Source organism: Falco peregrinus, chromosome 3 (assembly GCF_023634155.1).
Source record: "Falco peregrinus isolate bFalPer1 chromosome 3, bFalPer1.pri, whole genome shotgun sequence".
In the NCBI taxonomy this organism is placed as follows: domain Eukaryota; kingdom Metazoa; phylum Chordata; class Aves; order Falconiformes; family Falconidae; genus Falco; species Falco peregrinus.
In genome coordinates this window covers 40,222,121-40,294,209 of record NC_073723.1, presented here as the reverse complement: position 1 = coordinate 40,294,209, position 72,089 = coordinate 40,222,121, and the positions used below count along the sequence as shown (strand labels likewise).

General features: G+C 38.5%; 1 protein-coding gene across 3 annotated transcripts; it reads left to right on the top strand.

Annotated features, from left to right (window-relative positions):
- The first annotated feature begins 13,298 nt into the window (after positions 1 to 13,298).
- On the top strand, positions 13,299 to 59,416 carry CRISPLD1 (cysteine rich secretory protein LCCL domain containing 1). Of its 3 annotated transcripts, XM_055800004.1 has the most exons (15): positions 13,299 to 13,514; positions 14,413 to 14,735; positions 36,882 to 37,000; positions 37,140 to 37,272; positions 38,767 to 38,882; positions 39,769 to 39,869; positions 40,983 to 41,162; positions 41,255 to 41,315; positions 41,440 to 41,506; positions 42,137 to 42,267; positions 45,163 to 45,206; positions 45,296 to 45,368; positions 47,511 to 47,586; positions 55,808 to 55,938; positions 57,823 to 59,416. In XM_055800004.1, exons 2-15 carry the CDS (start codon positions 14,478 to 14,480, stop codon positions 57,872 to 57,874), a joined length of 1,542 nt encoding a protein of 513 aa, XP_055655979.1. In that variant the 5' UTR covers positions 13,299 to 13,514; positions 14,413 to 14,477; the 3' UTR covers positions 57,875 to 59,416. The 3 variants fall into 3 exon arrangements, with proteins under 3 accessions (XP_055655979.1, XP_005229949.1, XP_027647883.1); XM_005229892.4 differs by lacking the exon at positions 13,299 to 13,514 and having other exon boundaries at positions 14,412 to 14,735; XM_027792082.2 differs by lacking the exons at positions 13,299 to 13,514; positions 57,823 to 59,416 and having other exon boundaries at positions 14,474 to 14,607; positions 55,808 to 56,192.
- The last annotated feature ends 12,673 nt before the right edge of the window (positions 59,417 to 72,089 follow it).

Genomic DNA, 72,089 nt, shown 5'->3' with positions numbered 1-72,089 from the left:
TATGTGCTACTGACAAGCAACAGCAGAGAACACAAACACAGCAGTATTTTGATTTGCTAACTGCAAAGGACACATGAACTGTCATCAATATTTGAGGAGTAAGTCCTTTTTGCCTCCATTACTGAGTTGATATGATTTGCGCAGAGGAAATGAAGGAATCAAAATCTCCCCTTTCTACCCATGCGCTCACATGTGGGGAAGTTACAGGTCTAGTTCATTAGTGATAATGGCAGCAGACTGTGACACCTTCCCCATGTAGCACAAGTGTCCATCTCACTGACCCCCAGATATACATCTCAATTGCACCATCACACCATGCAGGCCACAGACTCCTTGGCATCCTCTTTGATGTGGGCCAAAAGCCCCTGAGGAAGCCTTCTAAGTATTTGTGCCCTGCAAGATTCAGACTGTGATTCCAGCAGTCCTCCTGCATTTTGAACATTTCACACCTCCTCTGTAGGCAGTGTATTTCTCGCATGGTACAGACTAATTAAAATGAAGCCACATCAAATTTCTTTTCCAAAGGAAGCAAGCTCTGAGTAAACATTGTTACTTCCACTTGCCTGCATTGAATTTATAGCATCCTCAGGAGGACCAGTTGCAAAAGACCACATGGCTCATGAAGTTTATTCTCAGATTGGTCAGGTACTACTGCAAATATGCCAAGACCCCAAAGCTCTCATCTACCCAGTGCCTGTCCCTTTTCCCCCTTTTTTTTTTTCAAGGCAAGAAGGAAATGTGGTGTGAAAATATTGCAGTCCATGCCCTCTGTAACTGTCTTGTTTGCATATATAAATATTGCTTCTTTAAGAAAAAACAGACACTGGCACCAGTGTAAGAATGTATGTTTTAATATTTGTGCACATACAGATAACAGTCTGTTTAGAGCAAGAAGGCTGAAGAACAGGCACACACAACTGGCACAAAAGGGGAGCTGACCTTTCAGTATTTACCCTGGTGGTGTTTTCAATGGCACCTACTCGGCTGACGTTGGCGACGCTGTTTTGGAAAGCGCCAATAGACTTCAAATCCGAAAGCTTCTCTGCAAAACATTTACTATATTGCTTGCTTGAACTTCCTTTTCTGGGGCCCCACATTCTGTAAGCAATTAATTATGTTTTATAACATAAGCATTCAGAGAACAGGTCAGTGTTTTGATGTGTATAACCTGCACCCCTTTAAAGGTGCTATTCCTTCAAAGCAGCAACTCAAATCCTCACATACCCTCCTTTAGCTGTAGCTGTAGCTGTGTGGTTTTGCCATCCACTGCAGCAGCTGTGGATGCAGCATATTCTCCAGACCTTGGCAGCTGTGCTCTGTTTTAACTCTGTTTTTCCTCTGGATCAGAGGAAAGAGATTTGGAATTACTGGATGCAGAACAGCAGAGTGTGGAAGACTGATGATACAGGAGATTCCTAGGAAAAAGGAGTTCTCTATAAACATCGCTTTATATTTTTCAGCCACCTGTATACCCATGCCCATGCTGCTGCCAAATGTAGAATTTTTTGATGCATAACCCATGCTACAGAAGCAAAAAGGTGGTAAATAAATGGTACATCTACTTAGAAATATGTGCTCGGTTTTTCTGAGAGGTAAGGTAGGAAGTTAGGGAATTGTAAAGAGATTGCTCCTGAGGAGGAGTCAGAAGTCTCTATACGAGGCGGGTAAGTAAATGCAATAACAAAGTTGAAGAGACAGAAAATAAAGGGCTGGGTCTTGCTGTGAGAGAGAGGGAGGGGAGGGTCTGGTTGCTTGTTGGTGGAAGGACACAGTAGAAGTGTAGAGGGAGGGGGGAAGTGTGGGACTGGGACAGAAGGAAGCAGAGAGGAGAATTTGGTACTTGCCTGATCTCATTCAATCAACGTTTGACACCATTAAGTTTAAAGAAGAAATGGGGGAAGAACAGTGCTTCCTGCACAGCCTGCACTCCAGGCACAGAGCTGGAAGCTGCTGCTGCTGGTGAAGGTGGCAGCCCATCCACATCACATTATCCTTGTGACAGTCTTACTCTTCTATGATCATATCTGTCTCTCCTTGATACAACCAAATGTGCCATATGGATCAATTCCCCAAGCCACCATTGCCTCAAAAAGAGATCTGGCATCACAGACCTTTTCCTGATACTGGAAAATAATTTACCCAGTGTGAGGAATGGAGTATTTAGAGGTGCTAACAGTCAAGGCTATGCACTGAATTGTAAATGACTGGCAAATAAGCTATTAATTAAAATAGAAATTGATTCCATCTTATGGGATTTAAGGAGAAATAAGATTCTCACAAGGTCTCTTCTGAGTGCTCTTTTAGTACAGCTAAAGGCAGTATTTTAATTTTCAAATAATCCAACCCTATAATTAAAGTTACATTTTTGCCACAAATTTTAAAATATTAATGAAACTTGAATAAATCTGGCTGAAGTGCTCCCGGGCAAAATACAGAAATATGCTAATAAGCACCTTCTTCAAAGATCTGCTTATGAAAGAGCCATATTCAAACTGTCAAAGTTCATTGCTTTCATTGTCCTTTGTAATTAGAATTAAATCTTCCTTTATGAATCAATTTTTAAAGCATTCCTTTCTTTCATGTGCTTGTGAAATCATATACTTGATTAAATTTATCTGGAAATCTACAGGAAATATAATATAGTAAAAATTTATAATCTTCAAATCTTTGTTTTAAACATTTTGTTGATTCTTGCCATCTAGAACAAGTTGCTATTGAAGACTGAGGTGATATGTAGGTGACATAAATAAATAAGTGGATCACAACTGTCCATGCTGGCATAATTTATAAAGACCTGTTTTGCACAGCAGGGTATGAGTAATTTTTATGGAAGAAAAAAAATTACTAACAACCTTTAATAGAAGAATTAGCATGCTTAGTCATGCCAACGTAAAATCAGAATTAAATATTCTTACTGATCCTTGAACAGCGCTGTTTCAGTGTTCCAATTGTACTATAGGGATGTGGATAAAGGTAATTTCACCTGACCTTTAGGCCATGGTATCACGAGATATTAAATGACTCCCAGCACCAACTCAGATTTGTAATAGCTAAATAATACAGTTTTCCTGTCTGATCTATATGCCTGTAGTTCAGATTTGTTCTGGAGGGAAAAAAACAAAACAAAACCAAAAAACAACCAAAAAAGAACCCCTGAGGTAACTGTTCAAGATATTATTCTGTGTTAGCTAAAACTACCCTGTCCTCTAGGTGTACTAGCTGTACCACAGGCATGCTGTCCTCCACTGTTCCTTTGGTTCCTTTGCTTTCTGGTGCTCCTGGGGGCTTCTGCCCCCCAGATCCCTTGAAAGCATCAATCCTTTCTCTAGGGGAATGCAGCCTGTGGTCAGTGGAATTATGATGCCTCTGTCTGATTCTGCCCACATTAAAAAGGCATGGGATTCAGCCCAAGCAAGGCCAGAGACTCGTAAATCATTCTGTATTTCACTGCAGGTTCTGACAGCGCACATCTGTACCTAGGCAGAAGTGCTGGATGTACCAGATCTCTAGGAGGAAGGTTCCTGCCACGGAGCTGCTTACTAGGGTGGCATGGATGGTATGAGATAGTACAGATACTGATGCAGATGATTCTGTAGTGGCACAAGACCATGCTTCTCAGATGAAAATTCTGTACCAGTGTCACTGTCATCCTTGTTCTCTTCCAGTCATAAGAAGCTTGGTGTAAGTAAGCAGACCTGTTCTTCTCCTCCACCTCTCATCCTCAGCATGGTGCACAGCTTTTAAGCCCCAGGAGGATGTGGGAAACAGAAGCTAAGTTCAAAATAGGGGTACAGTCATGACAGAGGTTGTCCCAGGGTGAAAAAGGGTTTCTTAGAGCTAGATTGCTCCAGGCCAGTCAAGACATCTGAAGTCTTCTGGTTATGCTGCAGGAAACTGAGTAAAGAAGAAAAGCATCCTGTGTAGAAGCAGTTCCATAGGTCCCTTTTCATATGTGTTTGATTTAAAAAACAAACAATTGTGTACATAACAGGCAAAAACCGGACCCAAGCATTTCTGTCAGCAGGAAAGGCAAACCTTTATGCCTTGCACCATTTCTAGCTCTGAGGCCAGGGCAGTACTACTTCCTATACTTCTCATCCCCATAACCAGCTGTACATCACTTACAAGAGCTCTGAACCTGCAGGATTTGGACTACTGAATTGCTAACGGTTCGAGGTACATCACAGCACTGGCCATACCAGTGCTATGTAACTCACTGCAGTTCTCAGCTGCTTCTTTTCTCAGAGTTGGGACCTTCTAGTTTTGCAGGGTGATAGTGCTGCTGAAATCTGATGATTTCATTTGAAATTATGGTTTGTCACTATCTGCCTTACTGAAACTGAGAAGGATAAATGCAGCAAACATTAATAGGACATCAAGTCTGATATCAATGCATCTCTGCCTTCCTTCCAGTAAGCAAAGTGCATATTTCATATACAGTCATTCAATAAAGGCTAGTCTGGAATTTAATGGTGATGTAATATATAGAATCCAAAGTTGATGTCTTCTAGATACCAATAGTATCTTCTTCACTGTCAGTGGGACTGCTAGTTTGTTCAGTGGCCAAAGTAGCTCAGCACAGATGCCTGTATCATTTTTCTCAATCAGTAGCTATCTCTTCACCATTGTAGAGTGATGTACTGTCACCAGTCATTGCTCTCCTTATGTATCCAAACACTTTTAATAGGGAGTAGAGATGAGGCCCTGCAGATACCATCACTGGTAAAGCATATTTGCAGACTGCATGTGCCACAGCTGTGCACGGTTTGAACTGCACAAGCCATGCTGGAAACCTACAAAGTCTACAAAACTCTCGCCACCAAATTAATGATTGACCCATCCCTGTGGGTCTGGTGATATAACAGGTGACCAGCTGGAGGGAACAAGGTTACCAGTTGTGCCAAGATGTCTCCAGGAGGCAGAAGTAGGCTCTGCTCCCCCACTGTGGCTAAGTTTGGCTGTAGGTTAGAGGCATGGAAACCTCGGTACCTGTGTTGCTAAAACAGCACAGGGGCTGGAAGATTAGGGGTGGAGGTGGTGGGGCCCCATTCTGGCATCACACCCAGGTGCTGTTGTGACCTTGATGCTCTAACAGAAGATGGGACAGTGCAAACATAGAGGCCCACTGGAAAGAGTTGTCATCCCTCTGTGTCTTTTGCAGAGCCCCAAGGTGGGGGCCAAGTCTCTCCCTGGCAGACCAGACAGACAGCTGATAGTCAGTCGGTCAGTGCCTCAATGGTGAGTGGAGGTGCTGATGACACAATGGTGAGGGAAGCACCTCTGCAGCCTCCCCAGCCAAGAGCTCCACAACTGGAGGAACAGCAGAGGAGTTGTTCCCTGCAGCACTCTGTGCCTCTGTAGCCAGCTCTGTCTCCTGGGCCATAGCCACTGGCCCACAGGTTACCTTCTCAGGTGCTTCAAGACTTTTCCCACCTTACTGAAGAATGTGCTAGGTCCATGATTTAAACTCACTGGTCTTGTCCTTTCCCCCAAGATAACTGGCTGGGGGTCTGGACTGAGCCATGTGACGAGGTATAAAGAGAAAGGATCAGAAGGCAGGGGAAGGAAGGAAATGGTGTACCCCCTAGCAATGATCCTCTTCCACGCCAGCCACAGTTTCCCCTAGTTTGCTGTTAAAGAACCCTGTGTGGCTTTGTCATCTCCAGTCTGCTTTGCTGGGTGTAATGGGAAGGGTGTAGGTGTTTGATTTCACACCTGGGTGGGCTTTTTGGATAATGTTATAAAGGAAAGGTGACATTCAGCTGAAGTGAGTCAACAGTAATGATGTAGTCAATGCTACCCACAGTCTGGGGCACCAAAGCTGCTCCTTGCCACACCAAAGGGCTGTCCGTCCTGAGGTGCTCTCAACAGCCAGAACAAATACCACCAAGATGCTCTTGCAGAACAGTTCACTGGGTAGAGGGATCTCTCATTGACAAAGAAGGGTGTCAAAGAATGTTTCTATTCCTCTGTCATGCTGTGTGCTGCTACTGGTATTTGGATGATGTTTTGCTGGCAGCAAGTGGGCATGTGGTAGAAGGTATTGTATTTGCACACCTGTGGGAGAGGGCTGGGCAGTGAAACTGGCCTAGTGAGGCTAGAAAAGGGAAGAAGAAAGGCAGCACAAGGGAGAGAGAAAAGGCAGAAGAGGGGGTGAAGACTACCTATAACCACAGAGACTCGAAGGGGATATACTATACACTGAGATTGCCTTCTCCACTGCTACCAGGGTGTTACCTCCCAATGCAAACAGACCACCACCTACATCTTAGAGAACTATCACCATAGCTGCCAGCCCCATCCTTTCTGCAATGTCTGTGTGGGTCTCAGGTTGGGGCAAGACAACACGATCAGTAAGGGTAAAAATTTGCCTTAAAACCACTGGCACATACAAACAAACAAAATTACCTAGATTTGCTCCAGGGGAGCAAAAGAGCAAGGTGAAGCATGGGGGGAGCACGACAGAAGCCAAAAGGCAGGACTTTTCTCTGTCCTTCCCCTTTCAAGGTAGGGTAAACTGAGGAGTCTAGGTGTAGCAGGAGATACCGTTCCTGGCAACAGTGACAGTGGCTGCAGCAGTTCAGGTGGTAAATGCTTGACCGTGTCCTCAGCCCCTGTGAGGAAGCAGGGTTTTCCACTTCTGTGCTGCTGTGGCCAGCATGCCCTGCCATGAATGCAGGCAGTGGGGCAGGGCTTGTTCTTCTGCCCTGGCTGGCCTCTGCTGGGCTGCAGCTCCATCTGCCAGGGGAACAGAGAGCAGAAAGCGGCCAGCTCACCTGCATGCCCTGCGCAGCCTCCTCTGGGGCCTACCTTGGAGACAGGGCTCTGGTCTTGATGGGCCATTAGTCTCACCCAGCAGGGCACTCTCTATGTCCTTCATTTATTCTTACTATTCAAAGATCTCCTATGCTTTGATTTAGATGTTCAGAAGAAAAAAAAAAAATTGCTTCCAACTGCCTCAACTTTGCATAGCGCCTCTGTGGTACTGTTACTGTGCCAGCCAGCTCAGACAAACAACTGGGATGCCTGGGGAGATGGAATTTACTCCTGGGGCGGGGGCAACCAGACCAAACAATCTCCATCAGTTTCATTGGAAAGGTCTTGGTTCGGGGACATACTTCTGCATAAATTCTCATTTTCAAATATTTTTCTCCTTTTTTATTTTGACTCCTTACTGTAAATCATATGTTGATAAAGACGTTACTTTTAACAGTGGTGCTGAAAAAATACTAATAGTCCTACCTCACTTTAGAAAGGCTGATACGACTAAGTCAAGCCATTTCTTTTCCAGAGAGTAAGCAAGGAACTAATGACTCTCATAAGGTCAAACTGGACAGGACTGCACCATTGCAATTAAACTGTTAAACCATCGATCCACTGCAATGTTAAATGCTCTGTTCTAACTGGCAAGAAGGGATTCAGACTTTGGTTTGCTCCCTCATACATGCAGAGCAAATGATTCATACATATAAATTTATAATCGTCAGTCACATTTCATAAAAAAACAATAAGAAAAAGACATGTCATTTAGTACTAGGTTTTGTTCAGGAGTTATGATGACAAAATCTACCTATCTTGGAATAAAAGGTGGTTTTGGGGCATAATGCTTCAATCTTGTCTGCTGCAACACTGAGCACAGAACAACATTTAACTAAGTTAATTTTATGGGACAAATAGTTGGAGACAATAAAAACCACCAACAAAGTTCTCAGTCCTATTCCAAATCAATCATCAGCAAAGAGACTTAGAACAAAGTGTTTCTTTGCTTAAGGCTTGAATTTGTTGAAGCTGCCTGTTTATATCTGTTCAGGAAGGAAAAAACAGCATGGTCATAAGTCCCCTATTCCCCCAGAACAGAAAAATGGTGTGAGCTTGGCAGTGAGCAGAAACAGCAGACTAAATCAACAAGAATATATAATGGTACTGTACACCTGCCCCAATTATCACTTTATTTCAAATACATTAAATGTAAATATTGTTCTTCAGTGTGATTTCATTTTTCCAGAAGTGCCCTCATTACTGGGTTACAAAAGTGTTACTACACATCTTCCTGGCTCAAGGTATACTTGATTATTTTGTGAAATAGAAGTGACAAAGAATGCCATCCTGACTTACTGCAATGTACAGGCTGGGGGAACTAATCAAGGACAATCAAGTTCATATTCCTTTAGAGAGCGGTGGAAATGCAAACGTACTCTTTCAGATGCTGACTGTTTATCACTTGTGGTACTGTGTAAAAGAAAGGGGAGTATGTATTTGTCTTTTGTTATATTTTATGAATGGCCATACTGAAACAATGAGTGTATGGACTAATATCTAAATGTCAGAGACTGTTTCTGTGAGAGTCCAATTGTTCTCCATTTCAAGAGTTTTTTTTGTTTGGTAAACAAAATACTTTTTGATCTTTGTATGCTTAAGAGTAAAAGGGAGCAAATTCACCAGGTTTGTAACAAACAACAGTTCAGAAATCAGAATGATTTCCTGTATCTTTATTTTAAAAAGTATCTTCAAAGTATTTAAAATTATTTTTCTGAATGATAACCTGCTTTCCATTCACCTCAGCTCCCCAGTGGCCTGCAGCTCTGACATTTCTCCGTTGGTTAAAATCTTTCTTGGTTTTCATATTAGTTGCAGAATGTTAACTGCTGATAACTTTTGTTCATCGTTGATCTTGGACAAAATCAAACTAAATCCCAAATTGTTCTTAATCTCAATTAGAAGCAAAGTAGCAGCTCCCCTTAACAGAAATAATTGCTTCCCATTACTATAAATATACGAGAATGACTTTTGCAAAGTAATACAATGATAATATAGTTCTGTCCTCATGAAATCATTGTATTTAAATTTTAAAATGAGACTTTTTAAACTAGTAATGTAAAAGTAAAATCTTCATGCCATCTATTCATAACAACTATAAAAAATTAGGTTCAAGTAATTGTTCTAAAAGAATTGCATGACTTTATTTCATATATTTCGTGTATCTTTATAGCCCATTTTATATTTGACTACTTTTACAGACCTTTGTGATTGCTTTTTCAGTCACTTGTGGGAAGTAGCTGCTGAGGATGGTGCAGAAAAACACCTCTGCCAATTTTGCTCTTCATCATAGTGATGGATAATACATGATGATAATGATGGCTTCTTTTTCCAAAGGACTGGAACTGTGGAGTGCTATGAATACCTTTGTTAAGTGCTGTTCTTTCAAATATTTTTCTGAGAGACAGAACGGGAAACCATGAATTTTGTGAACTCTGCTAGTGAAATACCAAAAGCAACGGATATAAAATTTTCTCTATGATGGTACAGCATCTAAAGATGACCAATGCTTGAATGAACAGCATGTTGCACAAACTGTACTAGAAAATGCATAATGATGCCTGTTGATAAAAGGAAATGCTTGGAAATGCTATCAGGTTCATGCAAAATGTCCAGGCAGTTGTATAACTTTTGACAGATGATATGGGATCTTTACGCATCTTTGGGAAAGCTATAGCCCGTTGCTTTTTTGTTGAGTTCTGTCTCTGAATTACCAATATAGCTGTGCTGCTCATGAATAAAACAGTTCACAAGGTCCTCAACAATGGATGTGGGCAAGATATTTTTGGCTGAAGGAGTCAATCTATCAAAAGATCTTGCAACACTGGGATAATTTTGTTTTGGACAAAGGTTTCCCACTACACCCAGAATAGCATAAATACCAACACCCATCATCTCTTTACTTCAATTGTTGTCCTTTCGAGAAGCCTTTTGTGACAGTTTTTTAAACCTGACTAAGCAGAAAATCAAAAAATTGTAGGGGCACTTTGGGCAAAAACTCAAAGCAAGACTTTGAACACAGTTCCTCCATTTTAGCCACCAACCTGCAGATGGACATATTTGCCTTTTCTAGCTCTATGTATATTTAATTGTAAAATGGAACAGATTAAACAGGAGTCACCAAAAGCAAAATCAAATCAGACCACTCAGCAACATGGTGGACATATTAGATCTCAGCAAAGGAGCGTTCAAGAGCCTGCTCCACAGCAGGAAGATTAAATTTGAAAACTGGTCTTCCACCTTACAGACATGTCTCCTGAAAAGTTTCCTTGGCTGTTTTTGTGGGAGTCTGGAGCAATTTGCCACATGGTTAGGACAGATAGGCAGAGGGAAGCCTGATTATGAAAGTCACTGGAGCTTACATGCCTGACAGCAGGTTTGTGAAATGTGCTGTAACATACACCTCCAGCGGTTGAACTTCGGGTATACAGCCGGTTTTTCTGGCCAAAAATATTCCCATGATTATTAGTTGCCTATCAGACCAGGCAACAACTAAACACTAGTTGTAGGTCTAAGTTTTGTAGGAAGGGGGAAAAAAAAGAAGAACAACAAAAAAAAGGCAACAGCATCCTGTAATGGATCAGACTTTTTAATAGTTTGTTTTGGTCAGTGCAGTGCTGTGATACTGTAATGTCAAGCAGCAAACCAGCAGGTATATTAACTAGAGATGTGTAAAATCAACAGAAAGATGGCCTGGATTTTTCTTTTTCCTTCTGTTTGCAATTAAAAGCCAAGCACTTGTAGTTTAGCAGATTTGCTAAATATATGTTTATATGTATTAAAGTATTTTTTTCTGTCTTTCTTACTTGGTGATGTCACTCTTTCTTAACCCAATTATCCACACATGGGGGCCCTGTGTATTATTTCTGTTAGGAAAACAAATTGATGATGAAGTAAAATAACTTTCATTCAGACCCTTGTTTATTTACAAAGACTGCTGGAATTCTGTCTCCTCAACCCCAGGAAGACTCAAACAGCAGAAGGTACTCTTTCCCTTAAACTTTAAATCATTTTCTAGCCAAAGTGTAGGCAAAACATCTTCCTTTCTATGATTTTCTTAGTACCATATTCTCAGTGTTCACCCAGTTTGCACTTGGTGACCCCTTACTAATTTATTTCAAGTGTTGGGTGCTTTTTTTTCAATTACTGTTGTTGTTGCTCCAGCTATTCAGAAAACAGTTACTGAATCTGTCTTTCTGCATATGCCCTTTCTGCATGTGCCTTTGGGAAGGAAGAATACTTAGGTTTAGTTTCAGGAGATGTAATAGTGCTTAACTGTTTGTTGTAACAATTTTAAATTATGGATGGCAGTTATATCCTCAGTGTCAGAGGATTTAAACCAATCCAGAACAACAAAAAAGGAAAAAAGGGTCTCCTCCAAGCTGATTAAGACAACAGATCAGGGCAATTATGTTCAATTACATACACAAAATGAGCACATAGGTCAAAATATCATTTGTTGAAGTCACAACACTTTTACATGGTCACAAAACGTACAGCCATAAACCATACACAAAGGACATAGTCGCAGAGTGTAAAGGATTTATTCACTTGCTGATAAATTAATTGATAACAAAACCCCCTTAATTTCAATGAGGCCTATCTCTTCTTGTGTTAGTAAACCTGCATTACAATACAATAAGGTCTTCAATCCGACAAAGACCAAATATGATCAAGTGCTAAGAAGTATGCTGAATACTCAAAACGAACAATGGAAGGTGACATTTGATCCATATTCTGTTTGAAGCCCAGCAGATGTCCAGTGCTGACAGAAAAGGGCGGCTACTGTGCTTTCCAGGGATTGATGGGAACCCCATGAATTTCTTCACTCCTGAATTTTTCAGTTTCTTGTGTGCAACCATTAACAGCTATAACAGCAAACCATTTCTGCTGCTGTATAATGGAGTAGCACTTGTGCCTGTATACAGAATAAATGGCTCGGTATGACATATATTCTTTACTAGGTGATGATGGTGAAGCTGTGCCTTCATGGTATAGAGCCTACATCTTGGCCTACAGAGGTCTAAAAAGGATGGAAGTCCATGTAGCAAGACAAATGGGATGTGAGTGTTACAAAAATCCAGATCTGTTGTGTAGACTCCAGCAAGTTCCTTTGTTTCCTTTCCCTTCCTTCAAAATCTTTAGGATGGCCAGACCATACATAAGTAAAGCTCATTCTTCCATACCAAAATTTACAGATGTTAAGGCATCCTGGTGCATAAACCCTGAAAAAAATTGTGTCTAGTCTGTGTATCCAGCTGCAGAGTGCATTTTACCTCACACAGTTTTGCTAGGAAAAGTTTGGTGCCCAATACTTGGGTGCAGAAGACTAATTCCCAGCATTGCAAAGCGAAAGTCATAAAGATCAACCAATATAGCACATAACAATTTTTTGCATATCACAGTGCGTAAGTAGCAGGGTAGCTAGGTATGGCATCCTGCAAGACAGGTTAGTTTCAAAGTCTTTATGTAAATTACAAATAAAACTGAGAAAGAGAGTACAATAAGAAGCAGTGTGTTACTTGCACAGCATTGTTTCTCTTGGGCCCATGAAGTTTGGAAGCATTTGTAGAGCCAGTCTGAAGCCAGCTGGATTCTGATGAATTTTAACCTCAGCCTCACAGTTTCTGAAAATGAAAATACAGAAAACCTTTGCAGGCTGGTACAGCAGTCCTGTGAAGACTGGAAGCTGGTCAATCCTGCTGTTACCTCAATGTACCAAATTATACTAAATAAATGAAACATTGTCCCAATCTGCTTGCATTAAAAAAAAAAAAAAAACAAAAAACAACCCACAAACAAAAAAACCACAAACAACCCAAACTAAAAAAAAAAAAAACAACAAACATGCTAGAGGCCTTTGATGGAAATACAGCCAAAAAGTACGTATCTGATGCCTAGTCTTGCTGGAAACAGAAACGAGTGGTTACAAGCTTTTGAATTCTACCTCGTAAAGGAAGTCTCGTGTGGCTGGTCTGCGTCCCTAACGGCATTCCTGTCCCGGTACCTCCAGCCACACTCACGTGTCCCGGACTTATGCGGTGCTCGTGTGTGAACACCCAGCTTTTTCTCTTTGCCTTGTCTCAGCAGGGGCGGGCTGGCTTAGCATCCCCTCGCCAGCCACCCACGGATTGGGGCGGCAGGGGACGGGACCCCCTCGGCCTCCTCCGGCCGACGGCTTTTGCCGGACCGAGGCCAGCCTCTGGCGGAGGCTGCGGTCCCAGCCGGGCCGCGCTGCCCGCGGGCTCCAGGCACCGCCCGGGGCGCTGGTGCCGACTCCGCCGCCCCCGGGCGAGGACGGGAGTTGCGGCTGCGGCTGCGGGCGGGGGTGCGGGTGCGGGTGCCGGGGCCGGGCGCGGTGCCCGGAGCGCGGCGCGTCCCGCCCCGCGGGGGTGCCGGGGAGGGGTGTCCGCCGCACGTCACCGCCGCCCGCGATAAATGCCCGGCGGGGCGGGAGCCAGGAGGAGAAGCGTGGAGCTCCTCGGGGCGGCGGCGCTCTCGGCGGCAGCCCCTTGCCGCGGCTCCGCTGCTGGACACGTCCGCCCCCGCCGCGCCGCCCCCAGCGCTCCCGCCCGGCGCAGCGAGCGGGGCGAGGCCGCGCCTGCAACCCCCGGTCCCGGCCCCGACGCGGGCCTGGCGAGGAGGTGGGCGGCGGAGCGGAGCTGGCTCGGAGGGCGGAGGCGGCCGCCGCCGGAGCGGTAAGGGCGTGGGTGGGGGCCCCGCGCAGCATCCTCCTCGCGGCGGGGGCCGGGCGGGGGGCGGCGGCACCCGGGCACCGGGGAGCGGGTCCCCGCGGAGAGCGGGGCCGGGGCCGGGCCGCCGGCTGCGGGCGGCGCGCTGGAGGGCGCCGGTTCTGCCCCCTTGGCGGCTTTGTGCTTCCCGGCCGGCGGCGGGAGTCGCGCCTCTCGCCCGGGGTGAGGTGGTGCCCCCGGCTCTCTGCCTGACGCCCTCGGTCGTGTAATGGGCAGTGTCGGGCTGTTGTATTCTTGCAAGTGGCACTACTTTTCCTGAGAGTTCTCTGTGCTTTCCTTTGTTTGGCGAATACAGTAACCCCACCGCCCCCCGTTTTCCTGTCCTGGTTGAATACCTTTAGTTTTATTAGTTTTTTGGAAATCAGAAACCAAAAGCTCTAATCAAAGGCGTGGTTTGAAATGCACCAAGAGGGAATATTTCATACCAACTTTACTGTGTCTTTCAGTTCACATTTTGGCAACGAGTGCAGGCCTTTTAACTTTTTTTGCTCTTGAATTCCAATACTAATACCGGGAGGTCTTATCTACAGTCTAATCTTCCTCGGTGCCTGGCTCCCTTTAGGCAGATGTGAACAGCCTGCTTTCTGGCGTGCAGGCAGTGACCTGTGCCTGCCTGTGTGCCATATACAACCACTTGAACAAACTCAAGTTAGTAAGGGTGATATAAGCTATCATCCCAGATCAATAGGTTATACTTGCTGGAGTAAAAAATGTTGCGCCCTGGTTTCTCCCCCTAAAACAACAGTGGCAAACTGTACAAACTACAGGTTTTGTTGCATAATAAGCTCATACAGGCCAGTACCTCAACCTCCAAATTACATCGCTCTCTCTTATGCATTTGCAGCCAACAAACCTGGAAGACAGACTTTGCCTTGGAGCTAACTCCTGAGCGTTTTGAGATCATTCATCATGAAGTATGTAGTACAGGAATGGCTCAGAGTAACTACCTTGCTGTTCATAGCTCAAGCAGTTTCTGCAATGGCTCTTCCCAATGCCACGCGCTTAGAGGAACTTTTGGAAAAGTACATGGATGAAGATGGTGAGTGGTGGATCGCCAAGCAGAGAGGGAAAAGGGCTATCACAGACAGTGATATGCAAAGTATCTTGGATCTTCATAATAAATTACGGGGTCAGGTGTATCCACCAGCTTCCAATATGGAATATATGGTAAGGAAAAACTGATAGTGACATGCAGAAAGAAATGTTCTTAGTATAGTTACTGTCACTTTATAAACAAGCATACTTTGAGTCTAGCTTGTTTGTTTTCTCATTTAAAGCACTTGTTACTTGTTTATCTTTTTTTTATACAGGGGTGAACTGTGAGATAAAAATGCCTGCTTGTGGTCCAAATCAAGTGTCATGTTCTACTGATATTAACAGGTTTAATCTCTCACAGCTTTTCAGAATTTAAGTGGCAATTCCTTAGTATTGGGGGCCAATTTCCAAAACTGCATTACGCAAAATAGTTGATTATGGCCTAAGGAGTTACCATCTAAGAAGAGTACTGAACTATTAAGTTTTAAAATAACATGGATTGTCTCCCATGCTTCTAGGTTGGATGGAATTTCTCAGCAAAGTGAGGCCTCTCTAACAAGAAAGTCTATTTAAGTTGGCATGTGTTACTGGTGTCCTGTATGTTTCCTGTGTTTAACAGATTAATAATGTAATACATAATTTCTGTTGGTGTTTTTGCCTTAAGAAGCCTCAATATTTGGTTTGTAATTAGTAGCCTTAAATCTCCCATGGTTTTGAACTTTGATTTTGTGCCATAGTTCAAGGTTAACTCTGTGTCTCCTTGCTAATTAGATAAAATCAGGTCATTAGAGCTTTTAAGAAGTCTAGAAGTCTGACAAGAATATGCAACTTTTCTCCTGTATTCTTGTTTCTGCAGAAAAACTCAAACCTTTTTCTTGTGTCCACACTGTGTACTTTTTATTTGTCTTTCCAAACACCAGAGAAATAGCATTACTGTAGGTTGGGTTATCTATACCAAATATTACACAGGTTTCCTGACACCTTCCATTGTAAGGTCATGACAGAGGATCATATTAATACATTTCAAGATGCAGGTGTCTTTTCCAGTTTGGAGTGATGCCTCTCGGCTTGGAGATCTGATTGAACTGAGCATGTGTCCTGGAGAAACCATGCTTGTTTAAATCATGAATAAAAGTAGTTTAGCTTAAGTTTACTTATACGAGCATTACTATATTAGACTAAGAGCTATCAGAGAATTAATTACCACATTTCATCTCCAAAAAAAGGGATGATAATGTCTAAAACCCTTTTAACCCTTTCAGTTACAATTTTCTGCACATATCCTTAAACTTTGTTTTGTTGTGACTTTTTCAGACCTTGTTACAATGAGAATAGGGAAGACTATTTTTTTCGTATGTTAAAATACCACAAAACTTTTTCCTGAGATTCTGCAAAAGGGTAGCTTTGTTTCTTAGTTATGTGCCTTTTCCTGTTCCTAATCCCCTCTACATTTGCCTGTGTTATATATCCTGGAAAAAAAGAATCTGGATGTACTCAACAGAGTTAGATTTTTGACATGTATATTCTTCAAAGATTCCTCCTGCACTGCACACACTTTGGCTGAGACTTTGTGATAGGTCTACATCTGGAACAAGTTTTGTTGTTGTTGTTCTTTCTGTGCTCTCCAATGACCCCTGACCCAGACTACAAGTAGCATGGAAAAGAGATGCCCTGATTTTAAGGTCAAGGAGATATTCTTATGTCCTGTTACTCGGAATGGGACAGCAGCTTTCAAGAGAGTGGGATTCAGTTTTGGCCTAGTATCCAAGTGAATCAGGGATTGGGGTGGGTAAGAGTTTGGGATTTGTGAATGTAAAGGGTCTGGTCAAAGGGGTGGGTACATATTCAGAGATGGGGACCCATGAGAAGGGCATGGAGAGATGCTGAGAATCTGGTCAAGAAGGTGTTGAGAAATCATTTGTGTGGAGGGGAAGGGCATGTGATGAATAGATGTGGTTAGGGGAAGAACTGTGACTCTCTGGGCAGAGAAATAATTGGGAGCAAGAGTTTATGGAGGGAGGTTAAGAGCACAGAAATTTGCTAAGAGGCTATTTAAAAAGACTAAACCTGGGAGTGAGTGGGAAGGGAGGTTGTACCTGGAGGAAGCAGGCAGGAGTCAGTATTGGGAACCGAGACAAGATGGTTTAGGAGACCATGGGAGCCCTCCAGCCCTCGGTTGCCTGAACAGAAGGAAGAACTGACTGGATTTCTGATTGTTTGAACATATATTTTTATGATACAGTTTGTGATTATGTGATTGTCCACCTTCTTTTCTATATGAGGTGTCAAAGGAATCAGGGCTGTTTTATTGCTTAATAAGAGTGAAATTAGAGTACAAAATTGTAAATGTGGTGTCGAGCCACAGACTGAATAGTGAAGAAGAAATGATACGTTATTAAGGAAGCATGATTTTTTTTGTGCAAAGGGATTCCTTTTGAAAAACTATTATCTGGTCATTATCATAATGCATATGTGCAAGAAATAAAATGCAGAGATAAACATTCTATCATTTCATAACTTCTAACAGATACAGCTGTCTTTTTGACCATAATTAAAACAAATGCCTGTTTTGATACTTACATATTTTTCTAGGTGCATATTAATAATAGGATGGGCAAGATCTGCTTTTGCAGATAAAGAAATAAGAACTCGTATATCTGGTTTTCCAAGGGTCTGTGACCTTTGGATCAGTTTTGTGAATGAAAAAAAAGCTCAAACACCCAAGTACTGATAAAATTAAAACTGTACTTGACTATGTTTGGTAAAATAAAGGATGGGGATAAATAGGGATGTTGAATTAAAAAAAAAAGTTTCAGCAGATAGACCCATACCACTAAAAAAAAATCCTTGCAATATGATACCAAAGGTGAGTTCCAGTGCTTCAGAATAGGGAAACAGTCCCTTTAAATGTTTGCCTGATGCTTAGTGAGCTAGATAAGTACAGCTGAAATACTTTTGTCTACTTTTGAGGTGCTTTATTAGTATAGACATGCTGGCAAAAAAATCACCTGCTATGGTCACAGTCATGTCACTGTAAGCTGCCCCTTGTACTAGTAAAACTTTTGTCTACTTTTGAGGTGCTTTATTAGTATAGACATGCCGGCAAAAAAATCACCTGCTATGGTCACAGTCATGTCACTGTAAGCTGCCCCTTGTACTAGTAAAACCTTCCCTTGTAAACAGAGCTAGCTCTGCTTGTGCAGGTGAAGTTTTATGTCTTACTGAATGTGAATGAAGGTGATCAAGGTCCAGGTGCCTCACTGGTACACCCGTCTCTCTAGAAGTCTGTCATAGAGCTGAGAAGTTTTAAGATCTCCAAGAGTGCTTGGAGCTGGGAGAAGGGTGTGTGGGGGCTGCGTGCTCTCATTGCACTGTTGGTGTGCAGCAGCTAAGCTAACCTAACAGGCGGCTGTGGCTGAAATGCCTCTGTCCTGCTCCTGCCACTGGCAGTATTTGAGTTGATAATGCGAGTCATCCATGTATTTAAAGAATCGGATTTAAATTTTTTAAAATGAATTTAAAAACTTTTTTCCCAGTCTGAGCCATGAAACTGGCTCCCTACCTGGCTGAATCAGCTGAGTAGCAGTGCTGATAAAAAGAGGGTGGGAATGCATAGCTATGGAGTAGGAGGGATGAAGAACCACACTTTGGGTAGGAGATACTGGTTATGTGCCTTCTTTCCAAAGTCCAGACTTAACTTTAAGTGAACCACAGGGCTAATGCCACATTTTGCTTCAAGCTGTGCAGAGGAGAAAAGCTTCTGAGAACGGTCTCCAGCATATAAGATCTTGGAAAATATATAAGGAAAACATATAAGGAAAATTAAAAGGTTGAATTACTGATTTTCTATATACTGTCCCTTTACGCGTTGAAAAAGTGTGCTGGGCTATCACAGTTCAGAGACCTAAATTTACTAGCTGCAGCAAGATTCACAGTAGGCTGGTCTAATGAACAGAATGTTCTCATGGTTGTCTGGCTGAACTTACCAGATGAAAAGTTCATCTTCCCAAGCACTGTGGCTCTGGTGGTGAGCAGTAATGGATTCCTAGGGTAAGAGAGTAAGAATAGAGCATGTGAAAAGAGAAAGTGCTGCAATGAAACTCCCCAGCTTCCAGCAAACAGCAGCTTAGGGATTTCCAAAATAGGCTGTTGTACTTTTTGTGTCCAGTAGTCTCAGATGGAATTTTCTTTTATGAATGTGAATGCTTTTGAGTCCATTTGTATTTTCTGAATCCATGGCATCATTGCAGAGCGCTATAATTTTAATCACACGCTATGTGAAAAAGTACTCTTTTTGCTTTTTTTAAAAGGATCTGAAAAAAATCCTGTTCTTTTATTTGACGTCTTGTTTTTCTTTACTGTGAGAAAAAAACTTGCTCAGTGGTCACATCTTTGAGCTGAAGAGTTCTGCTCCTCTTTCTTGGAAACAGTTCTATCTGAAGAGCTATTCCATTTTGTTTTCCTTCTCTGTCTGCTGTGGTTCTACTGTTTTCCTTTTAATTCAAAGGGAACAAACCGAACTGTTGACAGGTATGGCATACTGCAGCACTGCAACTTGATATAGTTGTGGGTTGTTGGGGGGTTTGTTTTTGGGTTTTTTTTGATTCCTAGTATTTTCCAACATTCTTTTACTTTTTGACTGTGGCTAAACTAAAGATGACATTTTCATAGAGCTATTCACGATGACTCCAAGATCTTTCCAATGTTCTAAGAGGACGCCATTTACTACAGTACATTGTATAGTCGGCTGTAATCTCCAGCAATGTCCTCATTATTTTGCCTGTGTTCACATTGAATGCTATCTGTTATTTTGTCTTTCAGTTACTTAGTGTTAGTGAGTTTCTTATCTCCTGTCTTTTATTTTCCTGTCTTGTTTTGAACTACCTTAAATAGTAAATACCATTTTTCATTCCCTGTTCTTGAGTTATTGTGAAGAAGGTATATAGCAGAGGACCATGGGCGCATCTTCCAGAGAGTTTGAAAACTGATTTCATATTCTTAAATCTAGTTTTTGTCTTTCATTTTTTTCTTTATCTCATGATACCTTAATTTTACTCATTTATTAATTTTAAATAACTTAGGAACTTTGTAGAAAGCTTAATTGTACTTAACCATTTTCCATATGTTGTTGACACCTTCAAAGTCCAATATATTGGAGGAATTAGAATTATCCATATATTTAATGTTCTTTAATTTGTCCTATGAAATCATACCAATGGAAGTCAGGTTTTAGTCAGCAGTTTCTCAGGATCTACTGGAAGCGTTTTGAAATATTAACACCCACATGCTATTTTTTGTTACTGTGGTAACGAGGCCATTTTAAGAGAGGTTTGTACCACACAGTAATTCAGAAGTTTCATGATCAAGTTCATCCAGATCCTTGAAGGCTATTGTCTGGTCCTGGAAATTTGAGACTGTTAATATTTTCAGTTTCATCTAATGTTTCTCAAGTCTGATATAGATCCTTTTACTTGCCTTCTGTCTCTTTCTCCATATAGAAGGATTCTGGTGTGAGAACTTGCATTAAAATTCTCTGTAGGGAGCAGTAGTTCAAGAAATTCAGTTAACTCCACCGTGACTTTATATGACCTTATGACTGCATGTCAGATCATTATTTCCTAGACATCTTCAATGCTGAGAGAGTTTTTGAATTGTCATCATTATGACTTAAATAGAAAAAATAATCTTCCTTGGGGTTGTGATGAACAGTTTGGTATGAAAATTTATGGCAGATGCAAGCTGTGTGTATTGTTTATCCTGCCATATGCTGCACATGGTTGTTTCCTAGGAAAAAAAAAAAGGAGTAAGGTACATTTTCATTTTGGTGTGTACAAGAATTTAACAGCATTGGAAAGAAAGCAGAGAGGGATGACGTTTCCCTGCTGCCCTTCCAAAGCACCCAAACAATGCTTATCAGAGCACTGTATAAAATGCCATGTTTTCAACATTTCCCACCCTGGGCCATTGACACCCGTGTGGCCTTCACATCAGGTATGCACTTGGGGCACATCCGTATGGAAGAGACATCTGAGCTAGTACTGAAAACTGAAGCCAACTGGTGCTGGCATAGTCAGGTCTGACCAGAGCAGTGTGCTGTTGTGGCTCTGCAGCTGCTGTGTGTCCCTGAGTACTCCTTCATGATGCTGGAGCTGCCTGTGCCCGCCCAGCCTTGGCAAAGACCTCGTCTTTTAAGACAAAAATGTGAACCATCATGCTTTGTCTTATGCTTGTCCGTGTATGTAATAATCTTGGTGTATATATATATATATATATATATTAGGCAGTACCTTCTTTCTGTGGTTAAAATTGTTATTTGGTGGATTGACTTTGCACAATTTTATGCACTCTACTTGCCATCAGTCCAACCCTTAAAAAGTATCATACAAAAGACTGTGACCAAATCAGGAAATCAGTACATTGGTTTGGTGTGGATTGATGTAGAAGGCCTTATTCTTTGTTATTCCATTAGAAAGCGTTTTATTGCGTTATTAATACATTCTTACCAGATTGTAAAACTTGAAGAACTTGTTTTAGGCACCATAACCCTGCAACTTCCTAACCTCTTGGTCTTTTTTTTTTGTAAGCATCATTTGTGTATCATGGACTGAATTTTCAAAAACTTTTTATATCCCCAGTAATTTCATTGGCAGCATTGCACCTTAATAAATCTGAACATATTAATGAAAACTGAGAAACTGAGAATTTTTTTATGATTATCATGGTCAACACTTTAAAAATAGTCATTATTATTTGGATAGTGGAAATTTTTAGTTCCTTTCTATTCCAAACAGTTGTACTCTGCAAAAGTAAAGGACACTGCAAAAGGAAAGGACCCACCAAGAGCAATATTTACAAAAAACATTTTGATTAATGAATTGATAATGGATTCCATTTTAAACCATTCCTCTAGTGTTCATTCCTTGATTTCATATGTATTTTCCCAAACAAATGAGTAAGTCAAATAGGTCATGTGAGATCCTCATTCCATGCATGTCCCGTTGCTGTACTGAAGGTGTTCAGGTTCCCAGCTTGATAGACAGCGATGCATCTCAACCTGGTATTTCTTGGCACCTAGCCACACACTGCATTTTGTAATTGCTGTAATTGGAGAACATGAGTGTCCTCTAGGGAAAGGAAGTCTTTGCTTATTTATTTTTAGTTTTCCTTTTCACTAGGTCCTGCCAATAAATGCAAACTTGGGATGTCACTGCAAAGCACGTGCCTAGCTTATGTCAAGTTTTATTTTGCAAACTTGTGAAGAAAATAGTCTTCTAGAGATCCTCTTTAAAAAGTTCCGATTAGAATAAATTATTTTGTGTATCTGCATGATTGTTAGGGACAATTATGGATGTGTATCTGGCAGCAGTATTAGATCCATATTTTGTTCACAGGGGGGAAAAAACCCCACATCTATTCTTTGTGTTGGTATAATAGCTCTGAAGGTCTTAGTTTGAAAACCTTGATACTGATGTGCTGAAGGTGTTGATAACCATGGCTTCTATGGGGCCTTGTATTTTGGGAGGCTTGAAGGTTTCCCACCCCGTTTCAGTAACTTCATGGAGACTTCAGAAGAGGAAAATTAAGAACAACTCTAAGTATTTATCAATTTCTTAATTTTTCCTCAGGCAAATTCTTGCTGTTTTTAAATACAAATCGTTGGACTTTGCATCATATGAACCCACTAGTGGATAGAGCTTTTTCATGGATAATAGTAAAACATTGTTCATGTCATGATAGAGACTGAATAGGGATTGAAATAAATTTTTGGCTGTTTTGTGATGCTTTTAGATTCTATGATCTGCATAAGTCGGGATGTAGCAGTTTCTCTCTCTATGCATATCTGTCAGCTCCCAGCTGAGGTTTTTTGTCTGTAATATACTTAGGAGAATTGAAACAGCATTAGGAAACATAAAGGAAAGCCTTGTGGTGGACTTACACATTTTGGTGAATTTTACTGTGCTGGAAAGTGCCCTGTTAAATTTCCTAGACCTTTCTGACAGAACTTTTTCATGTCTCTGTTTAGTGTATCTTGTCCGTTTTGCCAAAACTCTTCAGGGACTCTTGGTTAAAAACAATTCCCATTCCCTTTGAGCAGAGAACTTCGGTTTGTGGAATCCCTTAAGTGGCTGGAGAGCACTTTGGGTGCCAAGAACAGAGCAGCTCTTTTCAGAGTGAACCTGCCTGCCTTCCCTCTGATTTTCCACTTTTCTGCTCCACTTCAAAGGCTGGTGGAAGTGCTTCAGCTCCTTTGCCTGTGCTCAAAGGCTCCTGACACTGCATCAAAGAACACAGTGACATTGACTTATCCTCTTATTCTCTCTGGCAGTTTTAGCAAAGGATTGTGCAATGTGAAGTGGCCAAGAAAGCAAGTGGATAAGTCTATGGTATGACTTCTATTGATGTAATGCCAACAACAACTAAGCAACTCCAAGTAAAGAAACTGAAAGCGGAAAGTAGCAGAAAGGCTCACTGTCTCAAAATTTAAGGGAGCCTTCCCAAAGTAAAATGATTAACAATACAGGACAGATGCTGTTCACCTTTTATTTTTGCTATCAGAGAACTTCTTCATCCCCCATATCAAAAATTTTATTAAAAATTAATCAGTAGTAGCAGAATCAAAGTGTAAATACAAAACAGCAACTAAACACAGAAAGAATCAATGAGATTTATAAAAGTAACTCCATGTAGACTGTCATCTTCATGATATCCACCTTGGAATCTTCTTTAACTTCAGCTGTTTTTTTAATTGAGAAAAAAGTATTTCTCTTAGCATAATTTCATTGAAATGCTAGATATGAATTTATCCTGTTATCTGTAAATATAGTCCTCAACCTTAGATTTGGCATAAGTAGAGTGACTGTCATAGTTAGAAGAGTGTGATTTCTTTACCTTGAGGTTAACAGAGCACTGACACAGGCTGCCCAGAGAGGCTGTGAAGTATCTTTCCCTGGAGACATTCAAAACCCACCTGGACGTGACTCTGTGCAACCTGCTCAGGCGAACTTGGTTTAGCAGGGGTTGGACTAGATGGTCTCCAGAGGTCCCTTCCAACCCTGACCATTCTGTGGCTCTGTGATTCATTGAGACGACGATCCTCTGTTGATACAGAGGACAATTTTTATTTTATTATGAAGGAAGATAATTTGTTAAAATGAGGCTGTTTCACTCATTAAATCCAGAATTTTGGCTGCCTATATACATATCACAGTATATATGTCCTTATTTCCTTGTCGGATCTGCAAATGGTCAGGAAATCCTTTAATGCATTTTTCAGCTCTCTTTTTTTTAGATTATATTTAAACATGTTTCTAACAGTAGTGCCAAGTCATATATTGTCAGTTGGCAGTCTCCGGCAGTAAGTTCAGTTCACTTGCGTCAAATCAGAGTGGCCGTATTTTAAAAGCATTCACTGTGACATGTATTTGAGATACTGCAGTTAATTCCACTTCAAAGTCCAGGAAATTCTGTAGCATCTCTGAAACTGCTGTATGAAAGCAATCAGTTACAGCTAGTTTATTGTGGTAGTCACTATTAGGATTTGCAGTAAGGGCCTGTACTCTGGTTAATTTGTAATTAGCTATAAATATTTATTAATACTATTTGTAATGAATGTGTGTCATTCATAATTTGACAATGGACAAAATGCAGAAATCAAGATCAGCTTTTACACTGTTGCGTCTCTTCCATTCATGTCAGAATATAGAATTGAACACATGATTTTTAGTCATGTTCTAATAGAAAGTCTTTATGCACTGCCTTTAAAAAGTAGCAGAGTAAATACACTGTTTCAGAACACCCTGGCAAGCTGAATATTCCAGCAAGATTTTTTTAACATGCTTAGAGTACATACAGAATTAAATGTGATTAGTCATGTCTGCTGGTTCCTATTCCTGGTTTTACTTTTTGAACACAAAAAGCTCAAACACATGAAACTGTAATAGGGAGATACTTCCAAATATTGGTGCAATTTGTTCAGTGTCTGGGAACAATATTTTTGGCCTCATACTGCTTTCCTGTTTCCAGGCAAAAGCCACAGTTTTCCTGCTTTTTACTCTTTTCCAAAAGAGTAGCTGAAACCTCGAGCTCTGTTCAGGAATCTCTGCCCAGTTTAAAGCTCTATAAACTCCAGTCTACCGCATGGTAGCATGTAAGGTCCTTACCATTTCATTTCTAGACAGGTAGTGGCTCTCCAATGGAAACTGGATGCCTAACTTTCTTGGTAATGAAAAGTATAACAATTTTAACTATCATCTTTCTTTGTGCTTAAAAGATATATCACTACTAGTTAGTATGGTTGGGTTTGTATTTTCAAGGAGAGTTGTCTGGTTTTTCAGTACTCCTCAGTTTTTGTGGTCACTCTGCTGTATGCTGTGAGGGACCTTGGGCTAGTATGGAGGCCACAGTTTTTTCAGACTCAAATAACTGAAGGTAAGCATCTCAGTTGTGTGCAAGTTACTGATTTTTCAGATGTGCTAGTTATCATTATTTTCCATGGACTTCCTTCAGCAGCCTTGGTACAGATGAAAGTGCCTCACCTAAGTGTAACTGAAAGCCAAGCCAATGAAAACTGCCTATGTCTGTTTGTCAGGAAGAGATGATGTCAAACCAATGTATTTTACTTTTTTTTTTTACGACCCAGTAACTATCCAGCATAATGTATCAGAGGGAAGTAGCTGGTGTGATATTTTTGACTCTGGAAATTTTTTTACACTCTCCACCCCAAGGTTTTTGTGAGTGAAAATTGACAGAAGCTCTCTGTTGAACTGCCAGAAGACTGAACGTGGTGATGCTGTTGGAGCTCACCCCTTTTTGATTAAGCACTTAGGTTATGACTTGTGTGAGCGAAGAATGCACTTGAAAACTGCAGAATACATTGATGTGGGCACAGGTTGGGGTTGGTTTAGACAACACGATCAAAACAGAAGAACTTGACAGATGGAAGTAATGGCCTGAAATCCACATGATGAACTTGAACTGCAAGGTATGGAATAAATCAAACAGGTAAAATACAAGAAATAAAATGTAGAGGTAACACTGCAATAAAAAAGGTGCAGGAGTTGCACTGAGTTAAAAAATAGTATGAGGCAGCAGCCTTTGAAAGGAGACTTGTCTGTGTGAAAGTGGTGAGACCTTGTCTGAAATGCAATGTCCAGATTCGGTCATTTTTTAAGAATGGTCTAGCCATTCTAGGAGGAATGAAAGAGATTAATGGGATTGATTATAAACACAGAATATGTGATTTATGAGGAGGATTGAAGGAATAAAGCAGCTGAATTTGTTTAATCTGGGAAATAAATAAAGGTTGTTACAGGAAAGAGAGTGATTTCTTTTTTCTTGGCAATAAAACATCATCCAGCATTGCAGGGCCAGTGGTTTAGGTTGCATACCAAGAAAATCCTCTTTACTCTTGCAGTCAGAAAACTGTAAAAGAAAATGACAGTAAATATTACTCTGAAACTACTGTTACTGGTTTTAATTTAAAGAAAAGGTTGATAATACACAGATATTTGATTCTGGCTCAGTGGAAGCAGCTAGATACACTACAGTGAAGATCAGTCTCTTTAAGTCATTTTCAGCTGTACCTTTGTTTCATTCTCTGCTGCTGCCATGCAGTGGGTTTCTAGTTCTTAACTGTATTTCTGGCTTATTTGCTTATGGCATTTCTCATTCTGTCTTTCATCTTTCCTTTTTTTTTCCTTCTCCGTGTCATTAGCCTTAAAGAATACAGTGGATTCTATTAAAAAGTAAATAAATACCCATACTGTACTGTGGTATTTACTTTACCACTCTCTCCCTATATTTAGAATGTATACAGCAATGAGGTATTTATACTATGCCATGGTAAATGTTTACTTTCAGTGGTGCCCACTGTACTTACTTTTCCATCCTTACTGAGCTTAAATTTTAGCTTTTTTTTTCTTTCCATATAGTCCCATTCCATATGATTTTTTTTTCTGCTTTCCTGTGTCTATGAAAATCTCTCCAATCACTGAATTATTTTTATTTTTTTTAACGGGAAAATGTTTTTTGAGCTACTGGGCTTACCAGCTCTATTGCAATACCGATTGGTATAATTGTTAGACTCACTTGTGCTGGTCTACCTTGGGTGAGAAGGAACTCTTTTGATTTAACATCCACACAACACAAATAGTTGGATTCATCTCACCAAACTTTCAATGTCTGGGGTGTAGATGTCTGCATTTGAGCCAGTTGCCTTTATAATTAGTAGAGAAAAATGAGAATTTTCAACACACAGTTTATCTCAAAGGTGGGTAGCTAATTTTACCTCCCTCTCTATAGATGCTCATTTGTCTATGTAACTGCAAAGGTAATTTAGGTAATTGGCTCAAACGTAGGTATCTGCTTTGAGGCTGTTTAAATTCAGGGGAGGCTAATCCCATGCCGTGTGATTAACTGGGCTGTTTAGGAATTGCAGTTTAAGCTGCAGTATTGTCACTGAAACATCAGCTTCTCCATAAGCAGAACACTGGTTTCAGTCTACACAATACTCAAACCCCATGTTGACAGAGGTTAAATACCACAATTTGTCGTCCAGTCTGTAAAGTTAAACTGGTGTTAGTTGTGGTTTATTTTAATATGATAATTTGTAAACCAGAAGCATTCAGAAGAGTCGTATTACATGCAGCATACCTTCTGCAAATCTTGTAAACTTCTGCGGTAGAAGAAGAGTCAGCATGTGGAGACAATAACTGCTACCACCATTCAGTTTGATCTGTCACCTGGGTTTTAGCTTCAGATAGTCTGGTGTCTGTGGAACATTTGTGAAACACTGATAGTGCCGTTATCTGTGTGAATGTATTTGATGGTGCGCTAGGTTTTAACAGGATACTGATGAAGGCAATGCCTGTGTTGGCAAGTAGTGTGGCGCAATAGGAGCGGGTTTGTAGAGCAGAAGAACTGGTGCTGAGGATCTGACATTAATGCTTTCTGCTTTTCGGGGTTTTTATTTTGAACTAGGTCTAATCTGTGTGGACTGAGTACCAGTGAACAACTGCAAAGTGTTAGATGCACTCCTGGAGCACAATTCCTGGTATTTTATCTGGGAAGTATCCAGTTTGTACTTCAGGAGTGCGCTGTGATATGCAGTAAGTGGGAGTGATCAGAACTTTCATCATCAAAAGTATATTCCAGATCTAAATTAAAAAAGATCCCTAATCCACTTGAGTTCTGTTATGGTGGTATTGCAACCCAGTCTAAAAGATCAGCGTCATTTCCTGACTGCTGGCTTCATGAAAGGGAATGTTTTAGATAGTAGATCTATGTGAACTCTAAGAAATACAGCAGAAATAGCATAAATAATTATCATACTCGGATGATATGCAAGTTGTTTTCCAAAGCTGAAACAGGAAGACACTAAATAAAAGTATACAACCCTACTGAGACTGTAAGGCTGAAGTATGTAGAGTTAAATGTTTTCTTCTCTTACAGTAAAAAATAGATGCTTGCAGGGCTGGAAGTTTAGCCAATGCTCCTGCTGTAAATGGTGGCTCAAATACAAGTTTGAAATAGCAGTTTTACTGTGTAGGTGTACTGTTATGGATAGCAAAAGCATCTGAGCTATAGACCATGCCACCTTGTCAGTAGTAGACTACTCAGAGTAGATGATGAAATAAAAGATAGAGTAGCACTGAGCCTTGAACTAAGGGTTTGTGTGGGGGGGTAAATTACACCAATGGAGGAACATGCTTCACGGTGATGATACATAAGAAGTTAATGTAGACCATTTCTGTCACAGAGGAGGATACGTGAGTAAAAGGGAAGTTGTTATGCCATTAACTTTTTACAGGGAAAGATACGTTTTCTTGGATCGCTACGAAGAAAGATGTGTCCTCTTGGATGGCTAAGAAGCTGGTTTCCAGTGTCTAGATCTTCTGTTCTGAATGTACATGTTTCATTAGAAGAAAAGATTGTTTGTTGTAGAGAGGGGTATTCGTCGTGTTTGCATAACTTTTAGGAAGGGTACGTTTAGCAAGGTTAAAAGCTTAATCAAGATAATATCTAAAGTACTGAATGAAGCACTTGCTTGAGGAAGTCTACCTTGCAGAATGTTGATCTTGAATGTCAGTAAACTCAATATTAGCTGTTCTTCTTTTGTTGTTTTTTGGTCCTCTCCTTCTGAATTTGGAAGTTCTTATGTCAAAATCTGATGCACAATGAGCATCTCTGAAATTACAGTCGGTGTCACTATGCTATCACTCAGCAATCTCTGCCAAACATTTCAGCCTCTTGTGAACATCACAAAAAACCCCAACCAACCAACCAACAATTAGAATAATAAAAAAACACCATTTGTTTCTATAGAGGAAGGTCTGAATTAATGAATCTTCACCACTTGGAACTAGACCAGTAGGCAATGACGGGTGAGGGAGGAACATCATCCTTTGCCTTTGTAAGAACCTAGATGTCTGGAGTCACTTGTTGCTGCAGTTGTCAAGGAGCGTGTGTGTACTCAGCACTCGAGCTGTAATCTGTCAGCATAATGGCACCCAAACCCCCCTTCCTGTTCGCACCATTTAATGTACCAGACATCTGAATCAGCTGCATGAATGCGAAGAAATATATGCCTGTATGCTCACAGAGCAAATGTAGACTTGTGGTGATACCACCATCTGTAGCTTAATCAAAATAGTAGGGTTTTTTAATTATAATTCATCCTTAAAGCAGATGTGAAGAAAAGTCTAAGAAAAATGTCAAAGAGATTAAAAACTAGATACAGATTGAAAGATAAGAGATAATGTCTTTCTGGTTGAGGCCAGGTCCATAAACTTGCAAAACTTGGTACATGACTTGTAAAAGCCATGTATGTGACTTGTAAGATAGTTGAAGTCTGTAGACTGCAGTTGTAAAGAAGGTAATTTGTTAGATACAAACAGTTATCTGTGAAAACTGAAATTAGGAAGGATTCAATGCCTAAGTATAGTAAAGTCAAGTGTTAAAACAGTGGGATCAAGTTTTCACAGACTGAAATTTCACATCTTAAAGGGCAGTCACTCATTTTCTGTAGCTTTGGTGCACAGTTTTTTATGTATGCAGAAGGTTAGAAAGCACTGAACCAAAGGCCATCTTGAAAGTTTCACTCTTGGAAATGTAGTTTATGAGGCAGAAAGCTGTTTTGTTATGATAACCCCGTATTCAGTAGTATCATGGAAGAAACTATGGCACTGAAGACATAATGGCACACAAAATGGTACAGCATATACCATGTTCTTAGACTTGAATATGCGCTGATTTATGCCTGCCTTGCTCTCTTATGTCCAAACCCGAAGAGTACAACATGCATTTCTCAAGCCAGGTGCAGATGTGAATGAGATGGAGGGAAGGAGAGGTACATAACTTGGTAGCTGCAACCACTTTGATATTATGACTACTGATGGATGAGAGGGCAATAAAACCTCTTTAGTTTCTCCCCATCTCTGCAGTAGTACTGTGTCTTCCCATTGTTAGGTGACATCTTTTGATCTTTATAATTAGCATCACTGAGTGATCTTCTCTTGGAAGTAACATTCAGAAAGTAGAAGGAGATTTTTCAATTTAAGACATACTAGCAGCTCCTTCTGCATTTTTTTGCTACTCAACGGAGTTCTGGAGGTGGTGTGTGTTTGTGTGTGGAATCAAGGAGGTTTGTGTTGCTGAGCAGTTGGTGATATGTTCAGTGTCTACCTGTCTGTCTCAGTGTAGGAAGCCAACCCTGATGATGATCCCTTATCCAAAAGGTAGACCACATGTAGTTTTCCCACAATGTGAGCAATACTTTTTCTCGATAGACAGGTTGAATTACCTTGCACATAGTACCACACAATTGCCAGTCAAAATGTTTGTCAGAGCTGGGAATCGGCTGCCTAGTTGCAGCTTCTTGTGCTCCCATCAGCACCCTGTACTTACCAAAGAAACCTGGTAGTGCAAAGTCATTGAAAGCTGGTAATGTCAGCGCATGAAGCAGGGAACTCACAGATGAGGAATCAGGTGCTGCATGTATCTACATTTCAGAAGACCAGATTCACCCTTTTTATGAAAAGAAACAACTTCCTGTTTTTAAGTAATGATGTTTGAAGGGTTTATTTATTATCAGCAAGCAAAAGGATCATTGCCTATAGCTACACAGAGATTTCTTTTAAACTTTTTCTGTACCACTTATTTCAAAGAGTTGTTTTAGAAACGTCCTTGGTTTAAATATGTAAAATACAAGCTGATGATGAATGTTGTGGAAGAACATTTTCAGTTAAGTTTAAAGCATCATAACTATGTCAGCCTAGTGTACATTTCGGTAGCCAGATTTTAGTATCAGTAATGATATTGTGGTTAAGGTATGAGAAATATCTACATTGGTAGGATGTGAAATACCTATGTTGCTGTGACTTCATATTCTTTCATTTTTATTCTGGCTTTTTTTAAAAGAAGCCAAGCACCCTGGCATTTTAAAGATTCACTAATTAGTTCTACATTTGTTTGAAGGTCCTCATTGCGTAACTTGCTCTGAGTGGACATTTTAATGTGGTTTTGGAAACCCTTCCTTATACATTTGCTTTCCTGCTGTTATCTTTTTGCTTTACTGTTTTAAGGAGGAAAGGAACACTAGGAGAACAAAAACCTTTTAAATTTTATTGAATGAAACATGAAAACCTGTGTATGTATCTTTGTATGCGGATGTGCTTTCATTGTTGGAAGCCAAAAGCTTGCCATCATGTAAGTGAAACAAGGGAATGGTATTAAGAGCACAAGAATAAATTCCTATTCTAGTGAGGAGGTAGTTTTTATATACTTACAGAGATTATTTTATGTTTGTTTCATTTACCCTGCTATATGAGCAAACACAGAGCAAATATGGTAAAATGCATCATATTTGGAACTAGTCTGACTGTATTGGTAGAAAATACTTTAAAATTAAGTTACTTAATCCTTAAAAATCAGATACACATTTATTCTTCATGTAACTTTAATCAGAACAATTAATTTAGAAGGGAGATTTGGATCACCTATTTTAACTACTGGAAGAGAAGGATGAAAATCAAGGTGTCATCACTAGTGTAAAGTAGCTTTTTCCTGTTCTTGGTGCAGTCTCTGAAGGAATGATTAGGCATGTTGGCAAAGCAGTAGAAAACCTTTTGAATCGTTTAAATTACAACTACATGTAACTGTACAAATGACATTTAAAAGTACCTTCAAGCTAATTTATGTTAACTGTGATATGGGATTGCAGTCTGTCAGATTTCTTTTACAAGTTTTTCATTTGTTTTCAGAAATTTTATACCTGTTCATAACATTATTAACACGTGTGTAAATTTTTTTTGCATCACTCTGGAGTAGTCAGATATAAATTCAAGATAAAATTTTCCAAAGAATTGCATCAGGGATTAGGATATGTTTCCCCTTTTTTATTAAACATCATTAGAGTGATTGTGTTGTGTTGCTTCTGCCTTGGTAAGGGCTGGAGACCCAAGTAACTGTGACTTCTAATCCCTTCTACCTCTTTTTTTTTTTTTTTTTTACTGGCTCTAGGAGGTTAGCACTGTTTTACTGCCTTTTTTTTGCCTTTGGAAGTCACTGGCAATCAAGAAGGTAACTTGGTTCTCTAGGAAATTCTTTACAACTGGGTCATTGGGTAATTTTTTCTAGAATATTTCCTAAATTTGATGTAATTTAAGACAGGTTTTATTGTAATTCTAACTTCTATTACAGACACTTCAGAAGTGGTGGCTTGGATGAGTAAATGAGACAGTTGGATGATGAGTACTGCAATTAAAGAGATTGTGTCCTGTGTGCAATTTACACTTGATGGACTTTTTACATCTGAATATGTATGCTTTTGGTATTTACTCCATCACCCCCCAAAACAATACTTAATTAAAATGAAGAAGAAATTAAGCTATATCCTGGTAATCTGCTTGGTGTGCTTCCATCCTGTGGACTGCAGTTTGGCACTGAGACACCTGAAGTAGCTTTGAAATAACTGACTCCATTAGCAACAATTGTCATTGTATATTTAAGCACATTTGAACTGAAACATAGCCTTGATGAAGAAGCAGCAGTGTTAAGTTGCACTTTAGGCTGATATTTTTTCATGATCTTTTCTCATCCAAAAAAATCCTGGATCAAACTAAATGTTGGGTGTCAGGATAACAGGCAGCATTTTCTGACAACAAACTGTGCTAGGTATGTGCATGATATCCATGCTAGGTAGTTTTTATATTTGGCTTTAAAAATAAAGGGTTTCAGTGTTAGAGGTTGAGGAACAAATGTATGAGTCCTTTCCTCTGTGGCACACAGGGAGAATTTTGTGGACAGCTGGCTGTTCTGGAGTCACTTCATTGTGTGATACATGCATTGAGGAGAAAAGCAAGACATGCCACATCATTTGCTGCAAACCCAATATATATATATATGCAGGTGTTTTGACATCCAATTCATGTCTCACAACATGTTGAAGTTGGGATTATCTGTTAATTGATCAGCCTACTGTGTGCTTGGGTTATGCAGTATGATTGGGTGAATTCAATCTTTACGCAGCAGCAAGTAAATAGTTGAGTTTTTTGCTTTGATATTTTGTAGTGTATTTTTTCTAAAAAGATACCTGTCTCTTAATTTTTGTATCTAAATTCTGATATAGGAGACAATTCCCATGAGATATTATCACAGACATTTTACAAAGGTACTGAAATGTGAATTACTCAGGTTTTAAGTCATATTCTTTCTCTGGTGTCATAAAGATTAGATTGCTAAAGCTGTTATTAGAGAACAGTTGATAACTGAAAAAATGATGTAAAAATATTTTTATATAAAAAATTACCATGGCTAATTAAAGCAATTTATCTCATGATGCTAAAAAATTACTTTCTTAGTACATTTTAAAGATTTCTTATTTCTTTGACACTAATAAACAGTTGTCTAGCCTGTTGGTCCTAACTAGATTACTTTTAAATTTTGATTAGAGAAAGGAAAATTGAAAAATTTCAATTAAAACAAAATTCTGTTTTAATCCTCTGTTGGAGAATTACATTTATTGGCTTTCAATGAAAACTGCCAAAAATTGTGATTAGCTGAGCTCTAACAACCCCATTACTTTATTCCTTCCTCTTCCTCTTTCCTGTATGCCATAAACTGATGACTCTGTGGAGTTTCTGTCATTAGACCTGTCATTAGGATTGATATGGAAGGGCAGTGACCAAGGAAGGCTGATGCTGTCACTGTCTTAGAGGACTCCAGAGCAGAATCGTAAATGAATCTGCTCCAAGGAAAGTGCACTATGATGGGGCTCACTTCACTATAAGCAATAATAAATAAAAACCCTGGAAAGCACCAACGGGGCAGATTTAAACTCTGTAACGTAAGAAGAAATAGGGTGATTACCTCATGATGAGCCTTAAGCTATGACCTCTTTCCCTTAACTAATTCTTCAGATTCCTGCCTGAGATAATCTTGGGCACGTAAACCCTTTCTTAAAGAGAGTGGAGTTGGCTCCCTGGCTTATAAACCAACTTTTCCTGGATTTAGGAGTGACTGTGCAGTGGGCAAAAATATCCAAACACACAAAGCTCCTCATAGCTATAACTGTCTTCTGTGCTATGCTTCCTGCAAAGAGCTGTGCTGCGTCCTATCTGCTCAGCCATGAAGATTATTTCTTTGCTGCAGCTAAGCTTGTGGCCAAGAAACTGGGAATTGTGCTCATCTCTGGCTAGGTAAGCAGTGGGGAGTAAAGACAGTATTTTGTACTGTGGATGAAGGCAGAGAAATTGTTAAGGAAGAAGGAATTTTTTGAAGACCATATCCAATCTCAACAGTACCTTGGAGTGTGGGTGTTCATCTGTCAGGAGGATTGATGATGAATTTAAGTTTTTCATCAAAAAGGATATTTTTGCAGAGTTCTGGATGGCTCTGTCATGCATAGCCATCATCACTCTTTAAAAGAAAATTTTGTTAAAGATTACGTCATGAGCTTGAGGAATAGATTCAAGCAGGTACTACTGACGGGCTAGCTCTGATCTTCAAAAAATTCATTATTTCAGTTAAAATAGCTGCATAATGTATTTTGAAACTTGCGTGAAATAAAAACCAACACAACAACTGTACAATTACTTTAACCATGACAGCTGTTTTAAGAGTTGAAAATGTGGGCAGATCCTTTACAAGAGAATGTATTGTGGGGTTCTGAGGCTCATAGGTTCATAAGAGCTACAAGACATTTTAGCTGGCTTTAGAGGCAGGAAGCTCTAAAAGTGATCAGGTGCCTCCATTTCGATCTAGCATAAGTCCAATTTACTCTAAATCTGTATGCCGGAATCCAGTTGGTAAAACCGTTCTTAACAAAAATTATTTGAGAAATATATTAACTTTACAACTTGTTCATATTCAGAGCTAATTCTAAGTATGAGCTGACTTAATGTCGCACACTATATGCAACAAACTATGGTGGCTTTTATTTTAAAATGTTATGGTCTCATGATTCCATTGTAGAATGATGAAGCAATTGTATGACAATTTGTAAGAACAAAACATACATGTGGAAGAAGTGTGTTAATCTTTGTTTTCTATAATGGGTACAATTGGAAGAAGAGCTGTTTATGATAATGTGACAAGAAAATGGAAGAGGAAAAGATTTTACAAACTGTCATATAAAACTTCCTGACTTAAGATTAGAATATTTTCTTATGGCTATTAAAGAATGCTATGGCTTATGACACTGAAATACTGGCCCAGTAGGGTAAATAGAAAATCCTTACTGTTTCCTAAAGTCAGTGGGGTTTGTATCCATATGAGGGTTAAAAGCTTTATTGTGTCATTATTATATTGTTAGAGTAATTCTGTCAAAATAAATGTTACATTTTGGGAGTCAAAATGTACCCTATAAATTTTTTACTTGCCGATGATATTCATAATAACAGACAAAATGGAATTCAATGCTCTGAAGAAGAGAACCAAGAACAGATGTTCTAGGATTAAGTTGATATTAACATCTTTGCATAATCATGGTCTTGCATAACCAAGGACATATTTGTTTTTAATGAGTAATTTGATTAGACGGTGAAAACTCCATGTCAAGATCAATAGAAAAATAAATTCTAGCACGTGGAATTTGTCTGTTATATTTGAGTATTCTTTGGCTGTGTTAAGGAGTTTTTTACGTTTAATCTGTGCCAAAAATTTTTAGACATGATCTCCAGTGTCTGCATGGGAATTTGGGCTTAGAAATACTGGATTACTGTTATTTATATAACACAGGCTCACTCTAAGAAACTTAGTCTGAATTTATGGTGAAATAATTGAGGCTGTATCAAGAAATGTGTTTCCTTCCTGGAAATATTTTGAGTTTCCCAACCTGAGCCTTGGTATCAGAGAGTCAGGTATCTGGAAACTATTTCTGCAACTATCGGAAGACTGAGAAAGTCAAGCAGCGGTATGGTTACTTTGTACAAGAGGGACCACTTCGAGCAAACCCCAGCTTAGTGCAGTAAAAACTGTGCATACACAGTATGGTATAATTTATTTCAAGAAGAATAGGTTTTACTATGCTTTTGAAAGGAAGAAACTTGCATTTGCATTTCAGGTACAAGCCTATTCTTCCATGTCCCTTAAGAATAAAAAATAAATATAAACAGTTGTGGTAAACAATAATTCACATTCTTTTTCTTTAACTTGTCCTAAGCCTGACTGTTACTTACATGAGTGCCTATTTTTTTGCCAGCCTAGCCATAAAATCAATGAAGGACAACCTTACTCTAAGTTTTCATATTTTGTGTTTTCACTGTGTAAGATTTCAGAAAAAGCTGATTATAGAAAAGGGAGAGAAAATATCTTTCATTTCAGATAAACTATTGGTTTAGAGGAAGTAAAGCCTTATGTTGGAAGTATGTTGGATAATACTCTTTTGGCTAAGAAAAGTGCCTATTACTAAAAGGAAATCTCACAAGACAGAAAATGCACTTAATTTAGCTTGGGCAGTTGAACTAAGCCTTTCGGTTTCATATTTGTGCTTTATTCACTGCAGCATGGCTGCACATGCTTCTAAAGGGAACACTGTGATGGGATTAAAACTTTTTTCCCCCTTGTTGAAAACGTGTTGGTTTTTTCTTGTGTAACACAAATGGAGTATACAATTGTCAAGTTTCACTTTTTTCTTCAGTCTTCTGCCCTGGTAACCGAAGCTTTAAAAATGGGCAATCCTTTTTTTTCTTTTCTTTTTTTTTTTTTTTCTTTTAAGTAGTATGAGAGAGACACACCAAATATTTCTAAGAAGATGTCCCTGTATTTTCTTTCAAATTTCAGACATGGGACACAGAACTGGAGAGATCTGCAGAGTCATGGGCTGAAACCTGTCTATGGGAGCATGGGCCTGCAAGCCTTCTTCCGTCCATTGGACAGAATTTGGGGGCACACTGGGGAAGGTAGTTTAAGATACTGTTTTATAATATATATGTTTGGGTGGGTTTTTTTAATCTAACAAAATTTGCTTGTTACTTAAAGGAAGAATGATAGAAGCTACAGCTTTTGAATGATCTAATAGACTACCACTGGCTTTCATAGGTACAGACCTCCAACATTTCATGTCCAAGCATGGTATGATGAAGTGAGAGATTTCACTTATCCCCATCCTCACGAATGCAACCCATATTGTCCTTACAAATGCTCGGGTCCTGTTTGTACACATTACACACAGGTATGTAGATGGATTTGGTTTTTGTCAGCTATGGAAAAAAACCAGTCAAGACTCCAGTTAGGTTGCTATATGACATGTAGAATGTGTTAATCTTGCAGTTTATACCATAGCACTGAAGGACAAAAGGGGCATGTTGTTGTTAGACCCCATAGTTACAAGCATTGGATATTGGTGACATAGAGTAGGGTTGTCATGCAAATCTTCAGATTTCATCCTCATATATATCACTTCCTTACCAGGAATAAGGTAAAAACTCAACAAAGCTGAGTGTAAAACTTCAGTATTACTGCTCAGTGTACTTTGAATAATCTGGTCTCTGTGCTGGCATGCTGAAGAAACAGCACATTTTTTTTAAAAAAAAGTTTTCTTAAGAGAATTCCTCGGATCAAAAAACAGTTTTTAACATGTTGCTTGAAGTTCAGTGAGATTTTGAAATTGCATAAGAATTAATTTATTTGGTGCTTCTGAAATCTGTGTATCTAGCCTGAATTTTTCCAGGGGGAAACCAGTCTACATTTCAGTGAAACCATGTTCCACGTATAAAAATCCAAAATCCACGTATAATTTTCTATATAATATTAGAAAACTTCAAAATGATTGATATTTAAACATTTGTTTTCTGTTTACTAGCATACTTTACAATTGTATCTAATGTTAAGACAGAATTAACTCCATATTCTTATTTACCATTTCTGTAAAAATACCTGTAATTACACTTGCCTATTACACGTGAGATCCACAATACATGTAAATATTGTGGTGCTGATTTTTCACAGTACATCTCTTGTTCAACTCTGAAATCCTGCTGGAACTAGACAGTTGGCTTATCTTGAATTAGTATAAGTTTACCGCCTGTCATATTTTCTAATTTGAATGTTCCAGCCTTTGTCATTCAGTTTATTTTGAGATCTGCAATGAAATTTTTTTCAACAGATGAATAAAGGAACACAGGCACCTTAGACTACGATGACATGGAAGCATATTCGTTTAAAATCCATTACTTGAGTGTTCTCGGTATATCAGGGTTTTGTGAAGTTTTATAGTTACCTCCTTTCACTGCTGACAAATACCTGTCCTCTCAGTCTAACCTAGCTAAACCCTCTGGGTCCTTAGGTTGTGCTGAGAACTAGGAACTGATGCACAGGAACCTAACTGCTTCTAACTCATGATTATCTGTTAATTGTAATCCCAAGAATCAGTTCTTCAGGCCACGTTTTGTAAATCTTTTACTACACTGTCAAGTACATGCTTAGACCATTTATATAAAATTAAAGCCATATCTTTCGTATTAAGGTAAAGCTTTTCTTTCTAATAGGAGTATGACCACATGGCCTTTTGACAGTTGTAATTAGTTCACTTCAACCCATTTATAATGGAGGGGAATATAACATCACTTTCATTACTTGAGTTTTGTATGTTGAAGTTTGGAGACAGTTTTGATTTCATGTTAATCAGCTTTGGTTTTCTCAAATCTTTTTCTTTCCTTTTCCATAGGTTGTTTGGGCTACAAGTAGCAGAATTGGTTGTGCAATTAATTTGTGTCATAACATGAACATCTGGGGGCAGATATGGCCGAAAGCAGTCTATCTTGTATGCAATTATTCTCCTAAGTAAGTAGGCTGACACCCAAAAATGTCTTGAGGGGGTAAGATACTTTATAATAATACAGGAAATAATCTGAAAGGTAATCAGTCTGGGTTTTCTACTTTGTACTGTTACAAAGTAAAGCATTGTTCCCAGGGCAGCCTTGGCTGCACAAATACTCTTGTGATTTTCTAGAGCTTCAGTTTTCTCACTTGTGTTTTAGAATACAACATCAGAGATCTTTGTTGTAGTGTGGTATTTGCCCCCAAAATAAATGCATCTCCCCATTGTGGCTTTAAGGAATGTGTGACACTGAAGCCCACGGTTAAGATCAAATTCTATAGTATACTCCATTTAGGAGAGCAGAGCCTGTTCTCATATAATGGAAAAATTTAGTCTTAGATTTTGCAGCAGCTTACAGCTGTACTTCAATTTTTGCTTCATGGACTTTTCAATTACTTCTTGTGCATTTGGTATAGCATCATTGGATCATTCAGGTTGGAAAAGACCTTTAAGATCATTGAGTCCAGCCACTAACCCAGCACTGCCAAGTCTGCCACTAAACCATGTCCCTAAGTGCCACATCTATGCGTCTTTTAAATAGTTCTAGGGACGGTGACTCAACCACTTCCCTGGGCAGCCTGTTCCAATGCTTGATAACCCTTCTGGTGAAATTTTTTCCCAAAATCTAATATAAAAGAAATTTCCTGATATCTAATCTAAACCTCCCCTGGTGCAACTTGAGGTCATTTCCTCTCATCACTTCTTACTTGGAATATCAAAATAAAGTTACAGAATAAGTGTCTGCTAGTTTTCATCATTTATTTGTCCACATGTTAAATGCTGTTTAATGTTTATATGTTCATTTATTAAGGGGTATTTCACTAATTTATTAATTTATTTTGTGTAAAGGGGGAACTGGTGGGGTCATGCTCCTTATAAACCCGGCCGCCCATGTTCCGCATGTCCTCCTAGTTTTGGAGGAGGTTGCAGAGAAAATCTTTGTTACAGAGGTATGTACTATTTCAACAGTACATCTATAAATGGGAAATGTAACCTTTCTTTTGCTTTCTTTCTGCATTATGCTTCAACATAGTGGGATAGAATATATTATGCATGTGCCCAAAGACCTGGTAGGGGCCCACTTTGCTGAGATGAAGGAGATCGTGTACCTGTGATACATGAGGCTGAGCCTCGCCAGAGGGAGTGGAGCGTACTGAACTCCTGCTGATTTGAGTGCTGTTTGAGGGCTTTTGGTACACAAAGATGTAGACTGTTGCCGTGTGCTATTTGTATGTCTTTCTGTAACTAGTGGACATCTACACAGTCATTTGTTTGTTGGGAAACATCTCAGTGACATATTCATGTGCTTTACTATAGGAACAATCAAGAACAAGACTAGAAGACATTATTAATTAAACAAAATGTCAGCTAGGATAATTATTAACTTATTACAATTTTTGTAATGCTATTCATGCTTCCAGCATTGACACACAGCATGTTATGAAGCTGCTATTTCTTTGTAGTTTTCTTTGTGTACAAGTAATTTTGCAATTTTTTTTAATAACTTTAGAAAGTTCATATGGACTGTAAAAGCGGCACGAGTGTGCCCAAATACCTTCCTTGTGGTTCTCGGTTAAGTAAGAAATGTAGATTCAGTCATGAATATTTCAAAATTATTTTCATTATGTTTGTATAAAAGGACCTCATTTTCAGATATGTTTTTCTGAAATCAGCTTCCTTAATTACCAGTTATCTGTGAACTTGGTAAAACACTTCCAGTGTATAATAGAAGTATCAGCTTTCTTCTGTTGGTTTTCTGATGTCATAAAGATACTAAACCAGTAATGTTAAGAGCAGTTTCATACCTCAGTTGCACTGCCTGTGCTAGAAAAAAAAAATCTACCTTTTGTCAGCATCAGAAACATACTTGAGATGTATTATTAATCTTGAAGTCTTCGTCTCATGAAGTACTGGAAAGTTTCCCTTGCTTTCTTGCTTTTATTCATCCACTATTTTATGAGAACAAAGCCATGTTACCAAAACATGGTAAAGGATTTACAGTCCACCAACACTGATTTTTTTTTTTTCTGAGATATTATATTTTTGCCCATTTTCTGAAACAGAGGATTCAGAAAGGCCTTATTCTCCCCACGAACCAGAAGAGGAAACCAATGAGATTGAACGGCAGCGATCCAAAGCCCAGGATGCAACGGCACAAAGTCGGCCAAGAACTCATTCACCTTCAGGCTCCACAGGCAGTGATGACAGTGAGAAAAATGAAGTAATAAGCACACAGCAAATGTGTAAGGAATTTACGTGATTTGCAAGTGGTCAACAAATTTTAATTATATAGTATCAAATTCATTGCAGTGAAATTGCTTTTTGCTTGTTTTAGCTCAGATTGTTTCATGTGAAGTAAGGCTAAGAGATCAGTGCAAAGGAACAACTTGCAATAGGTATGGTAAATTTTACAGTTGTCATTCTGAGATTATTCTAAAAGGCTATATTTGTATGTGAGCTGGAATTTTTCTCTTTTTGTAATCCCAGGATTTAAAACCAAGTTGTATTTTATTTTCTTAGGTATGAATGTCCTGCTGGCTGTTTGGATAGTAAAGCCAAAGTTATTGGCAGTGTACATTATGAAATGGTAAATGTTTTAAAATCAGATTTTATACCAAGAGAATGTTCAATAAAATGTCTTTTCCGTTGGAATACTAGTTAAAATCGTATTAAGAAGAGATTTTGAAGAAATCAGTATTCACCAAAAATAAAAGCTTACCCCAAATGTTTAAGATAGCATCAGATGATCTACATTTGAATCTGCTGTTCTGCATGTACTGTCTGAATGGACTTCATACTACTTACACATGCACAGCAGTAGAATTTTCATGTCCACATGTGAAGGTGTGACTTAAGGAGAAATACTGCAATTTGTGGATACACTCAGAAATTGTTTCAGTAAGGCAGGCCTACTTGTGTGAGCTTAATGCTAACTGAAAATATATTATTTTTTCTGTAGAACTGAAAAACAATATAGGAAGTAACAGCTACTGTAAACAAATAAACTGTAAATGAGTATAGTTTTATCTCTGAGCAAGGCAAAGTGGCGTTTTCTTTGTTTGAAATAATACCTATATAGACCACATCACACTTAATAGACTACCAAGTTTTTGATGACACATTGTAATTAAAACCTATTTTTTTTCCACAAATAGATTATATTGTAAAATTGTGACTTTGTCTAACATGGAATTGCTTTTCCTGCTCTTCTTTTCAGCAATCCAGTATTTGTAAAGCTGCCATACATTATGGCATCCTAGACAATGAAGGTGGTTGGGTTGACGTCACTAGGCAAGGAAGGAAAAATTACTTTATCAAGTCTTACAGAAATGGTGTTCAGTCAATTGGGTAAGTTTTCTTAAGATTAAAATTAATGGAATGTTTTTCACTTGATTCTTTTTATTTCACACAAAATATACCACAGAAATAACATTTTATTCATACTTCTGATCATAAAGAATATGAAAATTCTGTAACAATGCATGTGCATATGCAGGTATTGTATCCATTCTGAAACTTTACCCAGTGTTTAATGATGGACAGAAGAGTGGCACAGTAATGATTTGAAAGAAGGGGAAATAATTTACAAAATCACTTGGGCTTAGTAAGTAAAATTAAAAAAAATTAAAATAAGTAAATTAGTATTTTTAGTTAAATAATCTCAATATTTGGAGTATTCAATTAATTAATTTTTCAGTGTATATATTTATTGTGGAAAACTAGTGAATACTGGCACTGAAGTAGATTGTTGTACATGTTTTCAACAAAACTGGTAATATTTCCAGGATTGAACCATGGACACAGCAATCTATGACAGGTAACAGGGCAATAATCTTAGTTTGCGTTTGGAAGTGACCCACTCGTACTGTGCATACGAATAATATGAACCAAGTAGAAAATACACCTCTTCCTATATGTTTGATAGTTTCATCACAATTACACAATTTACATTATAATATTTTACGCCAATATTTTGTACAATTTCTGCATTGGCCAGTGATGGAATAATAGTGCATATTGTGGAAACTTCATGTGAAGGTTTGGATGCTTGCCCTAAGATTGGTATGTGATAACAGATCCAAATGCCTGTTGACATGCTAAAAGAAAAAAACATTAAAACAGTGCATAAAAGTGGAGAATACTTGACTGTTTCCATATGTAATTATTCAATGATAGAGCAACATCAATATTGATATGTTTGAATATAAGACTATATTAGTATTTTCAAATAAATGTGTTTTGCGGAGCTGTATGTTGCTGTCCTTATTTCTGTCTATATTTAGTATATTTATAATAGCAGTATGTGTGTAACAGTTAATGTAGGAGTAATACTGAACTGAAAGAACATAGAATTTTGCTGAGTGATGTATTTGGCTCAGGTGTGAACCCAAGGATAAAGAGATAGGTAATTGGTACAGGCTGTGTTCTCACTCTTTGCTGTGCATGCCACCTGCTACACCACTTGTCATAGTTTCTCTTTTCAGCAGATTTACCTAACCCAGAACAGAGAGAAACACTGACCAGGTAGACTAAATTCAATGAATCTGGGTAGCACTTAAGGCATTGATATCAATTTGTTCCTTTGGGTCATCTGATGATCTGACTGTGGTTTAAGTTACCCCTCCTAAAAATGAAGATGCAGACAAATATCTCTAAAGCCAGCTTTCTAACAAACATAGGAGTAGTTAAACTGTAGAAAGTTTTCGGACTAGAGGGAACTGATTTCCTGTCACTTGAAATCTCTGTGTTTCTGTGCCATATGAGACATAACTATGAGTGTCCAGTCTACAGAGTGTGTTTAGGACCTGTCTTCTGAGAATTGGAATTCAGAGTGAGGTATTAACACTTGGTTTTCTTACTATGGGCATGGGTAACTGTATCATTGCTGAACAGTAATGGCCGATGGGTTTGGTTTTGTGATTCAGAGGTTGTAAAAAAAAAAAAAAAGTTATGTTATAGAGAAAAGACTTAAAGGACCAAATCTATACCTTCCAATCTACAACCAATATTTGAAGAAACTCCTGTCAATTATGTGTGTGTGCAGGTGACATAATTGTTCATTAACATCGTATAGTATTTCGGACATCACCTTTCAGAGTGAATTTACAACATATTGTGATCAGACATCAGCTTCATAAGTCAGTCTATAAAAATCAAAGTCTTTGGGCTAAATAAAGATGATTTACCAAAGTTTCAATCTTCATAAGGTCCATCAATAAGGCTAAGGATACCTTGCAGCTACCTGACTCACCAGTGTCTAGATGGAGCCTTGCATAAACTACGTACCTATTGAATGAACAGATGAAATGCAGCGCATCTCACTCAAGTGCATATTGCAAAACAGAAAGACAGAAAATGGAATGTCAGTGCAACATACAGCAAACTTCCTAATCTTCAGCTCCTTTGATTTATAAACAAAATTGCTAATACAGATGTTTTTTCACCTGGTGCATTTTTGTCATGAGTAGGGAATAGGGAATAATTTCCTTGGATTTTTTTAAAATAGTAAATAACTTCATGAGTGCCAAAAGGATCATTGGCCTTTTTGTTACAGATGAAAAATGCTAGTCTCAGAGCCATATCCAATGAATTAAAAGAGGAGGAAAATAGGTGATAGAGAGGAATAAAATAGAAGAGTTGATCAATTGCAATGTAACAACAGAATGCATATACCTGACTTCATATAATAAGAAACGGATACATCTGGGTACCGTATGATTACCAAGAAACGCAGACTTTTACATGTTATACTGGCTTTTTAGTGATACTGGTCATAATTTAACATGGATACAAGATACAAAAGTGAAATAAATGAAATTTTTCAAAAAGGCTGCCAGGAGAAACTCTTTTCAGTGTTGGAGCTGTTTGTAGGAAGGAATCTTTAGGGGGAAGTGGATGATCTCTTCTGGTATGTGGATGCTTCTGAGCAAGCACAGGTTTTGGTTGCTGCATTTTGAGGGACAAATTGCATGATTTGTTCCTAACACACTTACTCCGTAGTGAATTTAATTACTGAAAGAGTTTACCACGCACACCTGTTTCTCAAACAGGTTCACTGGGACTGCAAAGTAAATGTGTCATTGCAATAGATTCACAGCTGGGGAGAGGGGATGCCGTGAGTAAAAATTTGATTGGGGATAACGCCTTGAGTTTATTTCTAGATTCTCTAATAAAAATTCGTGTAGCTAAAAGAAATCACTGAGAGATGTTATTTACTGATTATTTCTATTGTTTCTTCTTCAGAAAATACCAGTCTGCTAACTCCTTCACTGTGTCTAAAGTAACAGGTTAGCATTTGTTTCTTATAAACCCAGTACTACTTTGAGTTGTTTCTTCTCAATAGCACACATTTATTTGTTTCTGTTTTACTTTTCAGTTCAAGCTATCACCTGTGAAACAACAGTGGAACAACTTTGCCCATTTAAAAAACCAGCCTCACACTGTCCAAGGTAAAATTCTTTGACTTTTATTAATCTAAGGTGCTGCCATATTTCCTGTCAGTTACTAATTATCTGTAGTTGTCATTGATGAAGGTGACAGCAGTAGCTGGAAAAGTGAAGTGAGAAATGTTTTACTGGTATTTCAGTCTTTGATCTAAGTAGAAGGCCAGGTAGGTAAAGATGATCTACAGGCTTTTTCATTATGAGAATCTCACTTTCTTTTACCCATACAGATAGATCCCTTGGCAAATCTTAGTGAAATCATTGTTAGTTAGACTATAGACTATGAAGAAAAATGCATTTTTATTTTTCATTGTCCACTACTGTATGTATGCATCTTGGGCAAAATACACTTTATTTAAGTTTATTTACTAGTAAAACAGATACAATAAAAGAATATGGTACAGATAACTTTCGTATAAGTTATTGACTTGTTTTTTCTGGAGTTTTCTGGAATTCTGGAGGACAGAGTGAGCAAATACGTTTGCAAAAAAATTGAAGTATGTATGGTTAAGGTAAGGTAGGGTGTGGTCCGCAGGTCAGTTAACAGCTTTAAATATATGGGCCATTTCTCTGAAGCCTGCATTTTAACCCTTTGAAAGGAGCCTGTGCCACAATATTTTGAGGAAGGAAATTGGTAACAGTTCTTAAAACCATAGATGAGTCAAAGGTAAATACACTGCAGCATGATTTACCGCAAACTGAGCTGGAGATATCCACAAGATTACTTTCATAGCAATCCTACAGCCAATGCAGGAAGCAAGTACAAAGCCAGAACTGTTAGGAAAACATCCCTTCATGTAGCACTTGGGTCCGTGGACTTGTTTGGTGTTAGGTTATAACTTCTGGCTTTCTAGCTGGAAGATGTGAACTAAGCGAAGGAGTGGAATGCAGAAATGGATGGGAACAATCTCATACTTCTTTTTTTTCTCTCTTCATTATGAAAAAATAAAACTAGCTGTATTAAGAGAAAAAAAGGGTCTGTATTTAAGAAAATTTAAAAATGAAAATAAGGTTAAAAATGACTGATTAATTCTGATGCAGCAACATAACATCACAACAGCAGTGATTCATTCAAGATACTGTGCATGCTTTTAAATCTGAAAATGTAGTCTCGGGAGTTACAAGCAGTAGTCAGCTATGGTATTGATTGCACAACCTCATTTTTTCCTCTCATGCCCTAATCATAAATCAGCAGGTCTTCAAAAGGCCTCTTTGACATCTTGCTTCCTTCAGACAAAAGTCTCTTTCCTAGCTGCATCAGCCTGTTTGAATTACCCATCTGGTACAACTGTAGCATGCCCAAGTGGTGTGACATGCTGAGTATTGATTGGAACATGGATAGCATCCTGGACAAGAACGCTTGCCCAGGGCTGCCCCGTGTAGGGTGTCTTCAAAGCCATTAGGGCATGACCCATTTTATAAATGAAACGGCCCAGAGTAGACCTAGAGGTGACTGACACTTCTTCCTTGTAGCATATTGCAATTACCAAATAAGATGCTTGACACCTTCTATACTACTGTTAGCTTCCCACATGGTTTTCTGTGCATCTTGGAGCTGTAGCAGCCATGAATCACAGAGAGTTTTTCTCAAAGGCTAACAAAACGCAGTTGAATAAAGACAATCTGTTTCAGTGGCTTTCTGATCTCCTAGTATCAGCTAGGAATCTCATTACTTTCCAGAGTCTTTCATTTCAGCCACAGATGCCAAGTGCTGACCCTCACTGTAAGTTTCTAAATTGGCTTGCATCACCAGGTCATCAGGATCATAGCAGGTCCTCATTCAGATCTGCCTCCTGAGAAGGCATTCAGCTGTATGGTTTGTTCAGGGTGGTGTAGAAACAGATAATAATATGAGAGTAAAGAGTCTTTCTCACTGGCTTTTCCAGTGGTCTCACATTCATTGAACAAGAATACCATCTGCTTATCCGAAGGGAAGAAGACCAGACCTGTTGCAACAACTTACATCAGTAATGCTTTCACTCATTTTGTCAAAGCCTTAAAAACTGACAGCCTTTTAGTATCGGTATAGACTCATATGTATGCATCATCTACTTGATTTATACTCGATAATGCTGATGCTGAATATGATATAGTAATACTCTGATACCATTTTTCCTAACTGTGTGCGATTTATTTTTGATATTCCAGGGTGTATTGTCCTCACAACTGTATGCAGGCAAATCCGCACTATGCTCGTGTAATTGGAACACGAATTTATTCTGATGTAAGTATGGTAATTTACTTTGCATTATATCATGAAATACAAATTCTGTGAAAACCTATAACATATAGTAAGATATAATATAGATATCCAGTTTTTCTCTATATGCTGATGTTTTACAGTCTTTTGAAAAGTTCTTTTTCAGAGGCTCCCATTTAAATTAGTAGTACTCAGCTGCTAAAGATACAGAAAGTTATTTGAAAACTTGGTGAAAACTTCAATAGGCTCAGGGCCCATATTTTCAATTTTTTATCAAAATTCCCACAGATTTCTTCTGTATTCACAGTGTATTCTCATTTAAACCCTTGCTCTTTAGATCCTGATGCCACCATAACTTGTGACAGATTAAACTAAACAGAAAAAATTATTCTGAAAATAAATGTCCACAGTCTCTTTATTTTTGATATTTCTTATCTGTGTAGATAGCTAAATATTTGCAGCAGGATTTTGATATATTTGTGTAAAGTATCTCACATTGTCATATTATTTTAACAGACTGCTGTTGGGGTGGGGGGTGGTGTTGCTTTGTTTCCTAGTCAGCTTTCTTTTCCTGTCTTTTCTACATCATGTTTAGTTCTGAAGTGGGTAAAAAGGATGAAGAGAGAGTTCTTCTTTATCCTCTCCTTTGTCATCTCTCTATGGAGAAGCTAGGATGCTGGCAACCAGCTGGGTCAGATGACTGTTTTTACTACTTATCAGCACATGGAAATGTGTGAAAATAATACGCAAATATTTACTCATCATTATTTTGAAACTAACTAATACCCATCAGATTCCTTGAGTAACCTGTCCTGAAAATACTCTTGTCTGTAAGTAGTGTTGCATGTGTGAGAGGTACTTCCAGTTCAGGCAGGTAATTGATTTGTGCATGAGTTCTTCATGTGTCTAAGAAGGGCAGTGAAAATAGGTTCAATAGGTCCGTTTGGTGGAAGACAATTTTCTTTCAGTTCTACGATTGCAAGCAAAACCAACATTTCTCAGTGAGTTAGAAAAGACTTTTCTGTAGGAGAAAGAACAATTTCTGTTTAACTCACACGGGAGATCATCCCAGAATATGTATTTGCTTTGATTGGAGAAGTCCCAGATAACTTTAATTAATATTATAGGGCTATGCTTTAAAATTATTTTAGTTGTACCATCTCATTATTCATCTCCATTGTATAGAAATGTGTGCAGCCATACTGCTTTTAGGAAAAAATGGACATAAATACAGGTAAGAAACCAGGGATGGGAGTCTTCTTAGCAACTTCAGGTGCTGTCAGGGTAGGTATCTACTATCTACAACAGCATATAGTTGTAAAGGAGATAAATAGGCATCTGCAGAGTGGAATTCATTTGACCTTTTCAGTGTCCACCTCCGTATGAGATGAATTGCCTATACAGAGATGTCTATTCCTCTCCATTTCCTGCAGAAGGGTCCTAGGGCATCTAGCTCAGATGTAGACAGATATGTCCTACCTATATTTGTACAGATGTTCCCATCAATGGTATCAGCATTATGCGATTTTCTACAGTGTTCCTTTGATGCTAACCTTTAAATTATTTTATAACTAAGATACTTTAAATTGATATTTTCACTAAATAATAGGATTGGTTATTTTGTGCATTATAGTGTAGTTTCAGGTGAAGTATTTATAGAGAATAACCCCTTTTGCAATTTTTCATGTATTCACAGGCAAATTTTTTCATAGATACAGATAATTCATTTGGCTACTTCTCATAGCAAAATGTATTTGAAATTGCAGTTCATGATCTACTTGGCTGATTCCACAAATCAGATGGGGCTTTTGTGACATTGTGCAAATTCTTTCGTTTCCAGAATGCATATATATGTATATGGATGTATGCATATATGCACATGACTGTTTACTTGCACTATGGCTTAGGCCACTTCCATTCAGTAAATTAAGAAGATTTTGTAGAAATATTAAGAAGATTTTGTAGAAATATTAAGAAGAAAAAGCAAATAGCATTAATAGATGCCACTAATGCAAAAAATACATGTTTACAAAACCATTTTTGTAGTATTCATGAGAATCTAGTTAAACCGTTCCTCTTCTGGCTTTGATCTGATCAGACGTTCATTCTTAAACTCATTTCATATTTTACGGTGGTATCTTTTCCTCCCTGATCCTGAGAAAGGTTATTCTCTGGTTTATCAGTAGTGCCCCAGAATTTTTACTCTTTTTTTTCTTCCCATTCTTTTTTTCCTTTGATGTTGCAATGACTATCCCTAACTCAATTGAAACAAAACTCCCCATTATTTCATCCACCGTTCCTCCAGTCTGCTAGCTATTGTCTCTTTGTCTGTGGCAGATAAATCACAGCCATGGTTCATACAGCCAACATCTATAAACTTGTGTTTGTGTTCATGTAATACCCATCCCTCTGTGCTCTATACCTTCTATTTTTCAGTTGATCTCCTTTTGTTTCACTTGTCTTGTTGATGTCCTTTTGTTTCACTTGTCTTGAGGTAGATTGCAACAAAAGCATCTCTTATTCTGAGTTTATGGTACAATTAGTTTCTTTTCTGAAGAGAGCTATTATGGTGTGAATAAGAACTATAGTATGTGGTGTTCTCAGCAGAGAGAAATATAAATTACTCATTCTTTATATGGACCAAACGCATTGCTACCTTTATGCTTTGTCTCCCTGGTGGCCCCACTGCTGAGAGTTTCCACCTGGTAATGCTTTGTCTTCTTGGCAGACCAGGAAAAAAAGAAAGTTTCCTTCTACCTCGTGCTGAAGAGTTGGTTCCACCTTTCAACTTTGGTTTTGTCTAAAACTTTTTGAGTCTTATTTCTGGAATTTCAGAATCATGTGATATTGACAAAGCATTTTAACAATATATGTATTTTTAAAACACTTTCCAATATGACCTCATTTATGAAATAAAAATCTTCCCAAGAACTGAACCATGTCAGGACCAATGTGATTGTCTGAACTCTGTTGGAGATGATGTTGCAGTACCAGCCTGGACAGAGATTGTCCTTTGTTGCTGTTAGTCCCTGGCTTATCAAGGTACCAAAATAACAAACATTTTCGTAGAAGGAGAAGCTACGATAGTTCAGCTGAAAATTCGTTCACCTGCAGATTTTTTTGGTAACGTTTTATTTTAATGGACACACATTAGATGTGTATATGATAGAAGTTCTTAACTACATTCCAGTTGTCTTATAAGAATTTCTGAAGAGTTTAAGGTTTATATTTATCCTGTTGTTTTCACAGTAGGCAGCATTTTGCCAAAGACAATCTCTTACCGGTAGTGACTACATTATGGGTGTTGATTGAGCAATTCTAGAAAAAACCTGAGACTCCTTTTGGGGGCTAGAAAGGAACAAAGGTCTTTTATCTAAAGAATTTGATGGAGTTGTATAATTTCATGCCATGTGAGGACTTTGGCTATATTAATTTTTCCTTTCAGTAACCATATATGGAAATATATCCCTAATACTATAATATAATAATATAACCTAATTTAATGTATCCCTAATATCCCTAATACAATTCTGCAAAATTACTCATAATTTTCTGCTGTGGTAAAATATAAACAATGCAATGTAAAAAAGCTATTAAATAGTTCTATAATCCTGTGATGGTGAGGGAGAGACATTTGTGGTTAAAATGCCTTTGTAGAGTACTGCTGTGCTGTGGTAGATACTTGGTATTTTTCCGAGTAGCTGAAAAGGGAAAATAATTAAGCAACCTGGTATTCAGATCCTATGACCTGTTAAATAGTAATGAATTTTGGAGGGTTCAAAGCACAGCAAAAAGCAGGGTCATATAATGCTGTATGAAATGTTTATGTTAACTTAAAAATACTGCCTTATATATCCTTTGGAATGAGTTAATGAAAATTAAGAAACAAACACAAATCTCTGATGAAGACTTCCAGAAAGTGGCATAAGTCTGCTTATGTAAAATACTGATAATATGCTGAAATTTGTGATAGATCTGAGTGTTAAATCCTGTTCTGCTTAAATCAACAGGACGTTCACCTTAGCAGTTCAAGGAAGTGTGGTCAGAATGGCATAATATTATTAAGTATAGGAAATATTGTGGTATCAGTACTGGAATCTGATTTCATTTAGGTGAAGATTGCCAAGCCAATGAGAAGTTCTTGAAAGCTCAAAGCAGATAATACTTTATCAAAAAAATTATATTCCACATATATTGATAAAACTATATGCTTTTATTCATCTCTATTCTTACAAGCTAGTTCATAGTTAGGATTTTATACTCCTTTAATTGTTTATATATTTAAAAAGTATGCACATTTGTTCTCCAGTCTCATCTGGAAAACAGCATTAGAATATCAGGTTATTTTTCATCTGACAATAGCCTCTGGGTTGGCCTCATCAACCCCATTCTTCTGACCTCACCTTTTTCACATCTCCTGTATAAGCTTCTTGCCTTTAGCTTTAAAAACGTTTTGTGTTAGCCTAGCTATACTTCGTTGATCCAGAAACCAACTGTGGTATCAACCCTGTCAATGAACCCATCCTTTACTGGAGATAGTTTCCAACAAGTAGTCAGCCTCCTCTGTCAAAGTTTTCATCCTTTGACTTTTCCTTCCTTTTAAACTTGACTAGAAACTTCCAAATGACATTGGAACAACTAGTAATAGCTACCTTCAAATGTAATTATGAAGGTAACTACCTATCTCATGACGTACACAAAATGTAGCATTTTGTTTACTATTACAGAGGTGAAAAGCTTTGATATTTCTTTTCCCCAATTATACTTATAGCTTTTTTTTATGTCTCCAATGTGAACTGAAACAAAGTTGCTATATTATGTTACTAATAATTAATAGCGTTCTTCTAGTTCTTCACTGTAGTTAATTGCTTGTAAACCTCATCTTTTGTTTCTTTAGACTGTTATCCTGTATTGCAGAAGGTATTTTTCCCCCTGTATGTTTGAAATTGCACATGATGAGTCTGTTCTTGAGTTACTCTCATAGTGTGAGTACATAAAGGATGCTATAATTCTAAAAATAAGGGAACTGCTGGTGTTCAGGATATAATAAAAGTCTTTCAGCCTTGGAAGGAGGAGAAAAAGTACAGATGAACATAAATGACATCCCTTCTGGCATGTTCAAAAACTGCAGCCAGCAGTTTAAAAAAAAAACAAACCCTAAACCATCTTTGCAAAAGATTCTTTGCATAAACAATTTCAAATCTTTACTCCTAGGAATATTGTAACATTAAAAGACAAACTATAAACAGTGAAACTGGCAAGTTCTGTGCTTGGAATGAGAGTAGGAAAATCATTGCTATTTTAAATTTGTGATTTTATAATATTGAGATTACAGAATAACTATGGTAACAGATATAAATTATTCCCATTATAACTGGAAGAAATGCAATTCTTGTTTAAATAGTGGTCTGTGTGACCAGCTATTGATATTTCTGTTGGCTATGTCTTTAAGATTGGATGTGGAGAGACCTATTTCAGTGAAGACTTTTTCCACAAAACAAGTTGGCTGTAAGTGGAGATTCACTGTAGCTGGAAGTACATTTTGCTGTGCTGTGTATTGAAGATAAGGACCTACATTCTTGAGTGTCTAAGAAGTTTCATTCTTTTGGCGATTAATTTTTTAAATGCTGAAAGAATAGTAGATGACTGCAAGTTTACATCAATTATTTAGAAGAACATTATCAAGATTGTCACTGAGCAATCCTTCTGTGGATATTATTTATGCTACATAGGTTCATGAGAGGAATTAGTGGCCAGAGAATGTAGGTTTCGGTCAGATGAAACTGCTGTTAACTTCAGAGAGAATTTTCACAGGATCATAGAGTCATAGAATACTACGTTGAAAGGGACCTCAAGGATCATCTGGTCCAACCTTTCTAGGCAAAAGCATGGTCTAGACTAGATGGCCCAGCACCTTGTCCGGCTGAATCTTAAAAGTGTCCAGTGTTGGAGAATCCACTACTTCCCTGGGGAAATTATTTTAATGGCTGATTGTTAGTGTGAAAAATTTTCCTCTTGTGTTCTGTCGAAATCTCCCCAGGAGTAACTTGTACCCATTATCCCTCATCTTTCCTATGTGACTCCTTGTAAAAAGAGAGTCTCCATCTTTTTTGTAGCCACCCTTTAAATACTTAATTGTGGTAAGATCTCCCCTAAGCCGTCTTTTCTCAAAGCTGAACAAGTTCTCTCAGCCTTTCCTCATATGGCAGGTTCCCAGTCCTTTGATCATCTTTGTGGCCCTTCCCTGGACCCTCTTCAGCCTGTCTATGTCTTTTTTGTATATTGGGGACCAAAACTGAACACAGTATTCCAGCTGTGGCCTGACGACTGCTGAGCAGAGTGGGATAACGACTTCTTTATCTCTACTGGTGATGTCCTTGTTGATGAAACCCAGCATCCTGTCAGTTTTCTTCGCTGCAGCAGCACACTTCACTCCTATTGAGATTGTTGTCCACCAGGACCCCCAGGTCTCTATTCCAGAAAGCTGCATTGCATTCCAGCTGGGGAGATCCCAGTCAGTGCTGCACTCCTGGATTATGTTTTCCCAGGTGCAAGACCTTACACTTGTCCTTGTTGAACGTCATAAGGTTCTTGTTAGCTCACTCTTTCAGCCTTCCGGCAGGGTGGCTCTCCTTTCCAAAGTGTCTAATTCCTCACTCATTTTGGTATCATCAGCAAACTTCATCAGGGTACACTTGATCCCATCATCCAGATCACTTACAAAGATATTAAACAGCATTGGATTCAATATCAATCCCTGGGGGTCCCCACTTGTGGCAAGTTTCCAGTTTGAAGAGGAGCTGTTTACCACCACCCTCTGGGTGCAGGCAGCCATCCAGTTCCCCACCTGCTGCACAGACCACTTGTCTAGACCATAATGCGGCAGTTTCTCTAGGAGGAGGCTGTGGGAAACTGTTAGCGAAAGCCTTGGAGAAATCCAGGTAGACAATGTCCACCCCTCACCCTACATCAACTGAGCAGGTTACTTTGTCATAGAAGGTGGTCAGGTTTGTCAAGCATGATTTGCCCTTGGTGAATCCATGCTGACTTTTCCCAATCACACGCTGCATTTGATTTGTGATAGCCCCCAAGAGGATTTGTTGCGTAACTTTCCCAGGGTCTGAAGTAAGACTGATGGTTCTGTAATTTCCTGGATCCTCCATTAAGCCTTTCTTGTAGACGGGAGTGATATTAGCTTTCTTCCTGTCATCTGGTATGTCCCCCTGATCTTTGTGACTTCTCAAAGATTATGGAGAGCGGCCTCACGATGATAGCGGTTAGCTCTCTTAACACCCTCTGGTGGATATTGTCAGGGCTCATCGATTGGTAGCGGTCAAACTCCTTTAATAGTTCACATGCCAACTCCTCCTTCATTGACAGTGAGTCTGTGTTTGTGTCTACCTGGATTTTTGTTCTTTAAGGCCTGGGGTCTAACAGTGCTGTGTAATTTTGGCTGTGTAAAGTCTATGGAATTAGATCTTGATTTAAAAATTCTTCTTTTGAAGCAATTGGAGAGTCTTCACCTTCTGACTCTATTTCCTCACTCAGAGTGGAGGAGCTAAAGCCATTAGTCTGCCATTAATCATCTGTCATATCCAGGGAATGATTTTAGACCTCTGTCTCCTGTTTGATGCTCACATTATGCCTTTAATCTAATTAGCTTTTAGTATTTGCCATGCCTGGATAGGAAATTGTGATGTTCCCTTTGAACGTGGATCATTTCACTGCTGTTTGAGGTCTTGCACCTAGAGATGGAAGTACTGCATCTATCCCTCATCTTTGGGGTAGGACATCATCCTAGAAATGTATGAGTGCATGTGCCTTTGCTGTTCTACAGTTCCCCTGTTTGGCTCTGGCTGGAGATTGAACTGAATCTCCTGATCTATAATTGACTAAAGTTTGGGTTTTACTACCTCTGCTTTTGAAGTGAAGGCTGATAGAGCCTTTCATTTTGAAAGGCTCAAGAATTCAAACAGGTTCTTTGACCTGAAATAACCTGAAATAAATAATTTTGGGGTCATGGCGCAGGAGATCTTTGAAGAGGTGGTGTCTGTATTCCTATAGAGTGGCCTAATTCCTATGAAAAGAATTCAAATACTGTAAGATTAATAAAACTAGTCATGCGTTAAATATAATTACTGTATGTTTTCTAGAACTTGGTTCAAATGTCTGTATTAGTTTTCTTTTAAACAATTTTGAAATGAAAGGATGAATGAAAACTAATCTTTTCCTTGTTCTTTCTTAGATATCCAGTATCTGCCGGGCAGCAGTACATGCTGGTGTAGTCCGCAACCAGGGTGGTTATGTTGATGTCATGCCAGTAGACAAAAGGAAGGTGTACATTGCTTCCTTTCAAAATGGGATATACTCAGAAAGGTACAGAGCCCAATTTCAAAGATTACACCCTTCACCTCTAATAAGATTTACAGTGCCTTGCACTGTGTCTGTTTGTACCTGGGGCAGTGCTAGAAGCCAAACAAATAGACCAATATATATGGGTGATTTACAGAGCTTGTGTAACAGCTGTGGTGACTTTGGAGAAGCTGTGGTACCAGAGCTGCCTGCCTCCTCTAAGCTCATAAATCATTACTCTAAAAAGCTGCTTATGAAATAAAATAACTCTCTTGTTTACTTTGCTGGTTCTGTTGCAACTAACACAATATTTGATAAGAAAATTCCCTTTGCTTTCTTTGGGATTTTTTAAAAATTACATTATTGATTTATTCCGTCCAAGTGAGAGGTTCTGCAATATGCGGGTACTTGTAGCTGGTGCAGGTTCATTGGTTCATGATGAAATGTTCATTACTGATTGACAAGATATCAAGCCAGTGAACCTGGATCATAAATAGTGTTCACAAACTTGAAAATTCACAACTGTTAAAACATATTTTTAAAATTTTTTTAATGGTTTGATTTTTTAAACTTTTTCTGAAAGACATGGATATGCTTTGAAATTTCATTTAGCTGTATTCAGTGTATTCATGTGTTCTATGATGATAACAAATGGCTGAATGTTGCAGATTAAATTTAATCCCTGAAAGAATTCTCCAGGTTCTAAAGGAAGAAGGAAAAATTACCTTAAAAAAATCTTGTTCCAGTCTTTTAGTCCTGCAAATGTTTGTTACCTCTAAAACCATAGGCTTTTCAATAAATTTGACTGGGAAAAACCTCCAAAAGTTTCTGTAGGGAACTTGGAAGTAGGAAAAGTTAGAGTATTTTTTTCTTATTTTTAATTAGGCGTGGGGGTATGTCTTGCCTCTTTCCTTCAAACCTTTCAACATACCTGGAAACTTGTAAAATACAGATTTCCTTTGCTTAGTGGATGGATTAATTTACATATTCTTTTGGCCTTTCCCCATGACCACCCAGTTTCTTCAGAAAGAGTGCTTCCTGACTGATACTTTTGTTCCCCATATAGATCTGCTCACTGACTAGAGGTAGAACCAGGAAGAGTGTTGAAAATGTAATCATTATTTCTCTTTTACCGTGGTAAAGTATGGAAGGACAGCAGTCTGGAAAAGAGTCCCATGCAAGTTATCTGTGAAGCAGATGACCAGTTGTAGCGCCATCGTAGGCAACCTGCTTCATTGTGCCCACCCTTAATTTCACCTCCACGTCCCTTTCCTTCCCAGATACGCCTCAGGCAGGGTTTGCAAAAGAGAAGACAATGGGGCCATTAAATATGACATCCTAGTGCAGTTCATAAGACAAAAATATTTATTCTAACAAAATTTCATTGCAGTTGGGTATTTTTGTTTCATTTCTTTTGAAGCCAGATATTGATCCATTCAGAAAGCATTTCCTCTGTTTTTGTAAAATACGAATTCTCTTTAGAAATCTATTCATTAGCATACAAGCAACTAACAAACAAGTGATCTGCTGTGCGTGCAAGTTCTGTCCAAATATAGTTATTAGAAGAGCGAGCATAAGATGCATGCTTTCTCTTTTTCCTAAAAACTTTTTCTACTATTTTGCTTCAACAGAGCTTTCTTCTTTAAACCAGAATCCCTCATCACAAAGGATTACTTGATTTTTTTTATTGTATGATATGTTCCTAATAAGCTGCTTGGAAGAAAAATTGATCTGAAGTTTTATGTAATTTTTATTTCTAACAGTTTTTTTTAAAAAAAAAGTCTAGTTAGTTATGAGTAGACACAAGAAATGTTGCAGGATCCTAGAATTGTGTTTAACAGTTCAAAGAAGTTGTCATTGGACTGTTGCAGCCTTAAAAATAACATCAAGAATGTTTTTATGTTTCAGTTTACAGAATCCTCCAGGAAGCAAGGCATTCAGAGTATTTGCTGTTGTTTGAGTCTAGCAAGTAAAATGTAAAACAGGCAAGTGAAACGATAGCACTTGGAAGAGAATAATAAAGGCCATTTCTTATAATTCCTAAAATGTGTATAAAGCTGTAACATTACTGTACAGAAGATGTATACTGCTTTCCACCAAAAAGTTTAAATTACATATATATCTTAATGAAAAAATCTGTAAAAGTAAACATGGGAGAAAAATTCATTTGAAAATCTATAATGATATATAACAGTATTTTGAATCCTGTGTTAAATATTGCTATATTTTCTTAGCAGTTACTCCTATACAGTTAATTCAAAGCTCATAAATGTTCTTTGTTTTCTTCATCTGAATATGTTATTGTATGGTGCTTTATATATGCCACTAACAGTAACCTTAAAACTAGACCATAGGGAGGCCTGGATTTTTATTTCCAGTGTACATAAAAGAAGCCATCCTAATAATTCAATAAAATAAATCATGCCTTAAAGTGAAATTACAATAGATATAACTTCTTGATGATTTGCAGTAGCATTAGCCATGCAAGCATAAATTAAGAGCTAGACTGTTTTTAATTTCATACTAATCATAACACGTACAAATACATATTTTGAAATAAAATAGAAAATTTAAAATATAGGGAAGTCCTGAGTCATATTAGCATGTTTTCCTCTAATTTAAGAGACTGGGCAATTTATGTTTATTATTTCTTAAATATGTTGATGAAATGTTTATTGGATGCTGCTAAGCTCTTTAGTTCGAATAACCAATTCATTATGGCCTAGTCCTTCACAGATATCCAGCTGTCTTGGGATGGGTGAGTGAGAGATAGACGTATGTAACTTTGAAGGGTCTGATAAAATTTTTGTATTGAGTAGTGGAGTAACCTGAAATTAAGGAATAAGCCATCAGTTCTGCAATGTAATTCTGCACATACTCATGCTTTATTTTTGCCATGTGACTCCTTCAATTTACCTAAATTGGTTTTCAGCAAAAGTGTAGACTTGTAAACATACATAAAAATTTGCAAGCTTGAGACCTTAAGCTGTACATGGTATCCATATACTATACATCAATTACATTAATATGAGGGTAAATGTTTAAAAAAAACCTTAAAGAAAATGGTAACAAAGGTTAACTTTGCTCCTCATGACCTGGCAAATACTCCTGCAGGCCAGGAAGTATAGTGGTACGGAGCCCAGTGACAAGTATGTCATTTGTTGCTTCACTATTTTTAAAAATTCATTTATGGTGAACAGCCTTGTGCATTAATTTTACCATATTATGGTATATGAAGAACATGTAGTGGTGATACTATGTTTCTTTCTATGAAAAGTGTATTGGTGCTTTAAGACTGAAAAGCTGTTAAAACTTTATTTTTGGTATATTTTGTTTCTGTTGTTGAATTTATTTCCTTCCAACTTGTAAACTTACTTGTATTCTTCATATTTCAGAATACTCTATTCTTCCTTCCATTTTGCTACATGTACTACCTCATGTAGTTAGGCAAGCTTTGTTAGTTTTTTTAATCTGTTTTGAATAAAATTAATTTACATCGTAAGAGTACCTTTGACAGCCTTTATTTTTTAATTGTTTGCCCTGCCTCAAGAAGACAAAAATAACAGCCACACAAAATTTCCATTTGTTTTGGTTTTTTTTTTTTTTTTCTTACTGACCTAAACATTGCAAGTGTAGAACCAAGCAGTAGACAATAGTCTGAGGTCTAAAAGCTGTAAAGGCAATTAAAGCACACAGCTTCCATTAATTGCTTTGGGAGTTTTATGAATAAATCTTATGGTCTTTTTTTTTAAGTTCTGACCAGGGTCTTTGGGAACAGATTGCTGCCTCATTTTAATGGGGCATTCTGTGTCAGGAAGTGATTGCAAAACAGCCACTACCTTTTATTCAGTACAACTCTTTGCTGTTGTGATAAATGTGTTCTAGTGTGAACGTTCCTAGCTACATTTGTTGGAAACAAGCAGATTTTTGTATTACACATTCTTTTTTTCACTCATAAGACTAATGGCCAACTTGGGAGTGCCATTTGGGAAATCTTTTTAATTGATGAGGGAGACAAAGAGTGTTTGATGTATAACCCCTTTTTTTGCAGGTGGTGGCAGGGGCCATTGAAAGAAGCTTTATATAGATTTTGCAAATACCAGCATTAACCATTTTTCAGAGTTGAAACCAAAGTGCAAATAGAATTTGACTGTGATGCGTCTCCAAGTCACTTAAAGGCTTGAGATGGACTTGCACCGCCTTTCCTTAAAAGCACCAAAACAGCAGCACTTTCTGTGTTTCTAGCCTGGCAATACCTACAGCTGGGGTTATCAGAACATATAGCGGAACTGCTGAGGGAGACATTTGAAACAAAACAGTGTGAATGCAACAGTAGTGTTCCTTTGCATACAGGTGAGATGTTTTCATGCAGCCTGGCTTTGCCATCCAGCAGCTATGTCCCCTGCCAGGCCCATGGTCCCCAGCAGTGGTGTCAGGAGCCCATGGGAAGCCTACTGGGTGCTGCACAGGCTGGGTGGTGAGCTAGCTCCCTGCTGTGCTGAGCAGGCAGTAGGGCGCACCCCTTCCCTTGGGCAGTGCAGAGCCTGGGGTGAGGGGGAGGACAAGATGGTTGCACCTTCAGCCATAACCACAGCTTCCTCACTTTGAGTAGATGGGTGACTGAGGTCCCATGTGGAAACAGCTGCCACACCAAATTTCTGTCTTTTTCTTCCATTTGTTCGTGATGACTTTTTTGTTCTTCTGTGTATCTTTGCTTCCTCTCCTCACTTTCATCTGTAAAGCCCAGCCTACATTTGCTGGGAGTTCCTGTGCAAGGGGGCAAGGGTGGACCCTTGGTTTCATAACAACAACGTTAGTCCTTGGTGGAAGGAGAAGTGGGGGCTATCTCCAGGGTGTGTGAATGGTTGCTGTGAGCAGCTCTACTAACCAACAAGTTAGCAGGCAAGAAGAAAGGGAGGTAAGTAACTTTCTCCTCATCTTCCGTTGGACAAATTTTGGAGTCCTGTTGCTTTTCCACATGCAATGATTCTATCATGTTATAAATATTCCAGCTAACATCGGCTTTTTGAGAAATTATCTTCTGTATTTACTGTAAGTAATTAGTCAGTGAGTAGGCATTTCCAAGCATCTGTGGAGTGGGAGCTACACATCGGTATTTTTGTCCGCACCAGAGGCAACTCTATGTCAAATGGTCACAACTAATTAACGGAAAGCCCAAATGAGTAACTAGCAATATCAGAGAACTCTTTATAGCCTCATGAAAAAAAATATAAAAGAGAGTCAGCTTTTAAATGCTGAAGAATTGTTTGGTTAACGGAACAGTTACAAAACTATGCTCTCAACTTGAAATAAAAAAGAAAAAAGGGATAATCCATTAGAAAGTAAAGCTTAATTCATGCTAGTCATAATATTTAGCTTGCTTCCAGGAAAGACCTATAAGTAGCCAACAAGAATTACTACAACTGATACACCACAATCTTCTGCCAAAAAAAAAAAAAGAAAAAAAAAAAAAAAAAAAAAAAGAGCTGTTTTAGGACTTTGATACATGCCATTTATAATTTTGAAAGGGTTAAAATATCAAGAAATGTAAACCCACTAAATACAGAAAGGCCCTTAAAAGCATGTGTGAAGCAGGGTAGAGTACATTTGAACCTTTTTGCATAGTGCTGTGGTATTTCCCTTGCTCCATGAGGAATCTTTTTAAAAGAAAAGCATAGGGATCATTTGGAGAGAAGTCAAGTGTTTGTCAAGCATAGTTCACTTGCCTGGTGAGCTTTTTAGTAAGGATCAATTAAGGCATTTCTCTGCAACGCTGCATCCCTTCCATCTGGAGCAGCTATTTTCATAACTAAACAAGAGCTGGTACAAAAGAAATTGGCCAGACTCAAACAGATAATTCTTTAACAGTCTCCTGTGATTTTGATAGCTTTATAAGGATACTTTAGTTACAGGGAGCTGGGGACCCATACTCATGTCAGCAGACAGCTCATAGTACTAGCTGGACATAAACTAAGGAAACTAAAAAATCCTAAATTTTGTGGATACTGAGGTATTTTAGACAGTTTACAGACTTCCTTGTGTCTGATTTCTGCATAGGGGACAGTCTGATCTAGAAATTATACATGAAGTATTTTTAGAGCCAAGCCTGATACACATGTTGGGGTAATCTATGTCAGTTTACAGGTTTTTGACTGATGAAGTACTTGGTTTCAGGTTTTATGTAAATGTCAGACTGTCAGCTGTGTAGGGATTCTCAGTGGATTTAAAAGAAGAAAACATCACTTTTCTGTATGTATTGATACATGTGCTTAGGGAAATGCACTGCACTTCACTTCATATGGCAGCTATGTAACCAAGTTACTCACATAAACAGTGTCTTCTGTGTGGCAATTGCTTTTGAAGTGTGTTTTGAATTTGGCTGAAAACTCAGATAACCCATTTTCCTGTGAATACACAAGGGAAGGTTTATTTCCTGCAGTTTCTGTAGTCATACAAAGGGTCAGGTTTAGTAACATAAATATTTGGACGTTACAAAGATTTTTCATACAGTGCAATATTCTGTTTGGAAATTTATATAAATACTGTATGAAATACTGTACTGTCACACTTCTATGTCTTAAGGCTTTTTATAGCATCTGTGGAACTCTAGGGAATTATACAAGGAATGAAGAGCCTGAAGAGTTTTGTTTCATTCAGTGTATAATATGCATCTTAGAGAGCTTTAGATATACAAATGATACCATATTTCAGTATTCAGAAAATTGCTATATAAAGGCATGCATTGTGCATATGGGAAAAGAAGCCATGCTGTCAGCCTTAGCTTGAGCATGTCTTTGCTTTCAGGAATAAATGATTGGAATAGTATTTTATATATGGTCACTATTGATATTACTGATATTGTTATTAAGTTAGAAGTCCTTGTAATGTACTGGGTGGCTGTGAAGATACAATAAAATGTGATTCCTGCTTCATAGGATGATATCAACATAGGATGATAATGTGACACCTGAAATTTGCCACCAGCTGTTCAATGACCTGTGTTACATGTCTTGTTTATCTTAGCCTGTTTGCTAGGAGGCAGATGCCTACATCATTGAACCATCATAGCACTTTGCAAAAAGTACTAATAATGAGTCTTAAATTTTCAGAAGCTAGCAAAATCCCCCCAGTCAGATGAGCTCAATATAGTAAGGCACAGGAAAATACGAGATCAAAAGAGGGAAGTAAAGAACATGCAGGCAAAATGGCCAGTCATGATGCTCCATATCTTACTATCTCACATTGTTTTCTGTAATAATTACCCTAATTATTCAATTCAGTATGTGCCCCCAGTGCTGTATCTTTTTTTTTTTTTTTTTTTTTTTGGCTTTACTAACAATGGGGTAAGGCTAGAAGCAAAGTTACTGGTTAAGAACTGAGATACAGTGGCCAAGCAACAGGAATACCGTATCTTTTAATATACACACAAAAGACTTCAGTTGCCAATGGCAAGAACTCTTGGACTTTTGAATGCCCTAATTTTATTTAAAGCATAGGCATTATAACAAAATCAGAATGTCAGCACACACTGTTTCACAAGAAATTTAGTTGTTCAAAGAATTCACGTATATTTCAGCTGAACAGAAATTACCATAGCTAAACCCAGCAATATTAACAGTAATCTCTTTGAAACTGTATTTAATATAAAGACTGCTTATGCAGTTTAACAAACTTTAATTGGTGTGTTTGCAGTTATTTCTGAATGAATGTTGTTTATAAGACAATATCCTTATTAGGAATATCATCTTAGAATAAGTACAAGAACTTGCATTAGATTTGCTTGCATATCTTTTTGGAATTATTTCCAAAGGCTGAGAGACTCCTAAGAATTTGTAGTAATAGTAATTACTTTTAGGATGCTCAAGAAATAAAAAGTGCTGGGAGGTAATAAGACTTCCAAACTTGAACTACAGTTTGAAAAATGAGTACTTCATTTGCTTAATTATTCACTTAGGCTTGTTTATATGCAATGTAAATAGCAAGCTGGCATTGAATTCTCATAAATTGCTGCTACTGTACATCTCAAAGATAAATTAGAAACAGTTGTTAAATAAATCTCCCTGTAGTCCTTTCAATCTTCATTCCTTATTTATCTGTTGAAATCCATGTTTCTTGTTGATAGTGGGTGGTTTTTTTCCTAATGAAAGATCATGTCTTCTGAATAAGCATTTCTTTTATTGTGTCAGAATGACTCCCAAGACCTTTGGGGCTGCAGGCTGCTCTAAGCACAGAAACAGAGCAATCATTTTATGCAAAAGGACTTAGGCTCAGATTCTGGATTTAGCCCAGTTCAGTACACAAAGAAGTACATTGTATGAACTGATTTAGTGCTTGCTGTACTGGAGGTGATAGTCCTACTCTGGCACAGCTGTAACCGAGCCAAGGAATTGTGTTTGAAATGCTCCGAGACCCTTTCTCTTAACCAGTAATAATTGTGGGGTAAATTAGATTGGTTTGCAATTTTAAATAAAAGAAATAACTAAACATTGTTTTGGTGGCTTGCTCATAAAGACTTGCCCTTCTTCTGATTGAGAGTTTAAGCATGTTACACCAAATATGTGCAGATCATGCAGATCATACAGTTGCAGTGATTTTTTTATTATTTTTTTTTTGCTTGGCACTGTTGAAACAATTCATATGTAGAAGCTTCTGCTCCAGCAGCTTCAAAGCCCACATAATTTTAGAGCAGTTTTCTAAAAGTTGTAAGGCAATTCTCTTTGTAATTTGTTACTATTTTGTAGTTTGTTTTTGTCATATGTAAAGATTTGTCCTAGAAGTGAGGAAGTCACACCTTGAATGAGATGCACTGTTACTTCTACTACACAATAAAAATAGCAAACTTTGATTTAGGATTCTATTCTGCTAATGCTTCAGTTCAATTTGTAGTTTTCATTACAGTCCCTGGAGAAGCACAGTATAATCAAAACACCTAAAATATACTTTAGGAAAACCACCATCTCTACCATGGTCTCTCAGAAGACATTCAGCTCTTACTTCTCTCACATCAGTACAGCACATAAACAGCAACTCAGAACCACTCCTATAAAAATTGCAGTCTATGACTCCCCAGAAGGCTGAGTTTCCAACCCAACTTCTTATTTAACACTAGTCAAAAGCATAGGTAAAGGACTCGATGTCTCTTGTAGCATACTGAATAACTTAACATCTGTAGTCTGTGAAAGAATCAGGCTTTAACAAGAAGGGTGAGAGTAATTTGCAGCTGAATGCTAGAATGGCTGAAGTCTCGGAGAATATGAGAAATGCCTCTTACAGGAAAGTAGGGCACTTTGATGTATTAGAGACTTACATCTTACAACTTATGTGCCTGTATCATATGACCCATGAATAGAACTGGTAGATGCTGCCACAATACAAAGAATAAATCTTAATAAAGGTTGATCTGAGTACTTTAAAACTGGTTACTATCCCAAACCAAATAGCCTTCAAATAACATTTCAGAGCTCATTGTTTTTCTTCAGTGTGTCAAAATAGGCAAATACCAAGATCAATGGGGCTGAAAAGGAAAATGTGTCTGTAATTTGACTGGTAGATGAATAAGATCTTGCTGAGGTATACTGATGCACGAAAATCTGATGCAGATTTTAAGGTTCATTCACAAGCACCCAAACTTTCTGTAAACAATTTTCCAATAAGTTTTGTTCTTTGTGCAAACAAATCAATTAAATGCACATCCATTTGAGTTAATTTACCTATTTTGTACGACTGGCAGAGGATGCTGATTTGAGTTTTTGCAAATATGGCTCCAAAGTTGTTTAGTGGTTTAGTTAATTAGTGTATTAATGATAACTGTAAGGTGAAATAAGAAATATTCCTCATGGTGTTTCAGAAATACCTCTTTATGCCTTGAAACTGCTTGTAATACAGAGCTACACCTCTCAGTATCCTCTAAGGAAATAAAAACTGTTGGGGAACTGTTACCTTGTGGAACTGCTCTAAGAGTCTGGAGGTGATAGATCATGAAGGTCCAATTCTTCAGAAAAGTATCCGCTAAACAGATTAGTTAACAAGTATGTCTTATGATGTCTTCTGAACAGAACAATCATCAATTTTCTCTTAATTTCTAGAGCTAGATATTTAATTATTTAAATTTGTAGATATAAAGTTTCTAACCCCTAATTTTATTTTGAATGAATTACCAATAACTTAAAAATGAACTTACATTCCTGTAGTCTGTTCAACTCAAAAATCTGTTTGCTTGTTTCTTCCAGTCTTTAGTTCACTGCATATCTCTACCAATTCATTGTCTCCAGACATATGTATTCCTGGACAGCAATGAGTTAGGATTGAAAATCTAGAGAATATGCATTGGTAAAAAGGCATAAACGATGCAGTAATATGTGAGTTATCCTCACAGTGCAAGGAAGATAACCTGCTCATCAGGAATGCAGTTTGTGTCTCCAAAAAGCCCATGTAAAGCAAATAGCTTCCCTTCAACCTACTGACTCAATTGTATGTGTAAGCTGAAAGACTTATTCAGTACAACTTCTGGGTTTGACCCTGGAGTTACTAAAAGTATCTGCACAGTTGAAGTTGCTACCCAACTCTCACTCTCATAACTTATGCCTAGTGACAGAAGTGACTGTGAAATAGAGTTAGTATCTCTCCTCCCACCTAACCCAGCTGCTTTGAGTCTCAGCAAGAGCATAAATGCCTCTTTTCCTTCCTAGTCAAAGGTGGGAGTTACAAAGAAAGAGAAAATCTTGAGAGGATGTCTGTGGTGATACTGCACTGCACAGCGGGGCTGGAGGGATGGCAGACGCCTTGCAGGGCTCTGTCACTGGAAATGCTCATGTGAAATCACAGAGAGGAGAGGGAGGGAGGGAATCCTGCCATACCATGAGCATGTGCAAGGAAGTGTGATAACAAAAGCATCTTCAACACAGTAACAATATTGACAACAGACAGGTTTTGTGCACCAGGAAATTTAGCAAACTCTATTATGAAGCAGGCATGCTGTTTAGTGTTAGATATAATGCTGCAAATTTGATAAATGAAAGGTTGAGTTATCTTTTTCAGTTAAACTGGTGTAAATCATTTGACAGAATAATCCCACCAATATCTGTGATGTTCCTCAAAAACTGGAATAAGGATAGCTTTGATATTCCTAATCATTAAAATGCTTCTGAAAGAAACAAGTTGTTCACCAACTTATGACATCATAAAAAAATGTTAGCTGTGTCAGTGTTTTGAATGGTTTTAGTGGAAAAAGGATCAGCATTGCCTGTTCTGAATAATGTCTTATGTTGGTACTAGGTGCTTTAATAAGAAGAGAGCTTTATAAAAAGGTATCTACAAAAAGATGTCCCCATTTCATTGGGGCATTGAAATGTAGCGTGATCACAGAATGGCTGAGGTTGGACGGGACCTCTGGAGGTCATCTGGTCTAACCTCCCTGCTCAAGCAGGTTCACCTATAGCAGGCTGCTCAGGACCATGTCCAGACAGTCTTCTAGTATCTCCAAGGATGGAGACTCCACAACCTCCCTGGGCAACCTGTGCCAGTGCTCAGTCACCCTCACAGTGAAGTGTGTTTCCTGATTTTCAACGGATCTTTCTTTGTCCCGGTTTGTGCCCATTGTTTCTTGTCCTGTCTCTGGGCACCACTGAAAAGATCCTGGCCCCATCCTCTTTGCACCCTATTAATGCCAATAGACATTAATAAGATCCCCCGAGCCTTCTCTTTTCCAGGCTGAACAGACCCAGCTCTCTCAGCCTTTCCTCACAGGAGACATGCTCCAGTCCCTTCATCATCTTGTGGCCCTTTGTTGGACTCTCTTCAGTATGTCCATGTCTGTCCTATACTGGGGAGCCTAGAACTGGACATGGTGCTCCAGGTGTGGCCTCAGCAGTGCTGAGTAGAGGGGAAGGATACCTCCTTCAACCTGCTGGCAATGCAATCTCTGCCTAATGCAGCCCAGGGTACAACAAGCCTTCTTTGCCACAGGTGCACTGCTGGTGCATGTTCAACTTGATGTCCACCAAGACCCCTAGGTCCATTTCTTCCAAGCTGCTTTCCAGCTGTGTGGCACCCAGCATATACTGGTGCACAGACTTGTTCCTCTTCAGTTGCAGGGCTTTGCACTTCTTGTTGAACTTCATAGGATTCCTATAAGCCCATTTGTTCAGCCTGTTGAGGTCCCTCTGGATGGAAGCACAACCTTCTGGCATCTCAGCCACTCCTCCCAGTTTTGTGTCATAGCAAATGCCAAGGGTATACTCTCCTCCTTCATGCAGATCATTAATGAAGATGCTAAGCAGGCTTGGAGGCAGTATAGACCCCTGGAGTACACCAATAGTTACTGGCCTCCAACTAGACTGTGCCACTGATTATCATTCTCTGGGTGCAGCCATTCAGCCAGTTTTTAATTTACCTCACTGTCTGCTTATCAAAGCCATAATTCATTTGCTTCTTTGTGAGGATCTTGAGGGAGACAGTGTTATCTATTGACAGAAAGTATCCTTTTTATGCCTTGCCTCTAGTGCTTTGTACTAGTCTGCAATCTGCTCAAACAGTGGCTGCAGGATCAGGAAGTTTAACGCAGGGATTAGTAGGGATTAGTTGATGTTTCTCATTCTTTAGGTGGCGGCAGCCTACAGATACTGACAAACACTATTCTTGATATTATTTTCAGTCATACTTTCATACTATTCTCCATAAAAAAACTTTCAGTCTGTCCTGGTTTTGGCTGGGATAGAGTTAATTTTCTTCTTAGTAGCTGGTACAGTGCTGTGTTTTGGATTTAGTATGAAAATAATGTTGATAGCACACTGTTGTTTTAGTTGTTGCTAAGTAGTGCTTATTCTAAATCAAGGGCTTTTCAAGTTTCCCATTCTTTGCCAGTGAGGAGGTGCACAAGAAGCTGGGAGGGATCAGGGCCAGGACAGCTGACCTGAACTAGCCAAAGGGATATTCCATCCCGTGGAACGTTTCTCAGTATATAAACAGTGGGGAGTTGGCCAGGGCCAGCTGATCACTGCTCAGGGAGTGGCTGGGCATCGGTCAGCAGGTGGTGAGCAATTACATTGTACATCACTTGTGTTTTTTTCCCCTGGGTTTTATTCCTCTCTTTTTCTCTCTCCTTTTAATTGCAATTATTATTATTACTATTACTACATTTTAATTTATTTCCATTATTAATTTTTTATCTCACCTCATGAGTTTTAGCTTTTTTCTGATTCTCTTCCTTATCCTGATGGGGGAGGTGGAGGAAGTGAGCAAGTGGCTGCATGGTACTTTGTTGCTGGGGGGGGCTGAACCATAACACAGTCTCATCATATGACTCTTCAAGCTAGGTATATGCCTGTCGCTTTTATCTAGCTCTAAACAATGTCCCAAATTTCTACTGCCAAGGGCACAAAAAAACCCACCTGGGAACATGTTCTTTACAAAATGGGACAGTCTGCTGAAAGTGATGACCTATTTTGCTATTTTTGATGGGTATTATTCAGTCTTGTAATTACTGGCAGACCTTTTCAGACCTATTCAGAACTATTCATGCCTGTTTACATTAGCTGAAGTCTCAACTCAGAAGATTTAATGCAAAAGTGGGAGGCCTTGCAAGACTACAAGATAAGATAATAGTCTGCAAAACCCAAACCTTTTCTGCATTAGATCCATAAACAAACCAAAGTGATTTGACTGTGATGAATGAACTAATGTAAGAAAATGTTCTTTGAATTCACTGGAACAGCTCTATGCAGAACGGAGGAAGTGAAGCATTCAAGATTAGAAATGTTTGAGGAAGTGGCATGAATTATAGAACAGTCAAAACAATGGGAGATTATTTCACAGGAAAAAATACCAACAAAGAGGTATACAGATTATTCAAAATGCTTCTTTTAGAGGCAGATCATTTGCTTCTCTATCACAGAAGAATGGCTGGCTCTCATTGTACTTCAAACAGCCTGAGTAGGACTGTTTATAATTCCATGAGTAGGCTTAGTCTCCTCAGATCTTGCTCCTTTCCCTCTATTACACACATTTTCTCAACAGCCGTATCCCCATATGTTTTTTGGGGTGCTATGCTATCATCCCGTTGGGTATATCCCTTTGGATGCCAGCTTTTTACACAGCAAACCTACTAATCTTGGTACCTCCTACTTCTGTGGATAACATTAGTATGCCAGGACACAAGAAGACCTTCCAAGCAAGGTAGAATTTACTTTACCCAAAGAAACAGAGCAGACGTAGGAATGGTCTTGTTGCAAGAGGCCTCTTTGCCCAAGATAGCCTTGAGCTTGGCATTCCCTGCCTTCTCTTATGTGGACTAGTCCTCAAACTTGGCATGCCTGAACCTTCTGGGGATGGAAGTTACAGTTTCGCTGGCATTCAGATAATCTCTGTGCTTGACATGGCTGACAGTTCCCTTGACCTCTTTCTGCCAGGGCGTTTATGCCTGGGCATAATGAACAGGGTTTATTTGTTTAAGGGACACAGCTTCAGTAAAACAAAATCTGCTAAATTTACTGTCATGTGAAAGAAGTAACTCCCTGTAATAGCCTATTGTTCTAGCTGCCTTTTTGATGCATAGTTGAAACCTCTCTATCCCTGAAGCTTTTGCTTCATTTTCCACTTTGGCAAAAAATATTACTCAAGAAAAATATCACCATTTAACCACAGTGTTTTTTAAAAGCTCAGGCCAGATTTTCAGCTGGTGTTAATCAGGGCAGCTATCTTGACTTCATGGAAAAATTGCTAATTTACACAAGCTGATGGTATAGCATATATTCTTGAAAAACAAACAGAAAATAAACATTGGCAAAGCTTCTTAAAAGGACAGCTAATTTGGATTCCTAGTCTGTCAGCTCCATAAACTTACACAACAGAGCATACATGATTTCCTGTTTCCAGGCTCCTTTCCTGGTCAACAACACAAAATGGTAATGCAGGAAGCAAACAAAACTCTCTTTAAATTGATGGCATTTTTTAAAAAATGCTACTATTGAAATGTTTCATATATACCTGGTTATGCAATGGAGAATATCTCTTCCAGCATGAAGATTTCAGAAAACAAAGCAGAAGAGAATTGGATTTGCTACATGGATGGGACAGAAACTGTAGCCTGCACCACAAAGCTTCTTTACTGTCATTAATTTTCATTGACTGTGAGAGAGGAGCTCTTCTGGCAACCCCTGCAGTGCCCCCAGCACCCAGCCTATTTATGCAGGCTGAATGCAACACAGAGCCAGAATTTAACCTAAGCGCAGTAAAAATAATGGATATTATAAAAAGCCATCTGTTTAGAGTAATGTCAGGCAAACCAATACGTACTTGTTTTTATAGACATAGGGAACTCACATTGAGTCAGTTCTAGATGATATTTTGCCTGGCCCCAAAAGTGTCCCAAATCCCATGGGAGTGCTCTGATTTTTTCTCTGCATCTAGTGAATATTTATGGGGACTGAACAAGGATGTCTTTAAATTAGTTGTGTGGATTTACTCACTGCTAGTATTAGGTGGAATATAGATTACATCCTATGATTATATATGGCGTTGCAAAACCTAAACCTTATCATTAGCACTGCTTCAGGAACACTCAGAGGACAAAATACACACACATCCTGTTTCCTCTTAATCAGGACAAAAATCCAATGATGCAAAGGTTCCAAAGTGAACCTTAATGAAACAACAATGGTGGGGGTTTTTTATTAAATATGTACTCATATATATTTGTTGGTATATCACAACCTGTACATTTAGGGACACATTTTCTAAAAAGTCTGATTTCTGGACTACAGGGTTAAAAACTACAGGTAAGGGCATAATATCAGAATGAAATAACACCTAATACACCTAGCCCTTTAGAAAATCTGTACCTTGTAGAAGGCACTAGATGAGATCAGAGGTCTTTTGTAAACCTAGTCATTATAATACATCCTTCTGGGAAAAAAATAGCTACACCAAATCACAAACACATTTAAACCACAGTAATGAAACTAACAATGTGATAGTCACATTTTTTCCTGTTCATTTCCATGAGCCTTTCTTGTTTGTACAATTTTTATTTGTAATAGCAATCCAGTATATATATATCTATGCAGAAAATATTTAGGAGTGGGGAAAGGAGGAAGATAAGAGGAAAAGAGAGAAAAGGATCTATATTTTTTATATACTGACATCATTATTTGTATATTAAAATCTGTGTGGCAACTGTT

Excerpts from the sequence above, each read along its gene's own strand:
- CRISPLD1 (XM_055800004.1), top strand. The coding sequence starts at position 14,478 with ATGAAGTATGTAGTACAGGAATGGCTCAGAGTAACTACCTTGCTGTTC. Across the intron at positions 37,273-38,766 it reads TTTGTACACATTACACACAG|GTTGTTTGGGCTACAAGTAG; the intron begins GTATGTAGATGG and ends CCTTTTCCATAG. Across the intron at positions 41,507-42,136 it reads GCAGTGTACATTATGAAATG|CAATCCAGTATTTGTAAAGC; the intron begins GTAAATGTTTTA and ends TCTTCTTTTCAG.